The following is a 72089-nucleotide window of genomic DNA, read 5'->3' on the forward strand; positions in this document are numbered from 1 at the left end:
TAATATATAGCTAAAACAAAGAGAATTTGCTTCAAAAGAGGAAACCTATCCAGATTTTGCAAAAACAGTGGCTGCATACAGAGGTCAGGTTTGAATACGAGGAGTAAAGAATGCCATTTATTTGCACATGTCTTCATTTCATCTTTCTTTCAAAGAAGACACAACAAATATGTCTTTTGCTGAAATGAATGAAGTAATGTTTTTTTACTTAAAGCATCAAACTACAAATATTTTATCAGATTAACTTCTTGTATCTAAAAGGTGATATTCCAAATATGAAGATCAGTCCACTACTTCTTTGTTTCACAACATTCCCAACACACATGGCACATATTTTCGTGCTCATTTCTACAAAGGCCGCAAGAGGCACTTTGCAAAGGTTGAAGTTTAAAAGTTCCCTTTTGATATAGATAATACCATGTAAAAGTTCAAATCATAAGTCAAAGATTTTTACATCATTTATGTCTTGTCTGTAAGACTTAAGTCATTGGCCAGTCAAAATCTTTAACATATTCTTCCATCCATGATATATGTGAGCATTGTTATTGTTAAATAACTATTATCACATCTTGATCCATAACATCCCTTTGATAAGAATTTAGATTCATGTCATAGACATGTATATACTTGTGGTTGTACTTTTCCATGCCTCAGGTAAAATATTTAGAACACATCTATGATCTAATTCTGTCCTTTTATTGAATATTTACTTTTAAAAACATTCAAAAGACATCAAACCTCCTTCATCACACGTCTTTGGTAGTTAACAGTAATTTATTTTTGCCAAATGCCTGATACAATGATTTTGTTTTTTTTTAAATTGAAAATATACCATAATGGCAGTGCTTTTAAAACATCTTTCCAATATGGATTATGGATATCATCAATATTACGAACATTCGGCATCAAATGTCATGACATCATGTAAAGGAAAATTGCATGGATTACATATTGTTGATTTTCTTAAATAAAGTCTCAAAGTAGATGGCTTCTAGGCATTGATAAAGGTTTCCCTCAGATAACCAACTGTGGTATCTGTGTATAGGGTATGCATGTTCCTGCATTCTTGCTTGCTTACGATACCACCCCTGGTAGTGCATCACCAAAAGGTTTATAGTTATCATTAGACATCGTTTCATGATATATGTCTCTGAATGGCGTCTGACGTACAACACAAATAAAAGTACTATAGTTGCCTTCAGCAAATGGAACTGCAGTTATTCTTACTTTCAATACCGCCTTGGTGACAAGCACATCTCCCCCAGTCTGAATCAACAACATATGGAGGTGTTCTAACAATATCTCAACAACAACAAAAAAAGCATCACATTCCCTAAGATCAGCGGGACTTCTTCACTCCCAACTGCACCCATTCACATGTATGCATCAAACTCTAGCTGAGCATGATACTATCAACAGTCTCTATGGGTGTGAAATATTGCCTTACATTAGGGGTCGACAAGCAGGTGCACTTGAACATGCACAGCGATATTTTGCCCTTATAGTGCAGGGGCTTGACAAAAGATCAGCAACAGACTACTACTGCAAATTTGGAATTGTGGACACTTATTGGTTACATCGACAAATGTAAACTTATCTTTCTTGGACGTGTATGTAAAATCTCTTGTACTAAATTTGCCAAAACATGTATTGTGCAGCTACAAGCACATTTCAAAATCCCTTCAATCTGTGATGATCTACTTTCAGTACTCTACAAATGTAATATGCATGTACATGTTGAAATATACATCAAAGAGGGTGTATTCCCTCCAAAGTACGAATGGCGAAAAAATACATCAGTACTGCGAGGAATACAGATGTATTATACAAACCTCAGTTAATACAAACATGATTCCTTATCCACGAGTCCATGGCAAGTTAAACTATCACATTCTTTAGCAATAAACATACTTTCATCCCAGTTATAAATCTGCCCTCAAAATATGTATTTAAGCTCATCACGTGGCAAAATATGTAAAGAGTGTAACCTACGTATGATTCCGATTTTCATATACTCCTACACTGTGAACAACTTCACACTGACAGACACGGTATTTTATCGTTTATGATTGACATTCTTGATGTGGAGATCTATGTTGCCTTTGAATCACTGTTGCCTTTGAGTCCTTTTCTATCGAAGGAGGTGTCTTAAACGATAAAGAGATATGGGAAACATTTACTTTACAATTTTCTGTATACATTTGCCGAATACGACAACACCTCCTAAAAATGTTACCTTGATTGATCTCTGCTGCTGATCTATCATGGATGTCCATTCTTGGAATTTTCTTGAATAAATTTACTGAACATATGTAAATGTATGTTATGAAATCTCTCGACCTCTCGATCGAGTTTTTTAAGTCAGTCTTTCATTCAATGGATATAGTAGAACCCGAAATGTGCTCCTACGTGTTCCATTGCGGTCTAAAATCTGTTCTTTAAGGAGAGAGAAGAATCCCAATTATTCTACAATAACAGTCGATTATATCCAGTCGAACATTTCATTTCACCAACCCTTTTCCCCACGTGCCGAACTAATGGGCTTTGTCAGATCTGGAGGAAAACCGGGTATATGCTTCGCAGCTCAAGGATCGTAGTAATACTAGTATACAAATTACATAAAACAACAAACAAAAGTCGTGACTGGCACTTGTATGAGCTCACTATTATTGCGAGTTGCTTGCTCACTCGAGATCACGTGTTCACAGACAGGTACGTGCCGTCCTGAATGATCATGGTTATACCACGTGTACTGTTTTTGAGGTCTTCGGGCGGTGTTGTATCGGTGTCGGTTCCTGTAACTGGTGCCGTGCCTGTCGTATCTGTGTGAGATGCCACCTTCCTCGACTTCCTCTGTACGATGCTGTCCACTTTCGGTGTCAGTTCTTCAGATGTTCTCTACCCAGAATTCAATACATTGTTGTGGTAGCTTTCAGTACTGGGAAATACAATACATGTGTGCCTTACTTCGTTAAAACGTAATAAAATCATATGATATCAGGGTTGTGAGTGAGTTTAGTCTTGCGCCGCACTCAGCATTATTCCAGTTATATGGCGACGGTCTGTAAATAATCGAGTCTGAACCAGACAATCCAGTGATCAACAGCATGAGCATCGATCTGCGCAATTGGGAACCTATGACATGTGTCAACCAAGTTAGCGAGCCTTACCACCCGACTCCGTTAGTCGCCTCTTACGACAAGCATAGTGTTAGGAAACCATACTTTAATTAACCGTGATACAAGTCTGACTCAGTAATCCCCGCCAAGAACTCTACAGTCCATGTATTCACGTCACAATCTGAAGTCCATGACGACATCAATTGACACGTAATTAGTATTTTGTAAAAGTCAAACACGTACCTTATAACAACGGATAGCCGATGTTTTGGGTGAGAGTATCCACGCCAGCAAACCAGACGGAGGTCAGCAAACCAGCCATCTGTCTTCGGGTACCGAAGTGGTCGGAGATAAAATGCCTGGCAAGTACCGTTACGTGGCTTGAAAATGCAGACAAATTGTTCGCTGATCCGTATACAATATTTGTTAAATAAGGTCAAGGTCGCAACAGAGTTCCATGCACATAAGAGTAAAATAATCATGCCTTCATATTTATATCAACGTTCAGCATTCATTTATTCACGTATATTGCAAATGAGCTTTTAATGAAAACAGATCGCCGAAACTGACATATTCCTGATACCTTACCTTAGATTTAAGTACATTTCGTATAAACGAACCAAGCATCTCTCTGGCCGCTCGTTGCTTTGAGACACCTTTACTACTTTTCGTTCGCACTTTCGGTGTTTAAGGCCGCCCCTGTTGGTCTTGGACAGGTCCTCGGTGTAAACTAGGTACTTGGACCCTTCGTTCACGTTTTGCATTACATGAATTTGGGATGTTTCGCCTACCCACAAAAATCGATGCTCGTCCCTGCTCTGAGCGCAAAATTAAGGCCAATCAAATAGATTAGGGTGTCACTGAGCTGTTGCGGAGAATCGCTTCCCAAAAGTGATTTCGCCCACAAAATATCCTCTTCTTCCTCCGTTATGACTTTCGCCTGTCCCTTTGTGATTCCTATCCCCTGTCTTTCATTTTGGCGTCTAGTATGTTTCGCAGGCCTTCGTAACAGTTCAGTGAAGAAGTTTAATGGGATACCATTTCTTCGGATATAGTACTGTAAGGAAGCGAGAATTTCGTACAAAGAGTTCCCGCGGTATTCTGTTCCGTTCTGCTTCCGAATCTCGGTAATAAATATCATTAATGTTCGATTCAGATCGGGTTCATTTCTGGGCAAGGTCAAAAGGTCATGTTGTCTTGAGTTGGGAAATCTGTGTCTTTCTTCACTCCAAGAATTAAATAGACGCACTGCCCACAAACTATTATTTTCAGTTTTTGTCGAAAATGCAGATTTGCTTAGTGTCTGTAACTGACTACCCGACAAAGGAGTTCAGAAACGAAACGTGTCAGGGGCACTGTTTCCTTTATCAGATTCTTGGACACGGGGGATTGAATCTCTGGGCTGAGACTGCAGTTTGTTTTCAATTTCTTGAGTGGCTAGAAAAAGTTCAGTATCAGATGAATTTTGACCCTCTCCCAAAACAGAATTCTCATTTTCAAATTCCTTCAAAGTAATCTCATTGATGGTTGATTTATCCAGAAAGTCTCAAATTCATCATTAATGGCAAAATCACCAAGGGTAATGTTATACCGGTTTTGGGTAAAAAAAACAGTTCTCCGTCGGAATCCATTCCTTAGGCTGACTGTGGTAAGCGGTGGCGAGTAGGTAGTTTGTGTTGTGATTTTCCTGTTTATACGTAGCTGTAGATTAGTGCAGCACGAATATTTGTGACGGGTGCGTTTTTTAGAATCTTTTAGCACGTTTGAGATCAGAACATGTTTTGGTGTCTAGATGTCACTGTATATTAGTTCCACACGTGAATACAATGTTGACTTCGTTTTAAGTTGGAGAAAGTCCAAAATCCGTCGATTAGTTTCGCTCGTGAGCCTCACGAGCGAAACAAAATCGACGGATTTCGGACCATCTCCTACACTGAATCTTTATCTATAGGTTTCATTTCCCCTCTTAGTTGACGCACTTTTTAGTCATATGCCAGATACTTTGTGCCAGTCATAATGTGGTTGCAACACTGCCGATGTTACTTAAAATAGTAATTCACTCTGTCACTATTTCCTGAACACTGATCATAGGTCACACCAACCTGTTTGTAACACTATATGTTTGAATCCACTGCATACATATTAAACTCACTAATTACCAGAATTCACACTTCAGGGGCCCACGTTGTCCCACCTTGCACCAGCCGTGAATAAAGTAATTATTCTGTAATCGGTGGATCGCCCGTAAGGGTAATAAGATTTTCTCTCTGAAACTCCATACACGGTTGCAGTTGAAACTTGAACAAGTATCCGTATTATTTGAATGAAGCTATTACAGACGGCGTACCTGCTATGATCATGGACTCATACCTTTTTTTCAGATACAATGCAGTAATGGACGCACACATGGGTCAAACAATTCCCGACAGAATCTGCTTCTGGGGAAGGAATGAGCCAAATACGGCCGCCCTCGTTTTCTGGAGCAAGAATGGCAGATATGTCTTGTCAGGGGCAAGTAGGTTTGCTTTCAGATTGACCTAACTTGGTGTGCAACCCGGAGATGTGGTGTGCATTGATCTGGGCTGGGGCAATGAACGGTCAAATTCTACGTTCTGATGGTCAAGATATTATTGAATCCACGCGAAAGGCAAACTGCAAAACTCTTATGGATCCAGATCAGGAATATGGGGATTGGTATATTTGCAGTGGATTTTTCGAGGTCGTATCGGGTGGAGTGTACAGCTCTGAAATCAAATGGGTCAGTGTGCCAAATCTGAAGAATGTGGTATTTTGTAAAACAAAGAAACCAGAATGTGAGTTTCTCAGACTGGTCCAACATTTACACAAGACCCGTCAAAGGATGGGAAAGATCATTATTGAAATGATGGGTGCATATGACAAAAATGTTAAATCTATTTATGATGCTACTCCACTTGGTTGGGTTGTAGGATTCACACATTTCCTTGCATCTGGTTGGCAACAGATTTTGATAGATGATTCTGTTGGAGTCAATGCAGATGATCACCAAGTCGTATGGAACATCATCTGTGAGGAAGATATCAAATCACCATGGTTGTCATCTTTCCAGATTGTCGGTATCTGCAAACAGATATATATGGAAAGCAAGAAAACACAAATTGCGTTTAGTTGTGGCTGGTGGGTAACCACTGAAGAAAGAAAGTCTTGAATTCATTGGTCAACTTACTGATGCTGTCCTAAACGCGTATGGCTCGACAGAAGCCTGTGCTGATTTTAAGTGAGGAGAACATGTTTGACTTCAAGGACAATATAGCAGGTCTTGCAGCGTCAGGCGTGGATGTAAAGGTTGTTGATTCAAGAAGGGTTGAAGTGCCACCCAATGCTCGTGGAGAAGACCTCATACGATCAGAGACTGTAACTGAAGGATATCTCGGAGACCCACATTTATCAAGTCTTAACGATGGCTGGCTGAGAACAAGGGACATGGGTTATAAACACACCAGGAGATGTTTCCTGAAGGCTGAAGCTCTGACGCCATCATGCATGGTCCTTACATCCTTTATCCAACATGGCTTCAGGAGAAGGTTACTAAATGCCCTGGTACTAAGCAGAACTATATTGTTCCCGTTATCGACAAGGTTCTCCACCACGAGATATGTGCTTGCGTCCAACTGGAAGAGGAAGCCCACCTGACTCAAGATGACATCAAACTTTGTGAAAGGGGAAGCTGGTGCACACGTTTCATCAGCTATGAATGTTGTTCCAAAGTATGTTGAATTATGTGTGAGGTTTTATCTGACTGCAAAATATGCCTCATCCACTGATTAATATGGATTATCAGTACTAGGCAATGCATCAAGGTTTTGAACCACGAGGTTTCTCATCCGCTCTGCCCAATATGACAAACAAGGGGAACGTATATTTGAAGTGGATGTTTTTGTTGTTTTAAACCCTCAGCAGTTTACAATACAGTGGTACGTTAAATTAGCAGCTTGCAGCACCCCTGTGAGAAGACGATTTCGTGGAAAGTATAAAGACAACATTTTGCACATCACAAAAAATGTTACATCTGCTTATTATCCAAAACTGTTCCAAAGGAGATATCGATTGTGTGACACTGACTTCTAGTGAGGTTGATCCAATGATTTATCGACCTTGGACACTTGATATTCACCCATGCGACGCCTCTGAGTATCACATGTCCATGGTCGATAAATCATTGAATATTATATATTTTTGTAATATGTACGTGATTCATCCTGGACATCCTTGTACAAGTGCATCACGTTGGGGGAACTCAAGGTCACTCTCAACGATCTCATCTCCTACCCACAATGGCCGAATGCCACTATCTAAAGAGAATTCAGAACATGCTTTTCATCGGTGGAATCGCCATGATTTGTCCGGTGGTTAATACAGCGTTTGTTTTCAAACTTATCGGAGCCAACCCCAAACAAAACGAGTTGAATGGAAGCCTGACGTTAACGGTTGGGGAAACTGAAGAAAATACGATTCCGAGATAGGGTCGTCTATCATGAGCTGTGCCATCATCTCGATCAGTTGAGCACGATGGGAAACATTCAAGGGGAATTACCTTCCACGCTGCTGAGATCCATTCCGGTGAAAATGGAAAAGTACAAGTAGAAATGAATCGTGTTCAGCCTAGCAGTACAAGAAATCAGTACGAGTCAACATCAAGGAATTTAAAATTTCAGTTTTATATATGAACATATTTAGTAAAGGATACCTCAGCAACAGGTTGCACGTAAACCATGACTCACGTTTCTGGTCTAGGAACGGTTACGTGACTGTGAAAATGAGCCGAATAAGGCTCATAAGGGACGCAAGCTGATTCAACGAGGAATCTATGGCAAACTGTATGCCTTGCAACTAAAACGCCTTCACAAACGCCTTGAAGTGCCCTCCACCTGCGGCTGATCCTGCAACAGCGGTAGCCTGGGTGACTTCATCGATACTGGAGGAGCAGTCAGCAACATGCAGTATGACCTAGTCCGTAATGACGACGACGACGACGACATGATAATATCCACAACATTCGGTAGGAAGCTGTTGGACCTGGATGATGTCGAGACTTCGACTGAAACAAGCAGTACACGCTTGTCTTCACCGACAGCAACAAATTGCTTTTCATGCTCTTATATAGATTCATCACATTCGGCTATCTTCACGTCTTCATGTTCTGCGACCTTGGAACACTTGTCATTTGCGACGTAGAGTTTATTGCAGCACTGGACCATTAATGTTCATTCCGGTTTTCTTCATGACTGCCCTGTATTACTGAAGCTTAAATGTATAAATTGACTAAAAATTGAAGGTAATCGTTTCTTTGTTTGAGTAGTATATTTTTATACCTTTTGGGGTGGAAAATCTTTTTACAGAGGTAGAAAAATCCCAAATGTAGTAATTGTTAAATTCAATTTGTGTTAACTACAATTGATGTATGCAGGTTATCACAAATTGCCATCTGCGAAGGGTAAAATGCAATGTCATCTCCCAGAAGCGTGCTTGGGCATTGATGACACTCCTGACTATTAAAACAAAAAGTTGAAAAAAATAATAAAATAAAAATAAAACAAAAAAACAATCCCCAAAACGTAACTCTTAAAACAAGATCACGCAGCCCTTCGTAAGTTTTGCTTTTGTGTGCAGATGCAGGAGGGAGAAGAAAATTACTTGGAGTAGTAAAACCGTAAGTATGCAGAGTAACCATTGTTTATCAGCAATCTAGCAGCTAATCGCGGCGAGAAAATGTCTCGTTTTAGAACATACAGAAGCAAAATTAGTAAAATGGCACATTTGAGGAGAGAAGCCCAACTCTTAGATATGTGGAGACAGGTGGAGCTGTGCACATGACCACCCGCTGATTTAAATTAAAACAAAATGTCCAACACAAGGAGGGGTAATAGGGGCAGAACTACATCCGAACACCACGCTAACTCATCCGGAGGAAGAACTGGCGAGATTGTAAAGTCAGAGGCCTTATCTGATGCAGACGTGTCAACCAACACAGCGAGCACCCCGGCGGGTAGGGTCGCTATTACCACTGACGGGGGGGTGGGGGGGAGGGATTTGTAGTTTCGTGTCCATTCCATGGCCAGCGCCCAACTGCCGAACTTCGTTCGGACCTCCCGGAACATCCCTCGCGGTCATCCCGGGGGTCCGGAGAGCTAAGCGCAGCTCAGCCTTCCTTTTAAGTACATACATTGTACAGTAATATAATCTGTCTAGTCTATGCATGCACTAAATTCTTAATTCTACGTTCCCTACTTTCTTCCACTACGTTTCATTTATATTTATACAAAGTACATAATTCATATATCTATAAAATCACGACATTTATATATTCATATATATAAACATCTATAACACCTGTATATTAAAACATATAAGTCATCACTACGATACTATATTGAACTCTTACACTGTGGACAGATTATTAATGTAGCAATCACGTGTGCATTATTTTCATTGGGATGATCAACCATGAAAGTGAGTCTAATTTGTCATTACATGTATACTGAACCGCAAAAGAAACGCAAGTTTAATTTATTGCAAATATTCAGTTCAATACTTTTCTCACAGTAAAGCATATTAAACTATTATCAAACAACGGTCGCCACGATGACTTTAATGTTGTTTCCGTTTTTTCTTGGTGAAATTGCTCAAACGCGACCTTAAGTGATGCATTTTTGCTTTTTGCATGAAATGTCGTGCTGCTCACAAAATATGTGTGCTTTTCGTGCTTGATGGGCCCTTTATAAAAAGGTACGTCATTCAGAAACATCGCACATTACCAAATGCAACGGGAGATCGCTGAGAAGAGATGGCACGTCTGACTCAACAGCAAAGAGGGATCGCCATTGGGATGTTGCAGGCTGGATCCACAGCAACTGCGGTGGCCAGGCACTTCCAGTGTCACATTGCGACAATCACAAGGCTCTCGGCAAGGCATCAACAGACGGGAAATGTTCAGGACCGACCAAGATCTGGACGGCCGAGAGTAACAACGCCAGCTCAAGATCGCCACATCCGGGTTACTCACCTTCGTAACCGACAACAAAGAGCGACGCAGACGGCTTCAACCATCCAAGGACCACGTCACCACATCTCCGCAGACATCGTCCGTCGTCGACTGAGGGCAGCAGGGATCAGATGTCGACATCCTTACGTCGGGCCGATTTTAACGCAACGTTACCGGTCAGGCAACATCAACGATGGCGACGTCAACAATGGCAGCAAGTGTTTTCTGACGAATGCAGGTTCAACATGTCTCACGCCGACGGTCGAGTACGTGTATGGAGACGACGTAATGAACGTTACGCCAACTGCTGCGTTGTGGAGGCTGAACGCTGGGGAGGAGGAAGTCTGGTCTGGGGAGGCTTCAGCTACCACCACAGAACACCTCTGCATGTGTTTCGTCAACGTGTGACTGCTGTCGTTTAAAGAGATCAAGTTCTCCAACAACACGTTGTACCCCTTTTCCAAGCACAGCGTCCGCTTCAAATCTTCCATAAGACAATGCTCGTCCTTACACGGCACGGGTCTCCATGGACTTTCTGAGAGCAAACAACATTCCTGTGTTGCCCTGGCCCTCTCTATCCCCCGATATGGCACCGATCGAACACGCGTGGGACGAAATTGGAAGAAGAATGCACACAGCTGGTCCATCTCAAAACCTGAGAGATTTGGAAGCACGGTTGACAAGGGAATGGAATCAACTGCCACAAGCCTTCTTCCAGAGACTTGTTGACTATGAGACTTGTACTGCCTGTGTCGACAGCAATGGCGGTCACACATGTTACTGATTACGAGACTCTGTTTTGTCAACTTTACTGTTTATGGGTGCGGTGCTTACACTTGATTTTTTTTCTTAACAGAGATGAATTTTCCATCAGAAATCATGAACCATTTCATCAACAATCGTGTGTCTGCTTTTTCAATTGATTAAGTTTATGAGTACCCAAGATAGCAGTGTATGGTTATTTGAAAACCGACACGTTTCTTTTGCGGTTCAGTATTTATCGGTGGAAGGCTACGGCTCTGTGTTTATAAACACTACCACAAGCTAATCTATGTTTAGCATATACTCACTGCGGATCTAACATCCGGAAGCTATTGAGTAGTGCCTACACGGTCCTCACGTGAGTTGACAAGTAGCTTATTACGTCTTTGACAAATTTACATCTCCCATATATATGTATGCATTTATATGCTGTTTACCTGACTTGTTAGCGGACACGCTGTAAGCCAAATTTGTGTTTTTGCCCAAACGCTGTTGTTATAACTGCGCCTCAGGGGAATTAACCCTGGTTGCTTACTTAAATTTATCCTTAGTCACTTGGGCGGAACTAGATTGGCTCACGGCGATATAACACAATAAAGCAAATCTCATGCACAAGTCAAAATCAAATGAATGACAGATTATGTCAATACATGTTTATTATATTTGCATCAGGTTAGGCACACAATTACAGGTGACAATAAACGTAGTTGTTACGGGATACAGGCTTATTACATGTCGTTGAACAATACAAAACTTCCATGCAAAGTTTATATACAGGAAGTAGCTCCAACGAGCACGTCACGTGATAAAGGGTACACAGCCACGACGCGTACGGCCCTCGCCAGCAAAACATTTCTCAAACAAGCGGAAAACAGTGACATCTCAGGTTCCGACTCGCACCACGTGTCTAACAGATGTCCAGAGCGGTCCCCACAAGTTAGTACATAGTAAACTTGTTTAACAAACAATTACAAGTTAATTACACTCACGCTTGGTGAGAACTCTCCCATGTACACAAACTTCTCTCATGTTAGACACGGTCTTATTCAAGTCTATGAGAAAATGCTCTGCTCATATTCACAATAAGCCAACTGTTACCCCAGTGTGCGAAAACGCACTAATTAACAAGAAACCTGGACATAACGAAAACGTAGCTATTTCACATACTTATAAAACATCCTAATCAAAATATAATGCAGTGACTGACATGAACAAAGAAAGTATTTTTACCTGGAGCAGCGTGCGCCAAACTAATCAAACGACGTGTCTCTTCCCAGTGCCAAGTATCTTAATCGTCTGGGCTTAGGTAAGGGTGACAATCGAAATTCTTGAAGTGCACGAGATTTACAAATGGGCCCCTGACACATTGAAGCTCAGGGAGCTTAAGTGTACATTTGTACCCAGATGTGTTCGGGCGAAACGGCGCAGATCTTCCGGGAACGTTTTCTACCAGAACGACCGTGTTCAGGCAAATGTTCTAGCCGAAATTTTTATTACAACTCATCAGCTTTGGTTTAACAGTGAGTCGGTCAGACCAGCAATGTCAATTTTCTCTGTCAATAATGTTCGACCTCGACCCGGAGGTCATGTTTATGCTTTTAACAGCTTCTGGCTTCTATACTGGGTATGAGAGTGCAGCGTCGTATGTTTTCTATTTATGTGCATATTTTTGCTTTTTACTTTTTGTGTTTTCTTCCAAAAAGAGGGACAAGCCCAGTATTTTCACAACTTAATTTTTTTTAAAAAATTTTTCTCTACCACTCAGTGTAGAGGCTTAGCTGACACAAATAAAAGGAGAGAAGTCATGAATCTACACAGAAACAAATCATATTCAATCATTTCTTTAAAGGACATCCATGTGGCTAAAGAAGGGGATGACCTAAAAGTCGGACCGGGCCGGGCCAAATATATTATTGCCTAATAAACCCATTAATGAACACCGTGCCTACAAATGATTAATGCAACATACACCCTTGATATTAATAATCAATTTTAAGCCATAAACGCTTACCATATAAAGTTTACTACGAGTAAATCGGCTAAAACTCCTGGAGACGAGTTTCCGGCGCAGTGGCTGACTGATATTCCGTCTAAAAGTGGAATCGATAAACGAAACATGATTTAAAATGCCTAAATATTTGACTTCATTCGAATACAGGTTTCTGACAATATTTCCCTACGTCGATATCCAATTAATACCACTCCATAAATTTACTATTCATAGTAATTAAAGCATGCATGATACGATCTCTTCCCCACGTTCTAAACATCATCTCGACCACAATTGCTCGGTCCGGCTTGGCCTGAGTTCTCCAAACCAGCTTCAACCAAGAACATGCATCTTTAATTGAAATTAAATCCATAGATTGGTATCATATCTACCTAATTATCTCTTTGTAATGTTATCAAATGCAACATGTAAAGAAAACTGGCCCCTTAAATGAAGCCCTTTTCTCACTCCATTCTCAACATAGCCTCAATCAAAAGCGTTAAGTCTCTGTTCGGCCCGACTTGGCCCGGGCTCTAGAAAACAGCTTGAACCTAACACACGAATACTGTTTTGTGTTTACATTTACAGATGACTATTCTATCTACTTAAATACCTCTTTATTGAGTCTCAAAACTTCGTATCTGAAGCAAGCACGTTGCTTAAAGTCATCTCTATTTTCTAGACATTTTCAACAAAGACACAGTATCACAGGTTTTCGGTCCGACTTGGCCCGAGTTCTCAAAAGCAACTTAAACCTAACTCTTGTATGTAGAAATGTATTTAAATCCTTAGATTGATATCATATCTACCGAAATACTACTTTATGTTATCAAATGCAACATGTAAAGAAAACTGGCCCCCGAAAGTAAAGCTCCTTTCTCACTCCACTCTCAACATGACCTCAATCAAAAGTGTTAAGTCTCTGTTCGGCCGGACTTGGCCCGGGCTCTAGAAAAAAGCTTAAACCTAACACACGAATACTGTTTTGTGTTAACATTTTAAGGGACCGGTTATCTTTACATGTTGCATTAAAAGGTGATATTTAGGTACATGCAGATCTCATCTATGGATTTAATGACAATTCAAGATACATAGGTTAAGTTTAAGCTGCTTTTGACAGCTCGGGCCAAGACGGACCGAACGCTTGAATGTCATACTGTGCCTTTATTGAGAATGTATAGAAGATGTATTTAAGCACCGTGTTTGTTTCAAATACAACGCTTTGAAACTCTGGAATGCTGTGTTTAGGTAGATATTATACTAAACTATGGATTTAAATAGAATTTAAGATACATCTGTGAGGCGTAGGGTGCTTTTAAGAGCTCGGGCCAAGTCGGTCCGAACAGAGACTTAATAGTTTTGGTCAAGGCTATGCTGGAAATTGTGAAGCACAGGTGCTTCACTTTAAGGGACCAGTTATCTTTACATGTGGCATTTTGTAACACTTCAATGTGATGTTTAGGTAGATATAATACCAATCTATGGATTTAAATACACTTCAAGATACATTTGAGAGCTGAAAGATGCTTCTGACGGAAAGCCGCACGGAACGCTTGTGATACAGTGTCTCTGTTGAGACTATATAGTAAAGAGTGCTGAGGAAATGTGTTTTCACATGCTCTAATAAGTGTTATTTAGGTATTAATTCGGATTTTGTCTTTCATGTGTACTAGTAAATTTAAGCATTTGCATACTCGCAGGCTATCGGAGTTTTGCTGGCGTTATGCTTTTTAGAATCCATACGATTTTTGCGCATGCGAATGCATATATACTTGGTTTGATCCATTATAACATATTACAAAATGTCGTGATTTTATATAATGTCTTTTAACACACATTTATAATCATGTCATAGTTGCCCACTGGCTCTCCTCTTTATGCCCGTTCCTCTTTAACATGAACATCTTCTGCTGATTCAGCATGAGACAATAAAGGTCAATTAGGAAACCCCAACTGTTTTAATTAAAGAAAAAAGCTTTGAAAACACTGTCACTTCCTGCCCAGGACCCCGGGATGTCACACCTCACGCGCTAAGTAACCTTCTCACATAAGCATATGAAGGACAACACATAACAACATGACAGTGTCTCTCGGTATGTTATCAATGTTGGTTTTTCATCGTTAAGTATATATTTTCAACCAAACCATACTTGGAATTCTAGCTACCCAAATCCGCAGATTTCGTTTTAATATTCTGCAATCCATTTTTAGTAGTACCCGGTGGCCTGGCCCGGCCCGACTTTTCTTGGCCCAACTTTTAGGCCATCCCCTAAAGAAGATGTAAATAGAATTAAACATGAATGGGGTTTGCTTACTTAGTATAATCGCACCATTTAGATCTAACTCTAGATGGGTGGCTATACTTTTTAAATAGTGACATTGATCGTACCACACACAGAACATTAGAGGATGAAAATGGTAATTGTATCATTGCCGATATAACCGTTGAAGATAAAATATTCACTCTTACAAATCAGTGTGGACCTAAGAATGATGATCCAATTTTTTGTGTAAAACTTTTTGACTGAACTACTGGACAAAAGAAAGTTATCACCAACTTTAATTGGCTCGACAGTAAAAACAGTAGCGTATATGAGATTTCTAATAATTGATGTATTGACAGAAATCATTTTCTGATAATTTGAATAAAACTTCATTACCATGTCATTTTGCAATCTCCCGCAATACACGAAGAAAGAGTCAAGGAGTCCAAATTAAAAATGACACAAATCACAGTTTTCAAAATGGTCATAAAGAGTCATTTTATGGCACAGAAGTCAGGAAACACCTCATCAATAGCGAGTGTGATCCCCCCTGGGCATCAACACACGCCAACACGCCTCCTCATTGTCGTCGTCAGACGGCGGATAACGTCAACAGGAATCCTGTCCATAGGTTCAATAGAGTCTGTTCGAGTTCCCGTCGGTTCACTGGAGGTGGAACATATTGTTTTAACTGACGATCAAGGTGATCCCACAGATGTTCAATGGGGTTCATGTCTGGAGGACACGCTGGCCAAGGCAATACGTTGACGTTACCATTGTTGAGGTACTCTCGAACAATCCTTGTGAGGCCTTGCGTTGTCATGCTGCAAAAGTAATCCTCTTGGTTGCTGTTGAATAAAGGGCACCACAACAGGTCTCAACACTTCATCCATGTATCGCTGATCAGTCAAATTTCCACGGATGATAACCAGTGGTGTTGTCACCTGCCCACAAATGCCACCCCATACCATAACACCGCCACCTCCAAATGGTTGAACTTCTCTGACGCAGTTCGGTGCTAGTCGCTCGCCCTTTCGTCGAAAAACTCTAACCCTGCCATCGTTCCTGAAGAGACAGAACCGACTTTCATCTGTAAAGAGTACCCTTTCCCAGTCGCGTCGCTGCCACCGACGCACAGTTCCGGCCCATTGCAGTCTGCGTTTACGGTGTTGACGGGTCAAGGCCATTCCACGGAAGGGTCGGTAGGCTCGTATCTCGGCTACACGAAGTCGTCGAAGGACAGTTCGCCTGCTGATGGCATGCCCTAGTATCGTCGCCGTCACGAATCTGTTCCTGAGGTGAATTTGTCGGATGTAGCGGTCTTCGGCTGGTGTTGTCACTCTCGGTCTTCCCGATCTTGGTCGGTCTTGAGTCTGTCCTGTCTGCAGGTAGCGGTTTAGCAACTTGCTGATGGTGGCCTGGTTGCAGTTGAAGGTTCTTGCCAGGTGACGTTGAGAAGCCCCCATATTCACCATACCAAGCTCTGTCTCGTTGCGCCTGTGTAAGTTTGGCATATTGTTGATGGGTTTTTGCTAACTGTATGCTTGCTCTGTCCAACGTCGGTATTTATGCTAAAATCATGCACGTGCATTTCGACCAATGTCCCGAAGACACGTTTTTCACGTTTTGCAAAATGCATGATTTGGAAAGCTGCGTTCGGGAAGCTGTGCCGTTCTTGGGAAAATTTGCATTTGTGCGAAAGTTTTCTACGTGGGATCAAACCTGTTTCCATCTTTGTGTTTTTTATACAACTAATTTAAAACTAATAACTGTTTTTTGCCCGGTAGTTTTGTATTTGCAATTTTGTTAATGAATCCATAGCTATTGTTGGGGACTGGGATTTGGTTAGTGATCCTGCCATTGATTTAGATAATCATACAAATATCAACAATCCTCAAGCCAGAAATACACAATTGAATCCCTTGATCTCATAGACATCTGGAGAGAACTAAATCCTGATCTAAGAAAATATACCAGGTGGAGAAAAAACCCTAGACAACAAGCAAGGTTGGACTTTTTCTTAGTTTCACAAGACTTAGTTAATATGTCACTAGATTCAGATGTCATACCTGGCTATAAAACGGATCATTCATCATCACGGATCATTAGCTTTACTTTCTCGAACACTATTAACCAAGAAAGAGGGAGGGGCTATTGGAAATTTAATACATCTTTACTCTTACATCCTGAATATGCTGATTTAGTAAGATCAGTCTTGAGGGATACAGTTAAAGAATACTTAGATACTGAATTTACTGGTGAAAATATTGATGATTCTGATATTAAACTGAAGATTGATGCCATCTTATTCTTGGAAACTTTTCTGATGAAAGTCAGGACAATCAATTTCCTTGTCATCCTTTCTCAAAACAACAAATAAGACCAGTGAATTGGAACTTAAAATCAAAGATTGCGAAGACAACATTAGAAAAGATGTCCAAAATACCAATGAAGTCATCCCAGCTGAACTTACAAAATTAAAATTAGAACTGCACCAAATTAAAGAAGAAGAGATAAGAAGAAATGAAAGAAATCTTATGGTATGAGGAAGGTGAGAATGCAACAAAATACTTTTGTTATTTAGAAAATAGAAACTATGTTGGCAAATCAATAAATACGATTATGACAGATAAGAATAAGGATATTACTGACAGTAAAACAATGTTAAATGATCTGAAGGAATTCTATAAAATCCTTTATTCCTCCAACAGGATTTGTGGCAATGATGACCACCTGGACAATGTAATAACTCCAGTTTTGAGTAACCAAATTAGAGACAATCTAAACAAAGAAATAGGCATGAACGAAATAACACTGGCAGTAAAAAATATAAAGAATAAAAAAAAGCCCCGGAATTGATGGATTTCCTATAGATTTCTTCAAGTACTTCTGGAAAGAACTTAACGTTTGGATTCTTAGATTTATCAATGATGTTTCAAGAAGAAATAGGATGTCTCCTACCATGAAGAGAGGAGTTATTACTTGCATCCCTAAAGCCAATAAAAGTGGGACCTTATTAAAGAACTGGAGGCCAATTACTTTATTAAATGCTTTGTATAAAATAGTTGGTGCTTATATCTCAAACAATTTGAAAATCACATTAGCATCTTTGATACACAAAAACCAAACTGGGTTTATACCAGGCAGAACACTTATTGAAAATACAAGGTTATTATATGATCTAATGTTTGAAACAAAGAAGAGAGATATCCCTGGTCTGCTGATTTTAATTGACTTCGAAAAAGCTTTCGACACAGTTTCTAAAGATTGTATCAACTGTGTTTTACTAAAGTTTGGTTTCGAACCACAGATTATACGCTGGATTAATCTATTAACATATGATACATCGCCATGTTTTATTCAAATTGGACACCTCTCCAATTTCTTCCCCAATGAGCGCTGTTGCAGGCAAGGTGATCCAATATGTCCGTATTTGTTTCTTTTTGAAGCTGAAATCCTTAGATGTGTGACAAGACAAAATGATGATATAAAATGTATTGTAATTGATAGTCACCAATATAAGTTAGGACAAAATGCTGATGATGCTGAATTATTTTTGGATGGCTCGGATGAAAGTTTTTACACTGATATTGATACCATTAATACTTTGTATACTATGTCAGGGTTAAGGATAAACATAGATAAAACACAAGCAATCTGGATAGGGTCAAAAGCAGGTAGCAGATATATAATTTGTCATGATTTGAATATAGAATGGCAAAGAGAGGAATTTGAAGTTTTGGGTATTAGTTTTGGGACTTATGGCTAATTAACTCGAGAAAAGACTTGAAGGAATTAATAGATTACCGGCAACATGGAGAAAAAGACATTTGACACTAATTGGCAAAATCACTGTAGTTAAAACATATTCTATTTCGAAATTTATTTGGAATGACAAAAGTGACAAAATTAAACGGAGTACCTTAAAAAGGATTTAACAGATGGGGGATTACGCATGATAGACATTAAAAATGCCATTATCTACTCTCAAAGTGTACTTGAGAAAAACAAATTTGTTTAATCCATGCAATTTCCCATTAAATGATATATTAAAATATGGAGTAAATCTTCAGAACATTGTTGAAATTGATAATCCTTCTTGGAAAGATGTTTATTGGCATGGAACTTGTATTGTAGTAAAAACATCACTGAAGGAGACAACATTAAAAGAATTTTATCACAGCCCTTATGGTTAAATGATAATTTCAAAAACCCAAATTACCTTATTAGACCTTGGGCTAAAACTGGAATTTTAACAGTTAAGGACCTTTGTAATGATGATGGTTTTTATGTGTTTTGAAGATCTAAAGCTGAAATTAAATATTAGAGCTACAAATATGGATCTCAGATGTGTCAGACTGACAGACAGACAGACAGTTTGTTTGTATATGTGGCCCTAAGGCCAATAGTACATCTGAGAGAAATCTTTACAATGTATATATGCGCTACCTGTAATTTCGTATGTTGCTGTTACATGAAAAGATATATAAACACTCATTTTTAATTTACATTACTTTCTCTGAACCTAAGTATGTGGTACAACACAAGAGCTACCTTAAACAATAGGCCCGTATCTTCCGTGCAGAGCAGCATACAGAATGTTTGTCTCGAGGGTTGGTTATGAAAGAAATTAGGCAGATATTTTTTTCTCTAATTTCTGAGTATTGCAGGCATATAAGTACTGCATGGTACTCACCCTTTTGCGATAGATTACAGAATGGACACTGGGTATCTATTGTATTTACAGTTTTGGCAAATCGTACGGCTTGACATTAAAATTGTGGGCATTACATCTAAATTTAGTGAGCGCACGCTTAAGCTGTGGTGATTTAATCTTTGAAAAGTAAATTTCTGTATTAATACAGTATTTATATTCTGTATAAAAGTTTAAAGACGTAGATGAAGTTATTTCATTGTACCAGTCTTGTTGATAAATATCTTTGCATCTCTGCCTGAATACTTGGATGAAATATTCTGCATTGCTTACATTTTGAGCGAGCTATACATTTCCAAAGCCATGACTAAAAAGAATAGTTCTGATGAAGGAAACCCAATTAGTATCTCCTGTATCATCTAATGTTTTATGCATTTCATAACTACATCGTGAATATCGTGAAATTGGTTGTCTCATCAATCTTAGCCAATATGATATAACCCGACAGTGGGCGTTAATAAATAATGGCAAACGTCCACATTCAGCTAAAATAACCTTGTTCGCGGTTCTGTAATCAACACGTAACATGAATTTACAGAAATTTGAATGTACCTTTTCAATATTCTTATTTATCCTAGTGCCCCATATTTCAGAACCATACAGCAAAATTGGTTGAATTTTCCCATCAAACAGTTTAAAGCTTGCATGGATCGGTAGTTCTTTGTATTACATATGAATTTCTTTTTGACATGTAGGGCTCGTTCGGCTTGCATAGATAATGTTTCGCAGGCTCTGGAAAATATATTTCTACAAGAAAATTTGATACCTAAATGTTCATAATATGATACCACGTCCAATGTTTGGCCGTTGAGGAACCATCTGAGATCTGTTTGGTATATCATACCTGATCCATGGTAAAGGACCATAAGGCAATGTAGACATTTGCATCAAAATGATCTAGATGTTCTTATCTCATGATACTAAACCTCATATTTGCCAACAATGGGAAGACTTATTTCATGACATTGATATGGATTGGCATATGATTTTTAAAACTTGCAGAAATAATTTGAAAGATATAAAACTTTTTGATTTTCAATTCAAATATTTGCACAGAATTATTCATACAACAAATGAGCTTTTGACTATGAAACTTGTTGACAATACAATATGTAGCTTTTGTAGTACTGATAGTGAAACTTTATGTCATGTGTATTGCAAATGCAATGTAACCCAAATCGTCTGGAAAGAACTTGAAAAGTGGATAACGCAAAACATACAGAATTTTGAAATAACAAAGACTCTTGTTTGGTTTGGAGTCTTTGGAAATAAATCATTGCTAAATCACATAATATTTTCTGCAAAAAGACATATATACACTTGCACTTTAAACGAAACTTAAATGTAATATAACTTGCAATTGAATATATAATATTGTTTGTTTTGATTATAATCGTTTTTTGGGATACCAGCTGATAAACTTTGATCATGGATGTGTACACCTATGGCTTTACTCTATATGCTTGTACTCAATCTCTCTCTCTCTCTCTCTCTCTCACACACACACACACACACACACACACTAAATAAAAATATTAGGAATATTATGTTGCTTGATTTATGAAAAAAAAACCCACAACACTTAGATACATGTTCCATATTTTTAAAGATATTTTAAAAGTATTGTCGGATATAGAAAAAAAGTGGTGTGGTGTTTTTTACATCATGTAGTTGATATGTTGAAAGTGTGAAATAGTTGTTAAAATATATGATTGGCCTAACTACAGTTCCAGTGGTAGAGAGATAGGAATAGTGAGAAAAGGACTTTACTGAGGAGAGATCAGTGCACAAATACGCAATGCGGATTTTTTCCAAAGAGACTTTTAGACTTACATACTATAGCTGTATGCAAATTAGTGGGCGATGATATTGTATTATAAAGGGCACTTTTTATATTCCAATTATTAAATTACACTCAGCTTCCTTATTAGCGATACCTGTCGCAAAAATAATAAGTTTCATGCTGAAACTAAGTACATAGCTACCATGGAGACTCACTATCACTATAAAAGGAAACAGGTAGGGGGTCGTCTCAAAAACAAAACCAGTCAAATACCATTGAGTCAAATATCTCTTACTAAAATTGGTGAAGATGCAAAATGTACTCTTGAAACGTATGCCTATAGTATCGGATCAGAATGAAGGTGATATTCCAGATAGAGGAGACTTTGATGTCCCTCGAAGATGTGAGAACATGGAAACTAGAGACGGGTCAACCCCAGAGAATTCCAAGATGGCGACCCACGAGTTGGGCACCATTGGCATCAGTGACAGAGAGGTGCTTATGTCAATTCATAAGATGCAGAAGCAGTACATGGTGAAGGTGGGTCGTCTTTCGACAGTCAGAGCGGTGCGGGGTGTTCAGGCGTGAACGAGAGAAGAGTTGAGATTGTGATTACCTCCCCTAACGTTCTTTAAATTTGTGTGGAAGGGTGTTACCTATCAATACACATGTTTGCCTTTTGGTTTGAGTTCAGCACCTACAATACCAAACTGCTTAAGCCTGTTTTCAGTGATTTACGAGGTATGGGATACCTTTCAGTGGCCTACATTGATGATTCATTTCTGCAAGGTGACTCACAAGATTCATACTTGGAAAATATTGAGACTACCAGAAATAAGTTAGAAAAACTGGGGTTTATGGTGAATTATGAGAAGTCTGTGTTAAAGCCATGTCAGCAGATAGTTTTTCTTGGATTCATTTTGGATAGAAGAGAATAAGCATCCAGAACTGGCTCATAGGCGTGATGGTAGCATGCTCTATTGCTGTGCCCTTTGGACCAGGACCAGTGTTCATTAAACAGAAGTTGAGAAAGCTGCTGCTTTAAGCAAAGCAAGAGGAGACTTCAGTGCATGTATGGTTTTATCACAGGCAGGTAGACAAGATCTGACTTGGTGGGCTGACAATATCAAGTGTAATGGCGCGCCAATATCCAGGAAATCGCCCTCAATAACTCTCACAACTGATGCATCAGCTGTCGGTTGGGGAGCAGTGCTTGAATCTAATAATCAGAAAACAGGTGGCAGATGGTCCTTAGAGGAATCAGAATTTCAGAACATCAACTATCTTGAACTTTTAGCTGTGTTTTTTTTGCATAAAATCAGCCTTTAAATGCCATAGGAGGCATGTCAGGCTTAGAATTGATAATGCTACTGCAGTAGCTTGTATCAACCACATGGGTGTTGGAACAAAGCCAGAACTGTGCAATGAGTTATCTAGAAAGATTTGGTTGTTGGCAAAATGTAACAACATGTGGTTGTCTGCAGTTCATTTGCCAGGTGTGCTAAACTTTGAGGCTGAATGGACACTCAACAAACAATTGTTTCAAGCAATCACAAGGACCTATTTTGTGCCTGATATAGTCTTGTTTGCTTCCCGCCTCAATAAACAAGTGTCAAAATACATTTCATGGAAACTAGATCCAGAGGCACACGCAGTGGAGGCATTTATGTATGTCTGGTCAGAATTGAGAGTTTATGCTTTTCCTCCCTTTTACCCGAGCGAGTTCTGCACAAGATCTGGGAGGACCGGCCAGAGGGACTTGTAGTATTGCCGAGATGGACAACTCAGAGCTGGTACCCGCTTGTGTTACGAATGTTTTATCGCCACTTCAGTAGCCACAGGGACAGAGAGCGCTGCATCTACCTGACAGGGAAAATGGACCTAATGGTGTGTCATTTATCAGGTCAGGTTTGGAAAGACAGGGCTTATCCAGTGACGCCATTGACATTATTATGAACTCTTGGAGAGGTAGTACTCAGAAACAATACAAGTCCTACCTCTTGAAACATTTGTGTTATTGTCAGGATCAGAACAAAGACCCTTTAGTGCCAGATGTTGGCCTTGCGAAGTCCCCCATGACTCTGGAGAACTGCTTGGAATCGTCATGGCATGCTGCGAATGAGTGCACGGGTGGTACCAATCGGAATTCTACGCCATTCTTCCTGGAGAGCCACGATATGTTCATTCAAATTGTTGGGTTGAACAGGACTGTCCCGAACATTGCGGCCATGAACATCCCAAAGATGTTCAATGGGATTAAGGTCAGGACTTTTAGCCGGCCATTGCCATGCCACACCCGGACACCTGCAGTCCTCAGTCTGTCCCAACAAACATGAGCGATGTGAGGGCGGGCATTGTCATGCTCTGACTCAAACATTCGACCTGCTGTACGCGAAAAGGTGATCACAATCGGGTTCAAGATCTCGTCACGATATCGTAAACCTGTTATCCTGCCATCAACATGCACAAGATATGTTTTGTGGTTAAAGGTAAAGCCACCCCACACCATAACAGAGCCCCCTCCATAACGATCATGCTGTTTGATGGTGCAGTCACTGTGACCTTCCCCAACGCGTCTCCAAACTCGAATTCGACCGTCATTATGGTCTAGTGTGTACCTGCTCTCATCACTAAACATGGTGTTTCTCCATTGACGTACGCTTTTTCCTCCATGATTCCGTGCCCACTGCTGTCTCAAGCGCTTGTGTTGCTCAGTCATGTTGATTCCAACCAATCGACGGCGACCTTTTAGACCAGCCGATTTAAGACGAATACACAAATTATATATATGTGAACAAATTCTGACGTTTGTTCTTCACCTAAATTCCGTATTGATTTTGGAGGAGGATTTGAACCTGTCTCGCAGAGCAATAAGGCGTAGGGTCCGGTCATCCCGTGGGATGGTTTTCTTTTTCCGTCCCCGACCACGCCTCATTTTAACGTCACCAGTCGCTCTATTGTTACGAGTGTGTATTTCCTGTATATTTATGTTATTAATTCGGTAATAATTATTATTGGGTCACAACATTTAGTGTTTTGAATATTTAATATGATGGGTCACATTTCGTTTTAATAGCTGGTCAACACTTTTAGCATTCTGGTTTTCCGGAATTTATCTGCTCCTAGTTTTCGATGTTTACTTTCGGGAGACTTATTCTATGGCATTCTACAGTGTTGACGATGTTCGTCTGTGCCCGAACTTTCGGAAATGACTGTAGAAATATATAAAAAGTCTGGTTGCCGTGCAGAGGGGGACACTCACACTCAAACTCAGTTACATCTCTGCCACGCTTGATAATTGAAACCCGTCAACGCCCGATCTACATCATCTGCTGTGTTTACATTTTGCCATAGCTGTTCCCTCTCACATCAAGACTTTGGTGAGTTTGATATATTGTATTTTTGTGACCCACTGACTTAGAGTGAGTGAGTTAATATTTAACGTCACATCGGCAATATTTCAGCCATATCGTGACGGGAACATAACACTGAAATGGAATATATTTGCATTATATAAACCTGTCGACGAAGGACAGTAAGACAACTAGAATATCACAGAAAAGAACGTGAAACTAGTAATTATACCTAAAACAGTTTATCTATAGAGGACAATACAATATAAAAATCGGCTATAGATTGCCAACAACTGAAGGTAGATCTCAATAGATCTCTCAATAGGATAATAGTTTTACGGTACTTCAACCCCCTTTGAGGATACAACCACTAACAAGCACAGTTACGAATTTAAACTTCCAATAATAAAATATTTATCTATTTACAATTCTGTCAATAAATCTAATTCTTTTAAACATGCAATGATTAAATGAGAACTCGTGTTATTAAAAAGATCCTTCATAGTTTGTGAATTAAAATAGTTATCCCTTGTGATGGAATATTCAACACAGTCAAGCAAAACATGCTTGACTGTGATTGTTTCATCACAAGGGATACAGAATGGAGGATCCTCACCTTTAAGCAAATATTTATGTGTATATCGTGTGTGGCCAATACGACATCGTCGCATGATGACCTCTTCAAATCTGGACTGACAACCCAAGTAGGTGTAACCAATTTACGGTTTTATTTCATGTAATTTATTTACACCCACCTGGGTGTCCCACTTCTTCTGTATCAGATCACGGATGTAAGTTCTAATGCTAACTTTAAAATCAGAGTATGGAATAAGAAGTGGTGTCACAGATTTGTTGAGTGCTGCCTTGGCAGCAAGATCGGCCATTGCGATACCGGAAATGCCTACGTGGCGTCGTAACCAACAGAAGACGATGTCGTATTGACCAGTAGCAAGATTATTATACAGTTCAATAATGTCAATTAAAAGTGGATGTTTACAAGAAATATTTTTAATAGCCTGAAGGCAAGAAAGAGAGTCAGAATAGATTATGTAGTGTTTACGTTTAGGGTGTCTTTCAATATATTTAAGAGCCGTTAGTATGGCGTTAGCTTCAACTGTTAAAATAGAACTGTTCTTTGGTAATCTAGAAGATATTGTTCTGGATCCAATGACAGTGGCACAGGCCGCTGGACCCATCTGTAAATAAGGATTTATAATTGCTATATTTATGTTTTAGTTGATTATATTCTTGTCTATATTGTAATTCATTAGTTTCTGATTTTTGAATGTAGTCAATGTTAGGTCCACTTAGGGCCTGACCAACTGCCAAGGAGGAGAAGAAAGAAGACGGGAAGGAGCTATGTTTTGGAGCTCAATGCCGGCCGAAGAAAGAAATAGTTTAAGTCCTAGAGGCGGGACAAGAGAAGATTTTTTGTTGTATAAATCCTCAATAAGGGGATTGAAAAGACAGTTATAGGCAGGGTTAGAGTATAATTTAGTAATGTACTGTAAAGCTAACTTAATATGGCGCTGCTCAAGAGATGGTTCATCAGCCTCAGCATAGAGACTATCAATAGGTGAAGTTCTGAAGGACCCAAGGCAAAGTCTTAGACCTTGATTGTGAACAGAATCAAGAAGTTTAAGTTTGCTTTTACAGGCTCCACCATAGACGATGCAGCCGTAATCAAGTTTTGAACGTATCAATGATCGATTACGTTGCAGGAGGGTAGCTTGATCCCCTCCCCACTTACAATTAGAAATGACTTTGAACAAGTCAAGGGCCTTCAGGCATTTAGTTTTAAGGGACTTAATATTTGGTAAAAAGGTTAAGTGGGAGTCAAAAGGTATACCTAAGAACTTAGCTTCCTTTACCTCTTTGATGGGAGTGCCATTTAGAAATAGTTCAGGCTCCTTATTCGGTCTATATCTCCTACAAAAATGCATACAATTTGTTTTCGATTTAGAAAATTTAAAACAGTTCACAATACACCACTTGTTAATTCTGTTTAAACATAACTGCAGTTATCTTTCAATAGTATGCATATTTTTACCACGACAAGAAATATTAAAATCATCCACAAAAAGTGATCCATTAATTGAATCATTTAAACCTTAGATAAATTGTTCATTTTAATGCTAAATAAAGTGACAGATAAAATACTGCCTTGTGGGACACCCTGATCCGGATTATAATGATCAGACAGGGTAGAACCCACTCGGACTTGAAATTGTCTGTCATTTAAAAAGTTGGAAATAAATTGAGGCAATCGGCCTCGCAGTCCAAAATCATGTAAATCTTTTTAAATGCCGTATTTCCAGGTAGCATCATAGGCTTTTTCTAAATAAAAAAATATAAACACTGCATGTTGTTATTAATTATAGCGTTTTTGACAAATGATTCTAAACGCACTAAGTGATCAATAGTACTTCTGTTTTTACGAAAACCACACTGAATATCTGTTATGAGGTTATTGGTCTCTAAGTACCAAACTAGTCTATTGTTTATCATACGTTCCATAGTTTTGCAAACACAGCTTGTGAGAGAAATTGGTCGATAATTTAAAGGATCAGTATGATCACGTCCAGGTTTAGGGACTGGTACTACTATGGCATCTCGCCATGAAGACGGAAATTTTCCCGACGTCCAAATGTCATCAAATATATTTAAAAGGGTTTCTAAACAGGATTCTGGTAAGTGTTTCAGGAGTTGATAATGTATATGATCAGCTTCTGTAGCAGTATCATGAGCTTGTTCAAGACCAGTATGAAGCCCATGAATAATCATGATAATCATTATAATCTTCACCTTTGAAGACCTGAAATTTATAGCTTTCTTTTCTTGCTGTTTTTTTTATATCTTTGGAATTCAGGTACATAATTTGAAGAAGAAGAGTGTTTGGATAGGGTTCCACCCAGTGTATTTGCGATATCTGATTTGTTAGTCAATAGCTGATCACCATCTTGAAGGTGTTGAATGCTGGATTTAGTGCCCTTACCCTTGATTTTCTGAATCATGTTCCATACCTTTGATATCGGTGTACGTGCATTGATCTTTGATACATACATACGCCAAGAATGGCGTTTACTTTGCTTGAAAGTACGCCGAGCTTTAGCATTAACAATTTTATATTTGTTCAAATTGTGGACCATAGGATGGTGACGGAAATAATGTTCAGTTTTTTTCTGTGCCTTCCGAGCCTGTTTGCAATCATCGTTGAACCACGGTTTTCTAATATGTGGAGTTGCAGAGGACTTAGGGATACACTCATTGGCTATGTTGAAACCAAGAAACCAAGAAGAACTAAAAAAGATGGAAATGAAAAAGTTTGAGATGGTGAAAGAAATAGTGAGAGAAACAGAACTGAAGAAATTGGCAATTGACAAAGAAATTGCTTTGAAAAAACTTGAAAACCCATCTCAGTCCTTAGATTCTTCCACATTTGACCTCCTTTTAATGAGAAGGAAGTAGACAAATATTTTCTACATTTTGAGAAAGTTGCAGAAAATCTTAAGTGGCCTAGGGAGTCATGGACTATCTTAATGCAAACTGTTTTGAAGGGTAAAGCTCACGATGCTTCTTCAGCTTTGTCAGTAAAGCAAAGCTCAGATTTTGATCTTGTCAAGAGTACACTTTTGAAAGCTTATGAGTTAGTACCTGAGGCTTATTGTCAGAAATTCAGAAATGCTCATAAAAGGGACAATGAGACTTTGGTAGAGTTTGCTAGAGAAAAGGAAACATTGTTTGATAGGTGAGTGAGTGAGTGAGTTAATACTTAACGTCACATCGGCAATATCTCAGCCATATCGTGACGAGAACATTCAACAATGAAAAAGAGCATATATAAATCATAAAAACCCGTCAACGAAGGACAGTAAAACAACTAGAATATCACAATTTCAATTAAAACTAGCATGGAAAGTTAAAACTAATACCACTATTTAGACAATACAATATAAAAACAGACTATAGATCGCCAACAACAGAAGGTAGATCACCACACTAGGAACCATGGGGACTTACAGTACCTTTGCTACCTGCATGGTCCCTAGTTGGATTTACACCATCCCTTCAGCTGCTGGCGATTGTATGAAAAGTTAGCCGAAATTAAAAGAACATGAATGCTACGATTAAAATCCTGGACTTAAATTTACTGTGAATGTTTGTGGACTTACGTACCCTCTCAGGAGGACAATAATTTTACAATACTTCAACCCCCTTTGAGGGTACAGCCACCAAAGATTCAAGTTACTAATTCAAACTACCAATCATTAAAATGCATCTATTTACACAACATAATTTCAAAATTCCACCAAAAAATCAATTTCTTTTAAAAAACCAATAATTAAATGACAACTAACAGTGCTAAAAAGGTCCTTGATAGTTTTGACATTGAAAAATTTATCCCTTGTGATGGAGAATTCAACACATATATATTGTTTATGTTTATGGCGTCTTTGAATATATTTAAGAGCTGTTAATATGGCGTTAGCCTCAGCGGTAAAAATAGAACTGTTGTCTGGTAATCTAGAAGATATTGTTCTGGATCCAATGACAGTGGCACAAGCCACCGCGCCACCGTCCTTGGACCCATCTGTAAATAAGGATTTATAACTGCTATATTTATGTTTCAATTCATGATATTCTTGTTTATACTGTAATTCATTAGTTTCTGATTTTTTAAATGTGGTCAGTGTTAGGTCCACTTGGGGCCTAACCAACTGCCAAGGAGGAGAAGAGAGAAGACGGGAAGGAGCTATATTTTCCAGCTCAATGCCGGCAGCAGCAAGAAATGGTTTAATTCTTAAACCAAGAGGCGGTGCAAGCGAAGATTTCATATTGTATAAGTCCTCACACAGAGGACTGAAAACACAGTTATATGCAGGGTTTGACTCACTGGAATATAATTTTGTTACATACTGTAAAGCTAATTTGATACGTCGCTGCTCAAGAGATGGCTCATCAGCCTCAACGTACAGGCTGTCAACAGGTGAAGTTCGAAAGGAGCCAAGACAAAGTCTTAGACCTTGATGGTGAACAGAATCTAAAAGTTTCAGGTTGCTTTTACAGGCTCCACCATAGACAATGGAGCCATAATCAAGTTTTGACCGGATCAGTGATCGATAAAGTTGCAGGAGGGTAGCTTGGTCCCCTCCCCATTTAGAATTTGAAACGACTTTCAACAAGTCAAGTGCCTTCAGGCATTTAGTTTTGAGGGATTTGATATGTGGTAGAAACGTTAAATGTGAGTCAAAAATTAATCCCAAGAACTTGGCCTCCTTTACAACTTTGATGGGAGTGCCATCTAGAGATAGTTCTGGGTCCTTATGTGGCTTATATGTTCTGCAAAAATGTATACAATTAGTTTTGGACTTCGAAAATTTGAAGCCGTTTTCAAGACACCATTTATTTATTTTGTTTAAACACAACTGCAGTTGCCGTTCAATAGTATGCATGTTTTTACCTCGACAAGAAATATTAAAATCATCCACGAAAAGCGATCCATCAATTGAATCGTTTAAAACTTTTGATAAACTGTTGATCTTGATACTAAAAAGAGTGACAGATAAAATACTGCCTTGTGGAACACCCTGATCCTGATTGTAATGATCAGACAGGGTAGAACCCACACGGACCTGGAATTGTCTGTCATTTAAAAAGTTGGCAATAAATTGAGGCAAACGACCTCGCAAACCAAAGTCATGTAAATCCGTCAAAATACCATGTTTCCAGGTTGTGTCATATGCTTTTTCAAGATCAAAAAAGATAGACACAGCATGTTGTTTATTAATTAGTGCGTTTTTAACAAATGATTCTAAACGCACTAAGTGATCGACAGTACTTCTGTTTTTACGGAAACCACACTGTATATCTGTGATAAGATTATTTGTTTCCAAGTACCAAACAAGTCGATTATTTATCATGCGTTCCATGGTCTTGCAAACACAGCTAGTTAGTGAAATAGGTCGATAATTGGACGGATCCGTATGATCACGTCCAGTTTTAGGTATTGGTACTACTATGGCGTCACGCCATGACGGAGGAAAGTTACCCGATGTCCAAATATCATCAAAAATATTGAGAAGAGTTTCTAGGCAGGATTCCGGTAAGTGCTTCAGGAGTTGATAATGTATGTTATCAGCTCCAGTAGCAGTGTCATGAGCTTGATCAAGAGCAGTATGGAGTTCATGAATAGAAAACGTTTCATTATAATCTTCCCCATTATCAGAATTGAAATTAATAGTTTTCTTTTCTTCTTGTTTTTGATATTGCTGGAATTTTGGTACATAATTAGAAGAGGAAGAGTGTTTAGCAAGGGTTTCACCTAGTTTATTAGCAATATCTGATTTATCAGTAAGCAATTGATCTCCATGTTTAAGATGATGGACAGTAGATTTAGTACCTTTACCTTTGATTTTCTGGACCATGTTCCATACCTTGGACATGGGTGTCCGAGAATTTATTTTGGACACATAATTTTGCCAAGATTGGCGTTTGTTTTGTTTAAACGTACGCCGTGCTTTAGCATTTAAAATTTTAAATTTATTTAAATTATGCACCATAGGATGGCGACGGAAATAATGTTCTGCTTTCTTCCTTGCCTTCCTAGCTTGTTTGCACTCATCGTTGAACCATGGTTTTCTTATGTGTGGAACTACAGAGGAATTTGGTATACACTCATCAGCTATGGAATTCAGTTCATCAGAAAAAGATTTAATAGCATCAGGAACGTCAATAAAACGTTCTGGTTTTAGTTTTTCAGCACACAGTGTTTCATATAAAGCCCAATTAGCCTTTTTAAAATTCCGCCTTGATGATGGAGGAACATCAGATGGAGTTACAGCTTTTAATATAGTAGGAAAATGGTCACTTCCACACAGGTCATTGTGGACTGACCATTCGAATTCATTTAATAGTTCGGAATTTGTCAATGACAAGTCGAGAGCAGAATAAGTCCCAGTACCAGGGTGTAAATATGTGTTGGAACCATCATTATAAATACATAAATCATTGTCGGAACAAAAGTCCTCCAACAATTTCCCTTTAGTGTTTGTAGTTACACTACCCCAGAGTGGGTTGTGCCCATTTAAATCTCCCATTATAATACAGGGCTTCGGGAGCTGGTCATATAGAGCTTGAAGATCAGTTTTGGCAAAAGTTGAAGACGGCGAAATATAGAGAGAGCATAGCGTAAATGCTACATGTAAAGTAATTCTCACTGCAACAGCCTGCATGTTAGTAATAAGTGATACAGGGCTTTGAATAACGTTTTGTCTGACTAGAATGGATGATCCACCAGAGGCTCTATCACCCGGAGGTGAAAAACAATGATATGTATTAAAATGACGAAGGTCAAATGTATCTGTTTGTTTTAAATATGTCTCTTGGAGACATAACGCTGAAGGTGTAAAATCTTGGACTATTAGCTGTAATTCATGTAAATTAGTCCTCAGTCCTCTGCAGTTCCACTGTACAATATTATTGGAATAAACTATCTTTTGGGGGGATTTATTGGGGATCTACCCCGCACTCTTTTGGAGGGCGACAAGCTATGTGCCCTTGTTTGGATGTTTTCGGAAACATCCATATCTTCCAAGGATCCGAACTTATTAAAAAGTTGGATTTTGTTACTAGACCCCTTTGAGGCTCTTCCACTTTTACCCTTTTGTGAAGATTCACATCTAGATTTAAGCTTGTTTTTCTCAGTTTCTTTCACATTGGATTGAGACGTCCGTTTTGCATTTGTCTGAGATAATTTCTCCTGTGTACAAGGTACATCCTGAACACCCATGGGCTCCGGAAGTACGTCAGCAGTTTGAGTGGATGATTCAGGTAGCAAAGTCTGAGGAGTGTCAGTATTAATCCATGTTAAGTTGGTTTGACAGCAAACAGAAGACTTGATTACATTCACGGTTGGCGAAGGCGATGTTCGGGTAACAGAAGCATAAGTTTCTGTTAAGTCTGATCTTTGGACAAGTTTTTTTGCATCTGCAAAGCTAATGTTTTGAGTATATTTGATTTTGTTGATTTCCATGTTCCGTTTCCAAACTGGACAGTCTTTTGAGAAAGACGAGTGACTTCCGGCGCAGTTAACGCATTTCTTAAAGTTGTTGGTACAATCTTCTGTTGTATGTGTCTGCTCACCACAGTGAGCACACGTGACAGACAATGTACAACTATTCACTCCATGTCCAAATTTTTGGCACTTAAAACACCTTAATGGGTTAGGAACATAGGTATCAACAGCGATGTTACAGTATCCAGCTTTCACAGATTTTGGAGCAGTTGGCGAGGAAAAAGAAAACAAGTATGTGTTTGTTGGAACAGTTTCTTTATTTTTCCGGGTTGTAAACCTTTTGACATGCATGACACCTTGATCTTTCATCTCTGTCCCAATATCTAATTCCGTCATGTCCGCAAACAACTGATCACGATCTCGAATTATGCCTTTGCTAGTGTTGAGCGTCCTGTGAGCTGAGACTGACACAGGAATTCCTACCAACATTTCAGTTGTCATCAGGTTTGTAGCTTGCTGTCGTTTACTACATTCAATGAGAAGAGCTCCTGAACGCAAGCGTCTAACATTTTTGACATCACCCGCAATGCCTTGAATAGCCTTCGATACTGCAAACGGGTTCAACTTTAGTGGTGTCTTATCATGAGTCTCGATCACTATAAAGCGTGGCCAGTAGTCAATTGATTGGGTCGGTCTGTGTTCATTATCATCTTCATCAGGGTCCAGTGGACGTTTTGCTTTTTTAATGGGGGTTTCGTAAGCCATAGTTGGTTTTAAATGGTTCATCATCCGAGCTCCCCACCCACCACGGAGTATCACAAGGACAATGCCAAAGCAAGCGGGCCTCCAGCTTGCAGCACCAAGGATACCCGGATGATATACTCCAGTAGAAAAATCAAAAGATTAATATTTCCACCAGATTGGCCCATGAGCCACCGCCTTCTGGGCATACGACTCTAGGCAAAAACAGATATAAAATGATGAATTTCAAATTACAATCTCCAAAGAGCCAAGCATGAAAAATCAAATTACCAGTTTCATAAATTTTGAGCATGAAATAGTTGTAGCTCAGGGCTTGGCGTGACCAGCCGATTGATAGAACTGGGCCAGTTCTACCACCCGTCTAGGTGAAGTAAGGGCCAAAGTGGTGTGTTGAGCAATAGGAACATTGGTCCTGCTCCCATTGCCCTCAACCACCAGGATCCCCTCCTCCACCGACACAGGGCCGCAACCCACGGCAAACGGGTTGGTGGACCAAATATCCCCCCGGGTCCACTACGGGGGTGTCGGCGAGCTCTTGGCGTTACCCAGCACCCACCACGAGGAGGTGGCTCGCCACGGGTGCCTGTTTGATAGGTGATGTGGGTCTAAGGAGGTCACAGATTTGATGGTTTGAGACAGTTTGTGTTGATGGAAGATTTCAAGCAGACTGTTCATGCTGACCTTAAGACTTATTTGGATGAACAAAAGGCAGACTTACATAAGGCAGCAATGTTGGCAGATGATTATTGTTTGCCTCACAAGAGTTCTTTTAGGTCTCCGAGTAATGTAAAGTTTTCTGGCCAAAAGGGCTTTTCCCCGATTAAGACTTCAGGACATGCAGGTTACAGTGGTGTTAGAACAGGTTCAAATTCTAGTGGCAAGCAGTCACATACTTTTCAGTCTAAGCCTAAGACTACCAGTGGTTCTGATCCTGTTTGTGTGTATTGTAAGAAGGAAGGTCATTTGGTGTCTGCATGTTACAAACTCCAGTTTAAAAATCAGGCTACAGGTTCCCCAAATGCTTTTGTGTCCATCGCACCTAAGCATTTCTTTCCAGGTGGTTCTCAGGAGAGTTTTGTCTGTGAGAGTAAGTCTCCAGAGTCTGTAGTTCAGAAGGAGTTTTTGTCCTTTAGCTATAAGGGTTGTGTCACTTATGGGAGATAATTCTACCCCACGGCCCATTATTATCTTGAGGGATACTGGAGCTCTTCAATCTCTGATTATGAAGGATATTTTGCTTTTTTGTGATGAGTCTTCAGCTAACTCAGATGTTTTGCTTCAAGGTATAAGTGGCAATTCTTCTGCTCCTCTCCATTTTGTGAATTTGACCTCAGATCTGATTTCAGGTGAGGTGAAAGTTGGTGTTCTTGACTCTCTCCCAGTTCCGGGTGTTGATTTGTTGATCGGTAATGATCTTATGGGGGCTAAAGTTGGCGCTGATCCAGTTGTCACTGTTTCGCCGGAGAGTTCAGTTAGTACTGAAAAGTTGGACGATGAATTTCCGGGTATTTTTCCCTCTTGTGCAGTGACTCGTTCAATGTCGAAAGGCATTTCTTCCAAGACTTCTTTGTAGAATGATACCATTTATGATTTGTCAGGTACTTTTATGGATCATTCTTTGTGTGAGGTGGAGACAGAGGACTTATCTTCAGAGGGTAGTAGCTCTTCAGCACTTCTTTATAAGTCAGATAGTTTGTCAGGTGGTGAACATGTTCTTTCCAGAGAGCAGCTTATTAGTGCACAGTGCGAGGATGTTGAAGTGCAGAAGTTGACCTGAAGAAACTTGAAAGTTTCACAAGAAAAAATGAAGCTAAACTATGACAGAAAGTCTAAAGAGAGAAATTTCACTTGTGGTGAGAAAGTGTTAGTTTTGCTTCCCATACCTGGTCAACCACTGACAGCAAGATATCAAGGTCCATATGTTGTTCACAAAAACGTTAGCGACACAGACCATGTCGTCTTGACACCTGGTCGTCGTAAACAGAAGAGATTGTGTCATGTCAACATGATAAAGAAATATCATGACAGGTTAGAAACCAAACATGTCTATTGTATTGCCACACTCTCCCCAGTTTCTGATTGTACTAAAGACAATTGTGAAAATGTTGACAACATTGATGATTGTGTTAGCAATGTGAAGTTTGATGATCTTAGTGATAATGTTTCACCAAAGTTGAGAAATTCTAATGTGTTAGCTCACCTTGATGAGAAACTATCGCATTTATCCCCTGAGCAGAAAGTTCAGATGTCAGATTTGATTTATGAGTTCTCTCACTTATTTCCTGATGTGCCTGGTCGAACTGATGTTGCTAGCCATGATATAGATGTTGGTGATGCTGTGCCTGTAAAACAACACCCTTATCGGATGAATCCAGTGAAGCGTGAAATTCTGTGGAAGGAGGTGAAATATATGCTGGACAATGACATTATTGAACCCAGTGACAGTCCGTGGAGTTCACCATGTCTTCTTGTGCCGAAGAGTGGAGGTGGTTGGCGCTGCTGTGCTGACATGAAAGCTGTCAATGCACTCTCATGAACTGACTCGTATGCTATTCCAAGAGTGGACGATTGCATTGATCGCATTGGTCAAGCCAAGTATATAACTAAATTTGACTTACTGAAGGGCTTCTGGCAGATTCCACTTACAGAGCATGCAAAGAAAATATTGGCATTCACTTCACCAGATGGACTGTATCAATACAAGGTGATGCCGTTTGGTCTGAGGAACCCTCCAGCGACGTTCCAGAGACTCTTCAACAATGTCACATCAGGCCTTGATCGTGTTGAAGCGTACATGGATGATGTCATCAGTTATGACATGGAATGGGATGACCATCTTAAAAGGACTCGTGCTTTCTTCAAAAGACTGTCAGAGGCGAAGTTAACTGTGAATCTCGCCAAGTGTGAATTCGGAAGGGCACAAGTGAAATTTTAGGGCATGTTGTAGGGCATGGCCAGTTCATGCTGAAGTTCAGGCAATTGTACATTTTCCAGTACCTCAATGTAAGAGAGAACTCATGAGATTCTTGGGTATGGAAGGCTATTTACAGAAAGTTTTGTCAAAACTTCTCAGATGTTGTATTTCCACTCACTAACCTTTTGGGGGAAAAGGTAAAATTTCAGTGGGATAGCAGTTGTCAGACTGCATTTGAAAAAGTCAAGGCCATACTCATGAATTCTCCAGTATTGCAGGCACCAAATTTCGAGAAAGCTTTTAAGTTGCAAATTGATGCAAGTGATGTTGGTGCAGATGCTGTGGTTATTCAAGAGGATGATTCAGGAATTGAACATCCAGTTTGTTATTTTTCAAAGAAATTTGACAAGCACCAAAGAAATTATTCTACCATTGAGAAAGAGACATTAGGTCTTTTGTTAGCTTTACAGCATTTTGAAGTGTACCTTAGTACCACCACTTTGCCAACTGAAGTGTTTACTGATCACAATCCCTTGACTTTTCTTCACAAAATGAAGAACAAGAATCAAAGACTTATGAGGTGGAGTTTGACCTTGCAAGGGTTCAATCTGGTGATCAAACACATTAAAGGCAAAGACAATGTTTGTGCTGATGCACTTTCCAGGGTGTAAATGTATGATGACCTGATGATGCTGTATGTATTTAACTGCATTTTGTCATTGTAATTTTGCAAGAAGTTTTTCATATTGCTCATATTATTACATGCCATGTTATTATGTTATTATTGCTATGATTGTAACAGAACGTTTCTGCGAAACTTTCTTTTCCTCAAGGAGTAGAGAGTTACGAGTGTGTATTTCTTGTATATTTATGTTTTTAATTCGGTCACAACATTTAGTGTTTTGAATATTTAATATGATGGGTCACATTTCATATTAATAGCTGGTCAACACTTTTACATTCTGGCTTTCCGGAATTATCTGCTCCTAGTTTTCAATGTTTACTTTCGGGAGACTTATTCTATGGCATTCTACAGTGTTGACGATGTTCGTCTGTGCCCGAACTTTCGGAAATGACTGTAGAAATATATAAAAAGTCTGGTTGCCGTGCAGAGGGGGACACTCACACTCAAACTCAGTTACATCTCTGCCACGTTTGATAATCGAATCCGTCAACGCCAGACCTACATTATCTGCTGTCGCACCGATCGCTGTGTTTACATTTTGCCATAGCTGTTCCCTCTCACATCAAGACTTTGGTGAGTTTGATATATTGTATTTTTGTGACCCACTGACTTAGATTTTGTCTCTCTTGAATTGTGCCTGAAATCTGCATTGTTATATTGACTTGTGACTTTGTCTACCTTGCTCTCGTGGTAAAACAATAACAGAATTTGAACGTAAACATCTTGTCTTTGTTCTGTTTTGCTGGTTTACAAGGGGATTTGTTACATTGTTGTCACGGTAAATTCTTAACTGTAACACTATAGAGATTCCAAAGTCTGGATATCACGCTAACAGACTTGTGAAAAGTTGTTGCAACCTGTCGTAATGAGCTTCCCCCATTAACCACGCCAATTGCCTCCCATTTCTGTGCCAAAGTTAAGTACTGACTCGCCATGTTAACAATGTTTTTAACCGTTGTGTTTGACAGTGCACATACATTTAACATGTAAATCTAAGTGCATGTAACTTCAAGAGCACGTAGTGTACGTGCATGGAAAGCATTATGGTGAGTTTGAGTGAACTGTTCTTCACGAAAACGATAATACACGGCGCTGAATTTAGTACACAGAAATTTTGAATTGCCCCAAAAAACATGCGTTCCTTTAAATTTTTCCATGAGTATATTTTCAATTTGAGACCCTCTTTACCAAAGTATCAAGTGACTTGGAATGTAAAAAACGTTCTGGACCAGAGTTGAATCTTTAGGTTGTAATACAGAGATGTCATTAAGAATGTTGACTTTGAAACTTACAATGTTGTTAGCTTTTGTTAGTGGTCAGAGAGTACAATCTCTTCAGTAACTTAGAATAGAGAATATGATTAGATTAGAGAACAAAGTAGTCATCCCTATACCTGGTGTTGTGAAGCCGTCTAGACCAGGAGTGCGCATTAAATGAATTGAAATTGAGCGGTTTGACAATGTGACATTGTGTGTTGTGCAGTGTCTTGACTCATATTTATCTACAACTGAGAAGTTGCGAGAGGGTAGTCAGCTGCTTGTGAGCTTTAATGCACCTTATCATGCAGTGACCATCTCCAGATGGCTAAGATTAATACTAGCTGCTGCAGGTATTGATGCTTGAACATATGGAGGACATAGTACAATGGCTGCATCTACAAGTGCAGCACATGCCCAGGGACTACCGATTCAGAGCATTATGTCAGCTGCAGGATGGTGTTCTACTGGTATGTTTGCAAGGTTTCACCATAAGCCAGTAGAGCAACCCCAATCATTTAGTGAAGTTGTTTTGTCTTCCTCAAAGAATGATTAGTTTCAAATAAATTTTGTGTCACAAGTTAGGTTACCAGTAGAAATATCCTGGAAGAAGTGTGACATTCCCAAATTGTAGAACTGGTACTGCCGAGGACCTGAGATCATTATTGATGTTTATTTGACATGGTTTTCATATCTTACCATGATCAAAGTTGTTTAATATGACCTTATGTTTGTTTGCTCTTCGAACTGCTTTAAAATCTCACGTGGCATCACGTGACCTGATGCCGAAGGAGAATTGAATAATTAAACGAGACTTACCTGTAAAGTGAGGTCACGTGCCTCACCCTCCATCCCACTTCTTTCTTTGTTTATTTATGTTCTTGGGCAAACTCTTTAAAGACTGAGCCAATCCCTGTCGTGCTATCTAACATGACCTCACTTGCTCCCCCATACCTCGGAGAATCTCAACCAAACTTCACCTTACAGGTAAGTCTTGTTTAATTATTCAATTAAACTACCAAATACCCGGCGTATGATAACAATTTACAAATAATAATCAGCTATCTACCAGCTCCTGAAAAGTTACCCAGATCTTTCTTTGAAGGCTATTCTGTCCATATTTGATACAAACATCGCACCCATTGCATGTTATGGCAGTGAGATGTGGGGGTTTAACTTTAGGGAAAGTATAGAAAGAGTTCAGAGTAATTTCTTCAAACGTTATCTTGGTTTGTGGAAACGATGATCAAATGCAGTTCTTGGTGAGTTAGGACGTTATCATCTATCAGTTAATTACTTCTGCCCGTGTATAAATATGGACTCCACACGATACCCCCGTGCTTGTTATAATATGCTTAAAGCCCATGATGAAACTGGCAGTGTAAACTGGACTTCACATGTCAGAATGTTGTTATTTCAAACTGGCTATTCATATGCTTGGATTTTTCAAGAATGTGGAAATGTATGTCATTTTATGACTTTGTTTAAACAGACATGTATAGAGTTAAACATTCAGTCTTGGTATGGGAAAATAGAAGCGTCTTCATTCTTGAAAACCTACTCTTCTTATAAAACAGTCTTTGAACAAGAAAAGTATCTAAATGCTGATATTGATAGAGATTTGATTAAAACACTTGCAAGTTGATGCTTATCACATTCTTTAAAAATTCAAAACTGCGTTCTAACAAATGTGCTGATCAGAGTGATTTGTTTTGTGAACGCTGCAATTTAAAAGTTATTGAAGATGAGTTTCATTTCGCACTTGTCTGTCCATTTTTTAAAGGTCACATGCAACCAAAAAATCAAACATAATTAAAACACATTTATCACTTATTCATGACATATAATATACATTGATGCTTTTAAAAAAACAAATAAACAAAACTATAAGCGTACAATCGCGATTCAAATGTGCAATATTTTGTACTTGGGCTTACTTCCCCCGAAACGAAGCCCGGGGGAGACCGAACCCAGTCATAGCGTGTGGATGTGCACTCAAGTGTAACGGCGGCTTCCGATTGGCTGTTTCATTTGCTGACATGCTTAGGGTTCATTGTGTGTACAGAAAGATGATCTGTTTGATGGGCATTTCAGAAGTATAGTCAGTCACAAGAAAGTAAGATTCTTTATGGATAACAACTTCTTTTTGTGTACTTGATGCGTCGTTTCAGTATGGATTCATATACTGTTGTCAAACAAAATTATATACACTAAAAGAAGTCGTTATCCATGAAGAATGTATATAGAGATGTTGGGTTTGGAAAATACATGTTCTCTGAATTTGCGCTCGATCCAATAAAAAAGTCATGTCAGTAGAGATGGTAAACCACTGCGTGGCTGGAATCTGTCTTTCGTCCAAGTACAAAGCAGGACTTGAATCTGACAAGAGTTTGCACTAGTTTCCGTCAGATCCAGTCATCCGAAAAAAATGAATGTAGTTTGTTTGCAACCCACAGACATAAAAACATGTCATGTGTATCACACGTGCCTAATTACATAATGTGGCACACACGGGACTCGGGTGCACGAGTCATAAATCAACTTATTTTCTTTATGTCGTATAGTCTGATAGGTGTTAAGTTCAAATTGCACGTGGTCAATGATTGAAGCTGTGTATTGCATGTTGTCTTTAGCAGACAGGCAGACAGACATATAGGTGTGAATAAACCAGACACTGAGCTTTCTCTGTGACAGAGACTGCTTACAACAATCAACAAGTTGTTTTACGTAACGAGTAGATTATTTACTTGTTTGTGTACACAACCAAGACTAGACTACTGCTCACGACCTCAGACGCTGGGCATGCATACTGTTTCAAGCTCCGCGAACCTATTCACTGCGCATGTGTTATGGACGCAGCGCAGCACAGCTGCTGAAACCAGTTTTCCCCCCAGCGCTGGGGGGAATTTAGTGAAACGTTTAAACTCCGATTTCGCGGGCTTTTTTTTCATCGCGTTTTTTTCAACTTTATAGGTTGAATTGGCATTTTTTATGATTTGTTTCGGTTAGTGCCCACCGGAAGGTACCAGAATCTGCAAAGTTGTGTTTTACGTTGCATGTGACCTTTAAGGAAAGTAGATATAATCTCCTACGCAATATTTTTTGTCAGTATCCAACAAGAGACAAGTTTATTCATTTGATGTCATGTACAAATAAAAACATCATGAAAGGTCTAGCCATTTACCTTACAAGGAATATGTATAATTGTACTTAATCTCCCACACCTTAATGTACATTTATAGTACAGAATTGTATGAATATATGTTCAGTGAATACTTTGTATTTGCACTCTGGGTCACGCGGCCTCCAATGCTGAAATAAAGCATCTCTCTCTCTCTACAAATAATAATAAATATCCTGTCATGTCGATCTGCGGGTGGGATATTCTCTTATGCATCCAACTCGTTGCCCAGGTTTGGCCGAAGGGAGTTATTTCGACATATCCTATTTGCAGTTGTGTAAATTAGAGGGATACAGAGTAACAGCTGAAAAACAGTTTGTTTGGTGGTTTTGTGTTCCGACAATCCTTTAGGTTACATGGTGTTTTGAAAGGGTTACGGGACTGAAAGACCCTTGTAAAGACCCTTATACTACAGTCCCGTCCACCATTTCAAAACATCGTGTGACGGGTTTATTACCATTACGATCTGTTAATTAAGCTTTACATAACAGCATTCTACATAACAGCATTCTACATAACAGCATTCTACCTTCGGCAAAGTGAGACGCATTTTTTGACGTTCCGCCATGATGTTTCAGGAACCGTCATAAAGGGAGATAACTCGATATGGCTTAGTTTATCATTAAAATGATCGAATATGAGGTTTTGTTGAACCAGTGAAAAAGAGATTTTTCCTTTTGATGCATTTAATAACACAAATAATTATGAGAACAAGTTTATTACTCCGTTTATGCCCATAATTGTATACTCTACAATTTCGAAGCGATCAGCCGTTTGGTAGCTACATTCCATTTAAGGTCATTCGTACACCCTGGCAAATTCGCCTACATGGTTTTGGATGCTTTGGCTATTCACCAGTCCGAGTATCTTAAGGAAAACAACAATTAATGTTCTTGAAGGTTCAGATAAAGTGGGAATATCATCATAAAACGTGGTCTTTTATGTGAAACATCAACATATTCTGGCAAAACATGCTTGATATGAATTGGTGTATGAGAAGGGAAGCAATGGGTTGGATCTTCTCCTAGTTATGAAATGGAATGAGTATAATAATTATGCCCTACAATGTCTTGCTTGTTTACACGTTTATTCTAACATTATTATGACACCATAGAAAATTGCTCAACGACTCAACAATTGTGGTGTAAAATGATCATACAAGGTATGACGTGCTTCCATTTGATTGTGTCGCAGTTTGTCTGTAGTGAAGTCGGACTATGTACAAAATGTATTATTTATTTTACCTCATATGTTTTGATTATTGCGTTTATAAATAGTTTCACTCTACAGTCTGCGTGCATGCTTTACATTAAGGCTGTTCTTAGTGTCAGAAAACAATTATATACAGGACTGGAATCGCAAGTTTCCTTTAGATTTAGTGTTTGGTCTGGAGCTGGAAAACTATTTTCGTGACAGTCTAACTATGTTTGCTGGCTACATTGTATAATATTAGTAATCGTCATAAGTATTATATACTAGTTTAAATATATAATTTCTACCTCTTTCCATGTTAGTTGACAGACTTCATAGTCATAAGACAGATGTAACAGTCATGACATGAGTGCCATGCTGCCGTTTAAATAGTAACTCACTTAGTATTTCAAGTACATTATTGTCACACCAAACAACCTATTATATAATTCATCATCACTTTTCATGTACCACAATTTATCATCCTAAACTGTGTTTCTCAGGAGATGTCGCTTGTGTGAGATCATATGATATCTCCTGGGACGCATCTTGTTACAGTCGATTTTCTACAATGTCCTAACAATGCTATGACGTCATGAACATAATGCCGTCACAATGCTATGACATCACTGCACTAAAAATCGTATGGCAGTACTGTGTTCAGAGATGTACATTTTTCACTAAATCCTAATGACAAGGGATTTTGGATGATATTATCTAACAAGTGTCTTCTGACATCAGATATATGAACACTTGTTGATAAAAGATAAATTTCCTAGGCAAGCCTCGGATATTTGTAACCATAAGACACTTGAGTGAGATTCTCTAAATATCCGCAAAGGATACCACCATGAAACTGAACCTACTACTCAGCGTACGTCTCAAACTCACTAGTCACTCATTTTTTTCTGTCTCTGAGAAATTCAATATTTCCTGAATACGTTTGCATGAAGAAATATCTGCAGTAATTGGACAAAACAATTTTAAACTGTCTTTTAGAACAGGCTGGTATTCAGACGACTTACCTAATGCCTAGTTTATGATTATGGATTTTTATACATTTGTTTCCAGATACAATTCATCAATGGAAACCCATATGGATCAAACAACTCCTGATAGAATCTTCTTCTGGGGAAAGACTGATCCCCATACACCCGCCTTCATTTTCTGGAGCAAGAATGGCAGATACATCTTGTCACGAGGAGATGTGCTTGTTTTGTCTAGTAAGTTTGCTTTCCGATTGACTGAACTTGGTGTTCAGTATGGAGATGTGGTGTGCATTGCTCTTCCCAACTGTCCAGAAAGGGTGATAGCAAACTTTGGTGTTCATTTAGCTGGAGCTGTGGCAATGAACGGTCAAATTTTACGTTCCGATGGTCAAGATATTATTGAATCAATGCGAAAGGCTAACTGCAAAACTCTCATCACGGATCCAGATCAGGAAAATGGGGCTTGGAGTATTTGTAGTGGATTTTTCGAGGTCGTATCGGGTGGAAAATACAGCTCTGGAATCAGATGTGTCAAAGTGCCAAGTCTGAAGAATGTGGTATATTGCAAAACAAAGAAACCAGAATGTGAGTTTCTCAGATCACTGCCGTCAAATGATAGGTATGTGAACAGCAAGACGAAGCCGTCAGATGTTGGTCAAATATTCACAACATCAGGGAGTTCAGGATACACGAAGCTTGTCCCATATTCACACAAGACCCTTCTGACGGTGGGAAAGATGGTAACTGAAATGATGGGTGCTCATGGCAAAATTGGGAAATCTATTTATAACGCTGCCCCACTTGGTTGGTCTGGAGGATTCCCACATCATTTCCTTTTACTTGGATGGCATCAGATTCTGATAGATGATTCTGTTGGAGTCCCCACAGACGATCTCCAATTCGAATGGAATATCTTCTGTCAGGAGGATATCAAAATAGCATGGCTTTCGTCTTTCCAGATTGTCAGTATCTGCAAACAAAGAGACACGTGGGAATCGAAGAATCACAAATTGAATTTAGTTATAACTGCTGGGCAACCATTGAAGAAAGAAAGTCTTGAATCCATTGGGCAACTCACTGATGCTGTCCTAAACGCGTATGGCTCGACAGAAGTCGGGGTTGCATGTACCATTATTTTCCGTGAGGATAATATTTGTGACTTTAAGGAAAATATAACAGGTTTTGCAGCGTCAGGCGTGGATGTAAAGGTTGTTGATTCAAGAATGGTTGAAGTTCCACCCCATGCTCGTGGAGAAATCCTCATACGATCAGAGACTGTAACTGAAGGATACATTGGAGACCCACATTTATCAACCATACAAGATGGTTGGTTCGAAACAGGCGACGTGGGTTATAAAGACACGAAGGGGTGTTTGTTGAAGGCCGAAGCTCTGACGCCATCATGCACGGACCCTATATCCTTTATCCAACATGGCTTGAGGAGAAGCTCGCCAAATGCCCTGGGATTAAGCAGAACTATATTATTCCCGTTCCCGACAAGGTTCTCCACCACGAGATATGTGCTTGCGTCCAACTGGAAGAGGGAGCCAGACTGACACAAGATGACATCATAAACTTTGTGAAAGGGGAAGTTGGTGCAGACGTTTCGTCAGCTATGAATGTTGTTCCAAAGTATGTTGAATTTTTTGATACATTTCCTGCCCTGAACTCATTCAAAGTTGACCGAAAAACGCTGGCAAAGCTAGCCGTAGAAAAGCTGCAACTGTAGCTGGTGGGTGAGATTTCACATTACTAGCCATTGGTCGTAACACACTTTTCCTTTACATAATTGGTCTAACTTGTACCTGACGCTCACAGGCTGGAATACTAGTATATACTGCTGTGTGCAACAGCTGCCATCATCCAGCTGCTCTGTTTGATCTAACACCTATCCAAAATGTGACATCTGTTACCCTTTATGTATCTTGAATTATGGACCCGTGAAGGTCCATTGTAGAATAGGCCTTTAGCAACCCATGCTTGTCATGAAAGGCGACTCTGCTGGTCGTAAGAGACGATTCACGGTATCGGGTGGTCAGGCTCGCTGACTTGGTTGACACGTCATCGGTTCCCAATTGCGCAGATCCATGATCATGCTGTTTGAATTGTTTGGATGCTCACTGGATTTTCTGTTCCAGACTCGATTATTTACAGACCGCCGCCATATAGCTGAGTGTGGAGTAAATCTAAACTCACTCACGAATATTCTTATAAGGATAACATTTAGGATGTCACGAAGACTGTCATTTTTATATATCCGGATTCTTTCTACAGTTCAGTATTTCTTCTTATGGTACTCAAGACTAACAAGCAGAAACAAGTCCATTGTTCGCCTGAAAAAAAAATGGAAATGTATCCCAAATGTCTAGAATATATGCTTGAAATATTGGATGGGACCTGGAATGTGGTACTTTCCTTCTGAGAACTTTCCAGAGCAGGTTCTGTGAAATCAACTTTCGGGAAACGTAAGATCAAGCCGTTGTTCAAAGGCAGATACCAGAGGCCTGAAGCCTTATTTAAGGAAAATAGCTGGAAAGCTCTTGTTATGCAAGCGAATTGCCAAATAGTACCCTGTGAAGGTCTGTGATATCGAATATAAAGCACATCTACCCATTTACTGAACCTTTCGTATATAGAGTTCTGTTCGAAAGACTTGATTCTTCATTACATTTAGAATGTATCACATACATTAAACATCCACACTGACACAAGGCTTAATAGGGGTTGTATGGAGAATGGAGATGCACATCAGGAACTATTTATAAGAGTTGGGCAGCATATATCTACTCTTTGTTCACCATCATTAATATGCTGAAAGTTTTTCTATCCGTTGTATGAAGGTCTCAGGAAGATATTCCTCATTGCATATCCTAACGTGACCCCGGCTTCACCTTGACTACATTGAAGATATATCACAAAGTCACAACTACTCGGCTTAAATTGGTAAAGTAATTTTCCAGCGGCGTGTTCCTATATATAAATCCATGTCCTCAATCACAATAGGACAATGTTTTGTATTATCAGTATTTTGATTTTCTAGTGTAAGTGACATAACAAACATTCATTAATACGTTGGGGGAGATTTCACACAAAGTTGCATTATTGTTCATAAATTTAGAAAATGATTGCCCATTGACGACCTGTCGTAAATTTCGTGCAAACACACTAATATTGTTTAAGTGTTGTTTGGTTTCGTAATGGCAGCAAACGGCAGCTCTTAAACACATTAATCGGCAATCGAAACATAAACAATATATAATCTTTTCAAACTCTTTCGTGCCTTCAGGCTATTGAAAACGTTCATATAAACGTCCACTTTTAGTAAAAATAAACGAGTTTGATCATGATCTAGCCACTTGTCGTTATGGTATCGTTTTCTGTTGGTTCCCCAGTCATGTTGGAATTACTGGTCACACAATGGCCTGTTCTGCTGCTGTGATACCACTTCTCATACCATACTCTGATTACAAATCCATCATTAGATCTTACATCAGTGATCTAATGCAAAAGAAGCGGGACACCCATGTAGGCATTGATAAATAACGTCAAATAAGCCAACTATCGTATACGCCTACATGTACTTAGGTTGTCGGTTCAAGTTCACAAGAGTGAGTGAGTGAGTGAGTTAATATTTAACGTCACATCGGCAATATAGCAGCCATATCGTGACGAGAACATACAGAACATTAAAAACCAAATATGAGTGCATATTATGAAGAACCTGTCGGCGTAGGACAGTAAAATCACTAGATTATCACAGTTAGTATTTAAAACTAGCGTGGAAACTTAAAAAATAATATTATCACTATTTGGACAGTACAATATAAAAACAGGCCATAGATCGCCAACAACCGAAGGTAGATCACCATACTAGGGACCATGGGGACTTACAGTGCCTTTGCTACCTGCATGGTCCCTAGCTGGATTTACACCATCCCCTCGGCTGATGAGGACTGTATGCAAAATTAGCCATAATTTAAAATGACACATATTCTACGACTAAAAACGTGGAAGATTAAATCTGACTCCAACTGTTTTGGGACTTACGTATCCTCTCAGGAGGACAATAATTTTACGGTACTTCAACCCCCTTCGAGGATACAGCTACTAACAATCTTAGTTGCTATTTCAACTTCCAATCATAAAATATTAATCTATTTACAAGTCATGCAACAGGTCTAATTCTTTTTAAAACGCAATGATTAAATGACAACTAACATTACTAAAAAGATCCTTCATAGTTCTTCATTTAAAAAAGTTATCCCTTGCGATGGAATATTCAATGCAGTCAAGCAAGACATGCTTGACTGTGATTGTTTCATCACAAGGGATACAAAACGGAGGATCTTCACCATTAAGCAAATATTCATGTGTATATAGTGTGTGGCCAATACGACATCGTCGCATGATGACCTCTTCAAATCTGGACTGACAACCCAAGTAAGGTGTAACCAATCTAAGGTTTTATTTCATGTAATTTGTTGATACCTACTTGAGTGTCCCAACTCTTCTGCATGAGATCACGGATGTAAGACCTAATGATAGCTTTATAATCAGTGTATGGAGTAAGAAGTGGTGTCACAGATTTCTTGAGTGCTGCTTTAGCAGCAAGGTCAGCCAGTGTGTTCCCAGAAATGCCAACGTGGCTGGGTAACCAACAAAAGACGATGTCGTATTGGCCAGTAGCAAGATCATTATACAATTCAGTAACTTCAATTGAAAGTGGATGTTTACAAGAAATATTTTTAATAGTCTGAAGGCAAGAAAGAAAGTCTGAATAGATTATATATTGTTTACGTTTAGGGTGACTTTGAATATATATGAGAGCCGTTAGTATGGCGTATGGTTCTGCAGTAAAAATAGAGCTGTTATCTGGAATTCTAGAAGATATTGTTCTGGATCCAATGACAGTGGCACAAGCTAGTGCACCAACGTCTTCGGATCCATCTGTAAATAAGGGTTTGTAATTGCTATTTTTACTTTGTAATTGATTATAATCTTCCTATCATGCGTAATGTATCACCATCCTTATCCCCAATCATGTACATCGTCCTTACCCCGTATCTGTGTTATGTAAACATATCCAATCAACTGTAATGCATTACCATTGGCTTCCATGATTGTTATCCTAACTATCGGCTTCCTATCAGTGCTTGTTTATACTGGCTTCCAGCTTTCGTTAACTCATTCCACTTGTTACTTTGTTATTGTTTTACCTGTACATATAAATACACCTCTGTGTCCCTTTCTCAATCACCTGATGAAGGAGTAAGCATTAACTCCGAAACGTTGTGCTCTCACATAAAGAAGTTGATATCCATAAAAATCTTCATTCTTATGTATTTTCACTTCTAAATGACATTCAAAGAATTGAAGTTCCAGTATGTCTAGAATGACAGGGCGGTCAGAAGACATGTTTTTCAGTTCATGAAGACATGACAATGAATCAGAAAATAATACAAATTGTTTATGATGGGGCCGACATTTAACATATTCCAAGGGTGTCAATATTGCCATGGATTCTGCTGTGAATATGGAGCTATTGCCTGGTAGTCGGAAAGAGATATTGTGTGATCCGATAACAGTGACACAGGACACATTGCCGCCATCTTTAGATCCGTCAGTGAATATGGAGCGATGGGCATTATATTGCTTCCGGAACTGGATGTATTCCTGTTGACATATTAAGTCATTCGTGTCAGATTTCTTATTATGAGTAAGATCTAGTATGACTCTAGGTCGCACTAATTGCCATGGAGGCGCTGAGAAAAGCCTGGATGGACATATAGTCTCCGGGTCAATATTTGCAGCTGTAATATGAGATTTCATCCGAATTCCCAAAGGTGGAATTTGTTTTTAATAATAATAATAATAATAATGCACATTTATAATGCGCCTTTTCCACGCCCTTAGGTATGCTCAAAGCGCTACAGAAATAAATAGAAATATGTACAAAGATGAAATGGGTTAAATTATGTGAAGTATACTGAGAAAAGGTGGGTTTTCAGTTTTGCTTTGAAACTGTCAAAACTTTTAGAGTCTTTGATATCACATGGAAGAGCATTCCAGAGGACTGGTGCTGTGTAGGAGAAGCTGCGGTGTCCGAAAGATTTCAGTCTGTAGGTGGGTATCACAAGAATATTCTGAGAGTTGGAACGGAGGGTGCGGGCTGGTACATATGGGTGAAGCAGATTAGACAGGTAGGAAGGGGCCAAGCCACGAAGACATTTATATGTCAGGCAGAGTATTTTGAAGTCAATTCTTGCTTTGACTGGTAGCCAGTGGAGTTCTTTCAGGATAGGAGTGATGTGGGCACATTTGGAAGTTCTACTGATAATGCGGGCAGAGGTGTTTTGTATCCTCTGCAGTTTAACAGCCAGATTGGAGTTAATGCCAGAAAGAACACTGTTGCAATAGTCGAGCCTGGATGTTACCAGAGCTCGAACCAGGGCTTGAGTTGCTGCAGAAGTCAAGTACTGGCGAATGTTGCTGATCGACCGGAGATGGAAGAAGCATACTTTGCTCACTTGGTTGACATGGGCATTGAACGTCAAAGAAGAATCAATGTGAACGCCAAGATTCCTCACAACATCTGATGGGCAGATATCCGCATCGGCAACTTTGAGGATGACAGCTTCCACCTTGCTTAGTTGTTGTCTTGTGCCTACAAGGAGAGCTTCGGTTTTCGTGTCGTTCAGCTTGAGCTTATTTGTAGTCATCCACGACTTTATGTCTAGTGTACAGTCAGCGATGCGTTGAAGAGACTCATTTAACTCTGATGGGTGAAAGGATTCCAGAAGCTGTGTGTCATCAGCATAAACATGATGAGACATGCCGTGATCACTGACAATGTTTCCAACATGCCCTGTGTACAGTACAAACAGAACCGGACCAAGAACCGATCCTTGGGGCACCCCACAGGAGACAGCCACAGCAGGAGAGCGCTCTCTGCCCACAAGGACCGATTGATGCCGGTCTGTCAAGTAAGAGGAAACCCACTGAAGGACAAGGTCACACAGTCCATAATGATGCTTCAATCTAGTCAGGAGTTTAGGGTGGTCAACGGTATCGAAAGCCGCGGATAAGTCCAACATGACGAGAGCTGAAATCTTACCCTCATCAGTAGCACGTTGAAGTTTGTCTGTTACCTGGAGCAATGCTGTCTCTGTACTGTAGTACTGCCGGTAGGCAGACTGGAAAGAATCAAGGAGATCATGGCTTAATAGATGTTCTGTTTTGTTTTGGTTTTGTGTAAGAGTTAGTTCATCCGCTTCTACATAAAGGCTATCAAAAGCTGATGTTCTGAAAGCGCCTAGACACAATCTTAAACCTTGATGGTGAATTGTATCTATATTTTGTAAATTACTTTTACATGCCCCACCATATACAATTGAACCATAATCTAATTTGGAGCGAATAAGTGCCCTGTACAAGTGGAGGAGGGTTTTTTGAGTCCCTGCCCATTTTGAATTAGACACGACTTTGAACAGGTCTAATGCCTTCAAGCATTTAGTCTTCAGCTGATTTATATGTGGTAAATATGTCAAATGATGGTCAAAAACAAGACCCAAACATTGTGGGAGTTCCATCAAGAAATAATTCAGGGTCTTTATGCGGTTTATATTTCCGACAAAAATGAATACAATTTGTCTTAAATTTTGAGAATTTGAAACAATTCGCGAGACACCAATTTTGGATGTTATGAAGACACAGCTGTAACTGGCGTTCAATTGTACGCATAGTTTTGCCTCGACACGAAATGTTGAAATCATCGACAAATAATGATCCATCAACTGACTCATTCAAAACTTTTGAGAAACTGTTAATCTTAATGCTAAACAAGGTAACGGACAAGATACTACCTTGTGGTACACCCTGATCTTGATAATAATGGTCAGACAGGATTGGGCCCACACGGACCTGAAACTGTCTGTCTTTTGAAAAATTGAGATATATAATGTGGCAAACGGCCTCTCTGGCCAAAATCATGTAAATCCCATAAAATACCATGCTTCCATGTGGCATCGTATGCTTTTTCTAAATAAAAAAAATATCGACACCGCATGTTGTTTATTAACAATGGCATTTCGTACAAATGAATCCAAACGGACAAAATGGTCAATAGTACTTCTGTGTTTACGGAAACCACATTGAATGTTGCTGATTAAATTTTTAGTTTCCAAGTACCATACTAATCCATTATTTACCATACGTTCCATAGTTTTACAGACACAGCTGGTTAAAGATATAGGTTTATAATTAGAAGGATCGGAATGATCTCGACGAGGCTTAGTTATTGGTACCACGATGGCATCACGCCAAGAAGATGGGAAGTCCCCAGAAGTCCATATGCCATCAAATATAGAAAGCAGAGTTTCCAGACTCGAGTCAGGCAGATGTTTCAAGAGTTGATAGTGGATGTTATCAACACCTGTTGCAGTATCTTGTGCTTGGACAAGGGCAGTGTGGAGCTCATGAATTGAAAATATTTCGTTATAGTCTTCACCATCAGCAGGGATGGTTGGCATAAGAATGGAAGGAAAATGGTCACTTCCACAGAGGTCATCGTGGACTGACCAGAAACATTCACTTAACATACTGGAATCTGACAGTGAGAGATCCAGGGCAGAATAGCTACCACTAGCAGGATGTAAGTAGGTCTTTGAGCCATCGTTAAAAATAGATAAACTGTTATCACTGGTAAAGTCTTCAATGACTGTTCCCTTTGAATTAGTGTTGGTACCTCCCCATAAAGGGTTATAATCATTTAGGTCACCCATGATTATACATGGTTTCGGGAGCTGATCATATAATGACTGTAGTTCGGATCGCTGAAGAGCTGAAGAGGGTGGAATATCCAATGAGCAGTGTGAGTCGAATTGCAACAGCCTGTAGATTGACAGTAAGAAGAACAGGACTGTGAATGACATCCTGCCTCACCAAAATAGAACACCCACCAGAAGCTTTACCCGCCGGTGGTTTTTAAAAAAGAATGATAAGAATTGTATTGACGAAATTCAAACTTATCTGTTGACTTAAGATATGTCTCCTGGAGACAGAATGCTGAAGGTCGAAAGTCTTGTGCTAATAAATGTAATTCGCTGACATTGGTCATTAGACCTCTGCAATTCCACTGGATAAGTGGATGGTAAATGGTCACGTTATCTAGGGTGGGCGTACAGGTGCTCTACTTTGCCCTGACCGTGGCGACTTGCTTCTTTTGCGCCCACGGGGATGTGGCAACACATCCATGTTTTCCAAGACAGCATACTTATTGAATACTTGTATTGGGTCTCGAAGACCCTTTGATATCCTGTCAGAATGTTTAGAATGATCAATATTCTTGCTGGCATTTCTACCTACAGGAGATGGCGATGGGCTTTTGTGTTGTGTCTGCGTAGATGAGTTAATAGAAGTAATGTCAGGAACAGACGAAGTGTCAACGAAGGAATAGTGATCTGTTTTGATCCAGGTAATATCTGTCTGGGTTTCAACTGATTTAGCAGATCTGGACAAAGTTTTTGTTACTGCAGCGGAATAAGACAGAGCAAGAGCGTGTGGCTGACTTGCATGTATCAGGCGTTTAGCTTCAAGGAAAGAGATATTCTTTTCTTGCTTCAATTTAATTATTTTGTGCTCTGTTTGGAATACAGGACATAGTTTAGAGGAAGCCAAATGTTCTCCGTTACAATTTATACACTTAGGATGTTTTGTACACTCATTCCCACCATGACTCTGTTCACTACACCGGTAGCATGTCTTGGAGTTTGTGCATTACTGTGATCCATGCCTAAATTTTTGCCATTAGTAAGAACGGAGTGGATTTGGAATATAAGTTTCCACGCCGATGTTACAATAACCTGCTTTGACTACTTTTGGCAGAGGTAAAGAGATAGGTGTTGGTGTTGACGACTGCATTATTGATCTTTCTTGTAAAGCGTCTAATCTGAGTGACTCCTTTATCCCTTAGCTCTGTTGTAAGTTTCACTCAGGTCTGAAAGAATGCGTTCCTTATCTCTCACAATGCCTTTACAGGTATTAAGTGTGTTATGGGGTGAAACAGTGACAGGTGTATTCACCAACGTTTTCAATGATTCAAGGATGTGTGATTGTTTCCTCGTTTTACATTCAATCAAGAGAAATCCATTTCTATTTTTTCTGATGTTTTGAACATCACCAGCAATGCCATAGATATATTTGGCCGTAGCAAAAGGATTGAGTCGCAATGACTGACCATCAGTAGACTGTACTTCTAAAAATCTGTTCCAACTATCTAGAGGGAAAAGAGAAGACTCTTCAGAAGAAGAACTACCATCTAATACACGTTTGGATTTTTTGGGTTGTGCCATGGTTAGTTTGGATATGGTTCATCATCCCAGCTCCCCACCCACCACGGAGTGTCATTAAGACGGTGCTTAATGTCAGTGGGTGTCCGACTGGCAGCACCGAGGATTCTGGGATGGTATACTCCAGCAGAAGAATTAATTGAAAATTAATTGATCCACTAGATTGGCCCATGAGTCACTGCCTTCTGGGCTTATAACTCTAGGCAAATTACATTAGACATGTTCCAAAATCAAAGTAATACATTTCAAAACAAAACGAACCAAGACCTAACGTGAAAGATACAGGCAAGAATATAACTTGTGCAAATCAAGTAAAGCACAGGGCTCGACATGACCAGCCGATTGATAGAATCGGGCCGATTCTACCACCCGTCTGGATGAAGTAAGGTGTGTTGAGCAACATGAACACGATTCAGGCTCCCAATGCCCTCCGCCACCAGACTACCGTCCTCCACCGACATGTGACGCAGCCCACGGCAAACAGGTTGCCCAATTTGGTCGCCTCTAACGACCAGCAATGGGGTACTGTGAACACATTCTATCCCTGGTCCACACGGGAATAAAGTGGATTGAACACACAGTTATAGGCAAGGTTAAATTCATTAGAGTATAATTTAGTAATATATTGTAAAGACAATTTTATACGGCGTTGTGTAAGAGATGGTTCATCAGCCTCAACGCAGAGACTGTCAACAGGTGAGGTTCTGAAGGAGCCAAGACAAAGTCTTAGACCTTGGTGATGCACAGAATCTAATAGTTTGAGGTTGCTTTTGCAAGCTCCACCATATACGATGGAACTATAGTCAAGTTTTGAGCGGACGAGTGATCTATATAACTGAAGGAGGGTAGCTTGATCCCCTCCCCACTTTGAATTAGAAACGACTTTTAATAAATCCAGCGCCTTCAGGCATTTATGTTTTAGGGACTTGATATGGGGAAGGAAAGTTAAATGTGAGTCGAAAATTAGACCCAAGCCTCCTTAACGACTTTGATGGGACTGCTATCTAAAAACAATTCTGGGTCTTTATGCGGTTTGTATTTTCTACATACATGTATACAATTGGATTTTGGATTTAGGAAATTAGCCGTTTTCAAGACACCATTTGTTTATTTTGTTTAAGCACAATTGCAGTTGCCGTTCAATAGTATGCATATTTTTCCCACGACAAGAAATATTAAAATCATCCACAAAAAGTGATCCATCGACTGAATCATTTAAAACCTTGGATAAACTGTTTATCTTGATACTAAAGAGTATAACAGACAAACTACTGCCTTGTGGAACACCCTGATCCTGATTATAATGATCAGACAGGGTAGAACCCACTCGGACTTGAAATTGCCAGTCCTTTACAAAGTGTGATATAAAAAGAGGTAAACGACCCCTTAAACCATATATAAATCCTTCAAAATGCCATGTTTCCACGTGGTATCGTAAGCTTTCTCAAGATCAAAGAAAATCGATACTGCATGTTGTTTATTTACTAGAACATTTTAAACAAAGGATACTAGTCGTACCAAATGATCAATGGTACTACGATTTTTCATGATACCACACTGAATATTTGTGATCAGGTTATTGGTTTCACGATACCAAACTAATCTATTATTCAACATACTTTCCATGGTTTTACAGACACAGCTAGTGAGAGATATTGGTGTGTAATTAGACGAATCTGTATGATCCCTGCCAGGTTTTGGTATTGGGACTACGATGCCATTACGCCACGAAGGAGGAAACTTTCCAGACGTCCATATTTTATCAAATATACCTAGAAGTGTCATCAAGCATGGTTCAGGTGTTTTAGAAGCTGGTAATGGATACTATCATCACCAGTTGCAGTGTCGTGAGCTTGCTCAAGAGCTGTATATAACTTGTGTAATGAAAAGACTTCATTACAATCTTCACCATTACTGGAATCAAAATTAAGATTTTTCTTTTCCTCTTGTTTCTGGTATTTCTGAAACTCTGGGACATAATTCGCCGATGATGAATTTTTGGCAAGAGTTTCGCCAATTATGTTTGCAATTTGAGTTTTGTCAGTTAATAAATTATCTGCATCTTTAAGATGGTGAACAGCTGATTTTGAACCTTTTGCCTTTTATCCTCTGAACCATGTTCCACACCTTGGGCATAGGCGTGCGTGAGTTACGTTTGGAGACATAGTTCCTCCAAGAAAGACGTTTATTTTGTTCGAAGGTACGACGTGCCTTCCCATTTAATATTTTAAGTTTATCCAAGTTGTGGACAGTTGGATGGTGACGGAAATACTTTTCTGCCATTTTCCACACTTTCCTGGCTCGTCTACAATCTGTATTAAACCATGGTTTTCCTACATGTGGAGTCGTAGAGGACTTAGGTATACAATCATCAGCAATTTCAGTTAGAATGTCAGAAAATGTCTGAATGGAATCAGGTACATCATTGAAACATTCTGGTCGTAGTTTCGAGATACACATAGTTTGATACAAGGACCAATCATCCTTCGAAAAATTATATCTTGTAAAGGATGGAGAATCAGATGGAGTTGTTTCTGAAAGTATTGTTGGGAAATGGTCACTTCCGCAAAGATCATCGTGAACTTTCCATTCAAATTCATTAAAATAGGCTAGAATCTGAAACCGACAGATCTAAAGAAGAATATGTGCCAGTGCCAAATGCAGGTATCGTCATTAGATATGCACAGGTCGTTGCTAGAGATAAACTCCTCAAGTATTTTACCTTTACCATTGGTGTGTGTACCTCCCCAGAGTGGGTTGTGGTTGTTTATGTCACCCATGATAACACATTGCGTCGGTAGTTGATCATAGAGAGACTGAATATCAGCCTGCTGAAGTGCTGACGAAAGTGGAATATACAGAGAGCATAAAGTAAACGCAACACCGAGAGTGAGTCAAAATTGCTTCAGCTTGAAGATTAGTTTTGAGTGTAACAGGACTGTGCATAATATCCTGTCGCACAAGGATAGAAGATCCTCCAGTGGCCCGATCACCCGGGGGAGAAAAACAATGATAGCTTTTGAATTGACGTAATGTAAAACTGTCTGTTTCAGATACGTTTCCTGCAAACAGAATGCTGATGGTGTTAAATCCTGGACTAATAGCTGTACCTCATTGAAGTTAGTCCGTAGATCTCTACAGTTCCACTGCACAATGTTTTTGGAATAAACTATCTTTTTGGTGGGTTAATAGTGGATCTACCCCTCACCTTTTTCGAGGGCGACAAGCTATGTGCCCTGGGATGGAAGTTTTCTGACACTTCTATGGCCTCAAGCGATCCGTATTTATTGAATAATTTTACAGGATTTTCTGAACCCTTCTGGGGTCTGCCACTCCTTTTTTAAGATTCCGTTCTTGAGTCAGATTTACTTTGAACAATATTCTTCGAGTTTGATTTTGATCGTGATTTGTGAGTTGGCCGAGACAAAGATTGTTCTCCAGATGAAGTCAGATACCACCTGAGTGTTGACAGAAGATGTCAAGGTTTGCGTAGACTGTTCGGGTGCAACAAACTGAGCATTATTTGTTTTAACCCACTTCAAATCTGTCTGGCAATGTATCGACGAGTTACTTACTGGATATAGTTACTCCAGATATATTCTGGAGTTCTGACAACTGATGGAAATGATTCAGTATGTGCTGCAGATTCCACAAGTGTTTTGGCGTCAGAAAAGCTGACCTTCTGGGTGAATTTAATTTTATTGATTTCCTTTTGTTTTTTCCAGACACTCTTGGCAAAAGACGAATGATTTCCCGAACAATTTGTACACTTTTTATGGTCACTGTTACAGTCTTCTGTGACATGAGTATTCTCACTACAGTGGGCGCATGTTATGGGCTTGGTACAAGTGTTAACACCGTGCCCATACCTTTGACATCTAAAACATATCTAAGGATTTGGGATGTACACATCAACCGAAATACTACAGGAACCTGCTTTAACAGACTTCGGAGGATTCGGCGATGAGAAGGAGAACAGATAAGTATTTGTTTGGACCGTTTCATTGTTTCTGCGGATCGTGAATCTTCAAACATAAATCACTCCCTGATCTTTAATCTCAGAAGCAATATCTAACTCTGACATATCAGCAAACAATCCATCTCTGTCTCTGATTATGCCTTTACTGGTGTTCAGAGTCCTGTGGGCAGTGATAGACGGAAATGCCAACAAATACTTCTGTTGACATCAGGTTCGTTGCTTGCTGTTTCTGCTGCATTCAACCAACAGAGAGCCTGAACGCAAGCGTCTAACGTTTTTAACCTCATCTGCAATGCCATGTATACCCTTGGAAATGGCAAAAGGGTTAAGGGTTTCAGTGGTGTCTTGTCTACAGTTTATATAACTAAAAATCGTGGCCAATAGTCGATTGAGTTGGAATTTCGTTTATTGCGTTTTTTGGGGTGGTGGTTTGGTATTCCATAGGTAGTATATATGTTTCATCATCCGAACTCCCCATCCACCACTGAGTATCACAAAGGACAATGCTAAACACAAGCGGGTCTCCAACTTGCAGCACCAAGGATACTCAGATGATATACTCCAGCAGAAAAACCAAAAGATTAATTCTTCCACCAGATTGGCCCATGAGTCACCGCCGTCTGGGCATAGCACTCTAGGCAGAATTCATGTAGACAAAATTCAAGTCAAATAATATTCTGAACAAAGGGTGCCAAGACTAAAGTTTAACCAAATCAAATTTTGTGCAATTACATATAATCCATGGACAGGGCTTGACATGACCAGCCGATCGGTTGAACCGGGCCCATTAAACCACCCGTCTAGCTGAAGTCAGGGCCAAAGTGGTGTATTGAGCAATAGGAACACTGGTCCTGGTCCCATGCCCTCAACCACCAGGATCCCCTCCTCCACAGACACAGGGCCGCAACCCACGGCAAACGAGTTGGTGGACCAAATATCCCCCGGGTCCACAACTGGGGTGTTGGCGAGCTCTTGGCGTTACCCAGCACCCACCACGAGGAGGTGGCTCGCCACGCGTGCCTCAAGTTCACAAGAACTTGAAGAAGTTCTTATGCAACGATGACCATACAAGATTCACTCATGAATATATATTGAAGGTGGGGGATCCTTGTGATGAAAAATAAGGGTCAAATATGCGATATGTTCATTTTTCCATTACAAGGGAGAGACATAGCATGGTCAATAAAGAAAACAACATGCACGTGTACAAGTAAAGTGTTAAGTGAAGCATGTGATTATAATGTCAGTCCAGGTTTGAATCTCTGTGCGTTCAATCTGTGCGTTTGAATCTCTGTCACCTCCAAACAGGAACGACAGATGTCGTGTTCGTAGAGCATTTCAATTTTGACATATGTTTCAACATCTAGATGATCTAGTAGATAAGAAAACATCTGTTTCTGATTTGCAGAAGTTCCTCAAAGTGCAATAGGACATGTCAATCGTTATCATATACACGTGTTCACCACAGAGTGTACGTGTGTTAGAAAAATAATACTGGAAAATATACGAATGCAAAATTGTAGCGCTAATCTGTATCGTCGATAAATATGATATTGGACAGTACATGACATGTTGCAGTGCATTTTCCTATACGAGAACACACCAGCGTTAATGGAAACCTTGGTGAGCCATAGTTGCTCCTCAGAACGCCATTTGTCTTTTGTTAGTAATGATTCCATGGTTCACATGCGAGACAATATACTTGCCTAGCTTATACTTATTAGCAACTGTTAAAATATTTGCCGTTGTAACAATACATGACGTAGGCTCCTTGACAGACTCACAAAAGATTTGTTAGAAAGACACATAACTCCAGCTTGTTCAGCCTCATCCACACGGTGGAAGTCGCGGTGGCTGAGCGGGTTAGGCGACTGACATTGTGTGCTGGCGATTAGGTGCCTGACTCTGAGGGTGCGGGTTCGAATCCCGGATGGGACTCAACCGAAAAGGTACTAGTATTTGTACTTTACTGAGAAAGTGAAATCCCAAATATGACATATGATGCATTTGACCACTTTCTAAATGGCATCGTGTAATCATTGTTCAGCTTGACCTGTCCATACTAATGCAGTGCGTCACCGTGTCACATCTGGTTGGGTCTATCATGATGAACGGGTGCACCTTTGTCAGTTGGCTGTTTGACATCTCAGAGTCCGAAAAAACGTCATCAATATCCTAACTTTCTTTTTCAATGAAGCTATAGGTGTTTTAATGCTGCCGATTCGGGCTTTTTGACACGCAGCAGCAGTAGCAACTGGTGAAAAAAAATGTTGCTGCCAAAAATGTGAAGTGCACTATTACTGATGCTAAGAAATTCGCGTGGGAGAGCTTTCTTGAAATGGGTGTAAACCCGTGGATTGATTGCTTTGGCCATGTTGAAATTTTGAAAAGCGATTATTGGGACAAAAATACTTCAGTTGAACATGAAATAGAAAAAGTGATAATTGAACTGGGTGTAGAGAGTCACAGCGATTGTGATTAGGATTGTGAAAGTAACTGACGTGTGAACGTTGTACATTTAACTAAGCCAAACTAGACGTCATTTGACTGTGTAAACATTTCAAATATAATATGAAATAATATAACGTATATGCAACGAAACTATGGATGCATGTTTTGCACGAACGCAACATTAATAGCATTCTGTACTCCTCTATTTAATGACGTTCTCTCGACCTGCTGTTTGTGCCATTTGACCGTCCGGGTCATTCATCTGTTGAGTAGTTCCAGCCAAGTTGAGAAACTGTAATGGAACATTTTGTATGTTTGTTTGTTAAACATGAAATAGAAAAAGTGATAACTGAACTGGGTGTAGAGAGTCACAGCGATTGTGAATCGGATTGTGAAAGTAACTGACGTCTGTACGCTGTAAATTTATTTAGCCAAACTAGATGTCGTATGGGTGTGTAAGGTTTTCAAATGAAACATGAAATAATATACCATATATGTTTTGCACGAACCCAACATTGATAACATTCTGTGCTCACCTATTTAATGACGTTCTCTCGAGCTGCTGTTTGTGCCATTTGACCGTCCGGGTCATGCATCCGTTGAGTATCTCAGGTCAAGCTGAAGGAGCGGTAATGGAACATTTTGTATGTTTGTATGTTATGCTTGCAATCACACTTTTACAGTATAGTACAGATATTTAATACAATTGGAGGCGTACAATCTGTTCTTTACTGAGAGCGAATAATCCCAAGTATAGTAATTGTAAACGTCGATGTGTGTTAATTACAGTTTATGTTTCTAGGTTATCACGAATGCACATCTCCTAGGGAGTACAATGCAATGTCATCTTCCAGGGGCGTGCTTGAGCATAGATGATACACCTTTCCCGGGTGACTTTGAATAACATAATCTCATTGCATGACTATTAAAACGACGTAAAACAGCTCTTCTTCATTGCGACTTTCGCTTGTAGATACAGAAGGGAGGGAGTACAATGCAATGTCATCTTCCAGGGGCGTGCTTGAGCATAGATGATACACCTTTCCCGGGTGACTTTGAATAACATAATCTCATTGCATGACTATTAAAACGACGTAAAACAGCTCTTCTTCATTGCGACTTTCGCTTGTAGATACAGAAGGGAGAAGAAAATTATTTGGAGTAGTAAACCCGTAAGTATGTAGAGTGAGCATTACCCATTAGAAATCTTGCAGCTAATCGCGTCGAGATAGTGTCTTTTGATTGGCAATAAACAAAAAAGTGATGTTAAAAATCAGTAATATATCACATTTATAGAAAACCTCCTTTGAGGTATATGTTCCATATTTTTCCATTTATTATACTCGGACCTCACTGTATCACATTCATGGTATTGTGGCATTATCCAGCAGAAATACCAACATGGACTCTTTTGTAGCCTGTCTGACCCCATCCATCAAATACCTGCTATAATATTTACAGTTGATTGATGACTCTCCCTACTCCATCTGAACTAGATCGTCTGCATATCACTGTTGCCAAAAATATAACGGAAATGATGTCATGGGCCATGTTTTTCCCCTGGGGAATGAATTTTATTGCTTACCGTGATACAATATAGTTCTTTACTTCGGTAATTTTTTACCGGCTACGTTCGTGTAATGGCTCCCGCCTACACACAATCCAAGTTCAAAGAATATATTTTTCACACGTGTTGATTACATGTCATGTTACTCGGATTTCACAATTAAATACGTCATATATGTTCAGAATAATATTTGCAATTACGGATATGTCAAGTACCGTGATACAACGAGGTCGCAGACTAATTAATGTTCGTAAAGGTTCAGATAAAATAGGATCATCCTCATAAAACATTATCTTCTTATATGTGAAACATCAGCACAATCCAAGCAAAATATGCTTAATAAATCAGTCTGTGACAAGCGAAGCAATGGGTTTGGTCTTCTCCTAGTAATGACATGGAATGTGTATAATGACAATGCCCTACACTACAGCGCCGTTTGTAAGCATACTATGAATATGTTATTTGCACCCTAGAAATTGGGTCAGTGATTCAACATTTGTTACGTCCAAACGTTGGAAACTGAACACACAAGGTATGACTTGGTTCGATTTGGTTGTGGTGGACTGTATTTGATGGCTAAAGTGTCTATCGTACTGTTAGTGATACATATTATATTCTAGTTTAAAGTTTATAATTTCTACTCCTTTCTCAGTCATTAGTTGACAGACTATAGCCATAAGACAGATAACTTGCAACAGCTATGATATGGCTGTAATGCTGCTGTTAAATTGGTTACTCGCTCACTATTTCACGTACCAACCTATTTCCTAAGAACCCGTGAAGGTCCCGGGGTAGAATAGGCCTTCAGCAACCCATGCTTGCCATAAAAGGTGGCTATGCTTGTCGTAAGAGGCGACTAACGGGATCAGGTGGTCAGACTAGCTGACTTGGTTGACACATGTCATCGGGTCCCAATTGCGCAGATCGATGCTCATGTTGTTGATCACTGGATTGTCTGGTCCAGACTCGATTATTTACAGACCGTCGCCATATAGCTGGAATATTGCTAAGTGCGACGTAAAACTAAACTCACTCACTCACTCACTATTTCCTAAGACCACACATACCACCATGAATTGGACCCTACAACTCGGTGAAACTCACCCAGACAGCTATTCTCAAAATTGTACCAGCTAAGTCAGAGCCTAAGTAGGAGTTCCCATCGTTAGAATAAGACCCATTCTCGAAACTGTCCTATCCCTGTCCTATGTGTGATTCCTATCCTAGCTGGGGAAACGATCTCTTCAGATTCTGAGGAAAAGACCTTCGTTGAATTAGGGATTCCCCTAAATAATACCCGTGATTCATTCCATGATAAACACATATAGAAGGCAGGAGTACAAATATATACTGGAATATATACCGCTGTGTGCAATAGCTGCCATCATCCAACTACTCCGTTTGACCCAACACCTCCTATCTCAAATGTGACATATGTTACCCTCTTATGTATCTTGAAATATGGACCAGTGAAGGTCCGGGGTAGAACAGACCTTCAGCAATTCATGCTTGCTATAAAAAGCAACTCTGCTTGTCGTAAGAGGCGACTCACGGTATCGGGTGGTCAGGCCCGCCGACTTGGTTGACACGTGTCATCTGTTCCCAGTGGCGCAGATCGATGCTCATGCTGTTGGAATTGTTTGGATGCTCACTGGATTGTCTGGTTCAGACTCGATTATTTACAGAGCGGGAAACGAGCTTTTCAGATTGAGGAAAAACCTTCATTAAATTAGGGATACCCCTAAACAATACCCATGATTCATTCCATGATAAACACATATATAAGGCAGGGGTGCAAATAACTTTCAAAGTGCTACTGTACACCGTTATAGTGACACATGCGAAAACATTACCCCTGGTAATTTTCCCACTGTATATTGATAAAATTATGATGACCGTGTCATACTGACAAAATGAGTGTGTAATGCTTCAAAGTATGTGAGTTTAAAAAAAAGAAACAATACTACCTATTAAATTCAATATCTTGCTATAATGCAGTGGCCATTGTATTGGTGTTTGATGCTATCACTAGCTACTTAAAGTTACGTGACTAAGTGTACATGCATTCTAATTTTAAAGAATAAATTGTGTGAAATGTGTGTTCCTTGTTCCCCATTCAACATAATTCTTTAATCTGATAGTGTTGTTCACTGAGTGACTAACATTCACATACGAGACTTAACGAGACACAGTGTGTGGCAATGGGATAACTGTCACACATCCTTGCAGCCTCTTTAAAATACGATGATATATTCATAGGTTCATAGTCCTATAGACTTGAAAGTCTTCTTGAACTTCCTGTTTGACTTGGGACAAGCCACTGTCCAACTGCTGATTTTGGATTAAAGTTTTTCATTTGCTTTGGTTCAGGGTTTCCTGATCTAACTGTGTTGTGTTTTCATCGAAGAAAAATGCGCTCACAGACGGCAGCCCTTATAGTAATGGTGAACATAAGTTCAAGAAGTTTACAGATAGCCTTAACCATGGTGGTTTGTTCCTCAGAGGTGTGACATGGGTATCAACTGGAGGACGCCTGGTTCTCTGCAAGTGCCCCTTTAACTCAGTGTAATGCTCAATACACAACTTGGTGATCGCCTCACTGAAGAGTGGTTTGAAATGGACCAGCAAATCACAGAGCTCCTCCTTCCCATGCGTAGCTAGCTGGACTCGATCATCACATGGCCAACTGGTATAATCAAATACAACATTGAAACTTGAGAACCCCGTGTCAACATCTTGGATAACATTGTCTATGAAAGAAGAAAAGAAAGTGTCTTCTTTCATGTCTACAGATCGGCATTTACCTTTCAGTTTGCCTCCATCAAATTCTAAAGAATGTGGCTGATACTTGTCATAGAAACACTTGATGTGTTCTCCTTAGTTGATGGGATCAGCCTTCAGATTCACAAGCTTGAGATTAAGTCCCTCCAGCTGGCTAAAGACGTCTGTGATCAGAAGGTCTTCAGTTTAGAAATCAGTGACATGTCAGTAAATATGAGTAATATACATAAACGAACGCGCATAATCTTGATGAAATTAAGTGTTTTCATTTGGCTCAACATTTCTCGTGCCTTTGCACTGTTTTCCGAATTCCCTGTTGCCACAAAACACAACAGTTTTGTAATTTCTGTTTAGTGCTTGAACTGCCCTTTTCCTACTAGGTAGCCACCGTACTTGCTTGACGTAACCTATGTAACAAGATCAGTTTCAAACAAATCAGCAATGGATGTTACCTCCCTCCTCATTTTGGGACAGCTGTAATAGTATAGAATTGAAGATCTGTTTTAGTGTTTCCTCAGATTTGGTAAACTGTGGCAAATGTTTAACAGCATCACGAAAAGCAACACAGTGTACTGGGACAACACAGTTTGCAGCAGTAAGAACTGTGGCAGCTACCCCACTTCTTTTGCTCATCATTACGGAGGCCCCATCAAAATTGACTGAAACAAGTTTGGGCCCCCTTGTTTCGGCCCCCTACTGCTGGGATACTATATAATTGTATTCCAACCCAACTCCCTTGAGAGCCTCTTTTATTCCATTTAGAACACCATAAGCATGACAGTGTTCTAAAGACATCGTTTCAGCATGGACAGACACAGGTTCTCCATCCCGGCTTACATGGCAGGTAGAAACTGTCTCCTGTTCTGTGACACTAGAGTCAGTACTGCCATCACTTAGGATTGTGACAAAGTTTGCCAATAATATGCTATCAATAAGGTTTGCTTTGAGAGATTCAGCGATTGATTTGACAAATTCTTTGTCACCCGCACCATTCCTGTATGAACTGCCAAAGTCAACGTCTACGCAATCAAGTAAGTCGAAGTTAACTTCAAAATCACCCAGAGATTTCCCTTGTTTTGCTATGTGAAACGGTGTAATCAAAAACTTTTCCAAATTCCCACAGACAGTTTCATCCAGGTTTTGGAATGGCTTGAGTATAGCTGGATCGCTGGATGCCCCACTCTGTGAGTTTAGGTTGTGTTTGTCAAACATTTCACATTCCCTATGAACATCAACAGAGAACATCAATAATCAATCGGAAAATGAGACGTCCCTTCCAGAAATGTATTGATGTATTCCCGATGAAATTGGGGGGTATTTACAACAAACGTCATGAGATCTTTCTCTTGTACCTAGTCCATGGATACGCTTCAGTCCACGTTGCTTGGAATTTACGTTCCCTATTTTCATTATCATACAGTTTGTTTTTATCTATATTTACTTCATTTTCTTTCTTCTTTTTAGCAACCGTGCCGCATTTAAAACCAAACACATCAAGTGAGCGATGTTTTTGACATCCCGGTGTTGAAGGAAACGATATCTCATTACTGCAAATCGTTTACCAAGAATTCAAACTCACAACTCTCAGTAAATTTACTGAGATCACAAATAAGCACAGTAAAGTCAATGTATGGAGGTAGCATTAAAAAATGTCTAACAAATTCACAACAGTGCATGTCAAAGTTATAAGGTAGCAAGCATGGACTAGCTTGTATGAAAATGGTATGCGCAAGGAATTAAAAAGGTAACTGTTAAAAGTATTTCTGCGCAAAACAAATGCGACGAGGCAGGTAATCGAAGACAAACATTGATAATTACTTGCTGCATTTTAAATATACGACATGTCTAACATTATAAAGTCAATGGGACACCGGTACAGCGTGATCTACACATTTGCTTGCTTGAAAAAAACCCACTGTACTGGGAGTACAGTGCAATGTCCAATGGGTTATTTCCACCCCTGTATAAGGTTTACAAGATAAATGGTAAAACAAGAAATGGAAGTAAAAAGCTTGAAATTCAGCTTTTCATGAACTTAGTGGATCTTGACGAAATTATAATTAATTATAGTTATGATTAAAATTCATATCGTGCATCAAGAAACATATAGTAAATTAGTGCGTCAGTATATTTGAAATATTTGTGAGATTTTTGAAACCTGAAAAGATATTGTTATATTCGATATTTTCATCACTGTATTGTAGTTCATGAAGTTTTCATTCTTTTAATTTATTTTGGCGGTAGAATTTTTCCTTCAGTTTGAGAGTCTGCAAGGCCGGGCGGGACAACTAAGGAATAGCCAACGAGTCCTAACTTGACACACAGAAGGGAGAAAGCTACAAAGACATATTTTATATCATTGGAAAGATCTCGAGGAGTGAACACGAAAAGTTCATGTGCCAGTGTGTTCATGTGTTAATAAGCTCACAAATCTACTCTGAATATGCATTTCTGCAGAAATGTCTGGCAGAATCTTTTTTCCTGCAGAAATTTCTGGCAGAAATTTATTTTCCTGCAGAAATTTATGGCAGAATTTTCTATTTCACTACCAGAATTATCGTAATTGAATAAAATTACAGACTATCTTTGGATACCTTATTATGGACTTTCTTTAGATGATGTCTTCTTGATAGTACAGTCAGAGTCACAAAACTATCTAGACAAATACCATTCTGTGACAATACATTTGAAAGGCTAAATATTTGGAAGAGTGTGTATTAGACCGTCCTTTCACTTGTATCAGATAAATTATGACACATGAATTTATGATCTGAATTGTTCGGCTTGGGGTATTTTTGCATCAGTATACGAATATCTGATTCATCAGCAGGAAACTGAAAACAGACAGTATGTACACTTCTGTGGGTATAAAGTATCCTCATGATGTTTAGCGTGTATTTGTAAATTTCAGGTAATAAAAAGGGATGATGATGATGTTAGTACCTCCAAGACCGGTACGAAGAATTTGAACAATTCAAATCATTATACCATTAGATGTTTTGGTTCAGTTCTGTGTTTGACTTATTCCATACACTATGTTTCAGGCGTACCTCTTGACAAAGAGGTCAGATGAGGCAGACTATCAATCAGCACCCGTTCGTTTACTACTGTTTTTAGTACTTAATGTCCCTTGATTATTTGCTCCATGGCTGTGCTGTTTGTTGTTTTTAGTTCCCACCTGGCCTGATCCACTGCTTGTCTACTCCTTGTCATTCAAGTACATGATGTTTGTCACAGCATTCAATAATTCTAATCACTTGGTTGTTGTCACTGTTAGCTTGAACATGGTATAAGAACCTACACAGAAACGTTGCTGTGTGCAGTTAACACGAAGTTATTATTAATATAAGCCGATACCGCGTATGCGAGTCTTACATTCTTAATCTAAGTTGAAAAAAAACTAATGAAAGTCTTGCGCCATGCTTGAGTTGTGAACCAAGGATTAATATAAGTTGCCATTACATCGATGATGGTTGAAAAGACCCGCTGAGTAACATGTTACTGACAGGCGTCTCATTGGGGGACGGACGAAATCCCATAGGAAACAATTCTGTCTACTTCAGGACAGACATGTCCAAACATTTCTACACACCAAAAACTATGTAGCCATGCTATATGATATTCAGTTATTATTATTCAATCTACAATCTTGTTCTTTATCACTACCGCAGAGTACACTGTTTTGTCAGCTACCTTGTTCCTCTTTGTCACTTCCATTAATTACTGTATATGACATTTATGTTCTTTATTGGTCATCCCCCTTGGCTATGTCTGTCACATCAACTGTAGAAGGAAGTGCTATTAGTTTCACTATCTGTCCATTGTTGAATCTTAGCCTGTCTCTTGTTGTTAAAAACTATATATATAAGCGTTTGAACTCCGACTACGTGGGTTTTTTGTAATCGGGTTATTTTTCAACTTTATAACTTTTATTTGCATTTTTGATAATTTGTTACCGAACTGAATCAGAATCTGCAAAGAACTGTTTTGTGATGCATGTGACCTTGAACCGCCAAAACGTACTGGATAGACTCTATAAGACGTCTGTTGTCCATGCAGCACCAACTTTCATTGTTTCGGTGTATTCCCCGAGTGGCTATCTCTGGATTGCGCAATTATTAACCGCGGTGTCCACTCAAAGACAACCGAACCGGAACGACGACCACTTATAGAGACAACCTGATCAACCACCAATTAAAAGGTGTGAAAACTCGGTGGACACTTCGGCATAAATAATTGTTTCAACGAGGCAATGACATTTTCGCGGGTATTGTCACTTTGAACACTGATGCATTGTCGCATAGATATTGTTGATCATCTCATCTAGTACGCTGATCTTTTCGCGCATGTTGATGAATTCAAATTATGGCTGCCATGTCTTACATTGTTATTATTGTATGTATATAGTATATGTCCGGTTTCGTCTGTACTCGACTTCAACCCATATCGCATACAAAAACAATGTAGGCTTATTGGGATTGGAAAATGCACCCCAATACTGTTAAATTAATATTGCACGACGTGAATCCACTGAGACGTTGCAACTGTATTTTTAATGAAAAGGATGGAAATAATGCATAAACCTTTTAAATTGTAAAAGCTATGATGAAATACTGTCAAATTCACACTGTAAAATACTCGGTTGTCTGGTACTAATAGGCTTTAAACAGGGGGAAACGACATCATTTAAAGAAAGTCTATATTAAGTTATATAACGATGGTGCTTAATCTTATTCGAGTAAGATAATTCTGGTAGCGAAACAAAAATATCAGATCAGTTGATCACTCTAAGTGCTTATTACTTGGAATAAGCATGAAACTACCACTAACGCAGGAGTATCATTAATTATAGTCTCTAATTTTGTTAAATTAAGATAATTCTGGTAGTGAAATAAACAAATTCTGCCAGAAATTTCTGTAGGAAAAAAATAATCACCAGACATTTCTGCAGAAATGCATTTTCAGAGCCAATTTATGAGCTTATTAACACATGAACACACTGGCACAAGAAAGTTTCGTGTTCACTCCTCGAGATCTTTCCAATGATATAAAACGTGTCTTTGTAGCTTTCTCCCTTCTGTGTGTCAAGTTAGGACTCGTTGGCCATTCCTTAGTTGTCCCGCCCGGCCTTCTGCCAAAACAGCAATAAGATATCTGCAAAAATATTTTCACTCAATTTTGGTGATGTTTAAATAAAAATCATGACTACTTGAACTCTTATTAGGCGTCATCGCACAAACTGTAAATTCCCGTAGAAAGTATACAGGATCTACTTCCCTTATCAAGTTGGCCTTAGCAATGGCATTTCACAGAAATGTGACAGAAAGAGCATTGCTGTGAATAAAAAGGGGTATAATAGGTAAGAAATGAACAAATGTCTTGTGTTCTGTTGATTTATAGAATGTGTGTAATGTAACAAGTATGTATGTCTATTCATTACCGATAAATTGATTATGTAAAAAAATACAAAACTCATCAAAACTGTGTGCTATTGTAAATTCAAAAACTATTTAGGCGAGTTATATTGTTTGACAAGATCAAAATTGGTGAACAAACATGGATCACACCATGTTGATGATAGACTTAGGACAAATGTTATGATAGGTTCTGAATTTGTCCTAAGTTAGGATATCCAAGCGCTATGATACTTTCCGATAATAAGGTAGGTAGGCCATCTATCCGAGACCCTTGATCAAAGTTGGGTATAATAGAGCTAAGATCCTTTCAAAAATAGGGGCCCAGAATACTAGACCATCTACATGGATGGTACCTTCACTACCTGCCCTGACCTCTGGGATGACGTCTACTTTATCCACGCCAGAACAGGCTCCGCTACCTTGTCTAAGCTCTCCTATCCAATCGAGAAGCCATAATATACACCAGTGTGTTCCAGGTCCCGAGAACCAGTGTCCAGCAGTACACCAACCTACATCCAGACCTTTAGATTGCAGTCACTGTTACCGCTGAGACAGGGTTTCCTCATGTTGAGATAACGGGCGCTATTTATCATTACTGTAAAGTCGTTTGGAGGAAAGGCCTTGGACTAGCAGAGGTGAAGAAATTCATAGGAACAGCTGGTCTCGCACTCCTCCCTTAGTCTGATGTCCAGGATAAGTGGCTGGATGTAATGAACTCTTCTCCTGACTCTACTTGCTGTATGCAGTGGAACATCTCTGGTTCTTAGTGTCTGGTGTTTAGGGAATCATGTGCTACTGATGCACTTTGGAAATGGTCAAGATCATTTCGTATGATTAATATTAAATAACTTATTGTTATTGATGTGATGTCAAGATTGTGAAGCAGTCTGTTCATGTTGAACTCAATAGATATATTGAGTCAAGTCAAAAGTTTTTGCTTACTGATTCTACTTGACTGATCCACTATAAGGAATACGTATCTATTTGAGGGTAAGTTGTGCACTCATCCAGAAATGTTCTTGCGTCAAAATGTCTATGCTCATTTTCTCAGTATTCGGTAGACTAAGTGAGACTAATCATCCTTTTCTCTGTCAAGCTCAATATGCCGTAAACACATTAAACATGAGTAAATATCTGTATTGTTTAAACCATTCCCAGAATGTGCTGTTTTTCAGATGACATACCCAATATCGAGTGTATGATTGTGGCGTTTTGTACATTATTTTTCAGATATATTTCAGCAATGGAAACATACAAAGATCAAACAATTGCTGATAGAATCTGCCTCTGGGGAAAGACTGAGCACCACACTCCCGCCTTCATTTTCTGGAGCAAGAATGGCAGATATGCCTTGTCACGGGGAGATGTCCTTGATTTGTCTAGTAGGTTTGCTTTCAGACTGACTGAACTTGGTGTTCAACTCGGAGATGTGGTGTGCATTGCTCTTCCCAACTGTCCAGAAAGAGTAATAGCAAACTTTGGTGTACATTTAGCTGGGGCTGTGGCAATGAACGGTCAAATTTTACGTTCTGATGGTCAAGATATTATTG

At 39.4% G+C, this 72089-nt stretch overlaps 1 protein-coding gene and 2 pseudogenes across 1 annotated transcript in view; all 3 read left to right on the plus strand.

Moving 5' to 3' along the window:
- The first annotated feature begins 5513 nt into the window (after nucleotides 1–5513).
- On the plus strand, nucleotides 5514–6926 carry LOC137297339 (uncharacterized; annotated as a pseudogene).
- A 4317-nt stretch (nucleotides 6927–11243) lies between these two features.
- LOC137296600 (3-[(3aS,4S,7aS)-7a-methyl-1,5-dioxo-octahydro-1H-inden-4-yl]propanoyl:CoA ligase-like) lies at nucleotides 11244–46274 on the plus strand (annotated as a pseudogene).
- Nucleotides 46275–71782: 25508 nt separating this feature from the next.
- The window catches only part of LOC137296928 (3-[(3aS,4S,7aS)-7a-methyl-1,5-dioxo-octahydro-1H-inden-4-yl]propanoyl:CoA ligase-like), a 1638-nt gene continuing 1331 nt past the window's right edge, over nucleotides 71783–72089 (plus strand). The window contains exon 1 of the mRNA XM_067828828.1: nucleotides 71783–72089. This exon is cut by the window's right edge and continues 1331 nt beyond it. Coding sequence (XP_067684929.1) covers nucleotides 71783–72089 — 307 coding nt within the window.

Source organism: Haliotis asinina, chromosome 9 (genome assembly GCF_037392515.1).
Source record: "Haliotis asinina isolate JCU_RB_2024 chromosome 9, JCU_Hal_asi_v2, whole genome shotgun sequence".
In the NCBI taxonomy this organism is placed as follows: domain Eukaryota; kingdom Metazoa; phylum Mollusca; class Gastropoda; order Lepetellida; family Haliotidae; genus Haliotis; species Haliotis asinina.